Genomic DNA, 54,861 nt, shown 5'->3' with positions numbered 1-54,861 from the left:
AATATACTTGAATATACCAGAATATACCATAATATTATTCAAATGTAGAAGAATATACGAGAATATACGATAATATTACTAGAATATAGAAGAATATACCAGAATATACCATAATATTACTCGAATATAGAAGAATATACGAGAATATACCTGAATATACCTGAATATACTAGAATATAGCAGAATATACCAGAATATACTTGAATATACCAGAATATACCATAATATTACACGAATATGGAAGAATATACGAGAATATAGCAGAATATACCAGAATATACTTGAATATACCAGAATATACCATAATATTACTAGAATATAGAAGAATATACCAGAATATACCATAATATTACTAGAATATAGAAGAATATACGAGAATATACCTGAATATGCTAGAATATACTAGAATATACCAGAATATACGAGAATGTACCATAATATTACTAGAATATAGAAGAATATACGAGAATATACCTGAATATACTAGAATATAGCAGAATATGCCAAAATATACCATAATATTACTAGAAAATAGAAGAGTATACGAGAATATACCTCAATATACTAGAATATAGCAGAATCTACCAGAATATACTTGAATATACCAGAATATACCATAATATTGCTCGAATATAGAAGAATATACGAGAATATACGATAATATTACTAGAATATAGGAGAATATACCATAATATTACTAGAATATAGAAGAATATTCGAGAATATACTAGAATATAGCAGAATATACCAGAATATACTTGAATATACCAGAATATACCATAATATTACTCGAATATAGAAGAATATTCGAGAATGTACTAGAATATAGCAGAATATACCATAATATACTTCAATATGCCAGAATATACCATAATATTACTCGAATATGGAAGAATATACGAGAATATACCATAATATTACTAGAATATAGAAGAATATACCAGAATATACCATAATATTACTCGAATATAGAAGAATATACGAGAATATACTAAAATATACTAGAATATAGCAGAATATAATAGAATATACGAGAATATAGCAGAATATCAAAGAATATACCATAATATTACTAGAATATAGAAGAATATACGAGAATATACCAGAATATACTAGAATATAGCATAATATACCAGAATATTCCAGAATATACCATAATATTACTAGAATATAGAAGAATATACCAGAATATACCATAATATTACTACAATATAGAAGAATATACGAGAATATACCAGAATATACTAGAATATAGCAGAATATACTAGAATATAGCAGAATATACCAGAATATACTTGAATATACCAGAATATACCAGAATATACTTGAATATACCAGAATATACCATAATATTACTCGAATATAGAAGAATATTCGAGAATATACTATAATATTACTAGAATATAGGAGAATATACCATAATATTACTAGAATATAGAAGAATATTCGAGAATATACTAGAATATAGCAGAATATACCAGAATATACTTGAATATACCAGAATATACCATAATATTATTCAAATGTAGAAGAATATACGAGAATATACGATAATATTACTAGAATATAGAAGAATATACCAGAATATACCATAATATTACTCGAATATAGAAGAATATACGAGAATATACCTGAATATACCTGAATATACTAGAATATAGCAGAATATACCAGAATATACTTGAATATACCAGAATATACCATAATATTACTCGAATATAGAAGAATATATGAGAATATACGATAATATTACTATAATATAGGAGAATATACCATAACATTACTAGAATATAGAAGAATATTCGAGAATATACTAGAATATACTTGAATATACCAGAATATACCATAATATTACTCGAATATAGAAGAATATACGAGAATATACTAGAATATAGCATAATATACCAGAATATTCCAGAATATACCATAATATTACTAGAATATAGAAGAATATACCAGAATATACCATAATATTACTACAATATAGAAGAATATACGAGAATATACCAGAATATACTAGAATATAGCAGAATATACTAGAATATAGCAGAATATACCAGAATATACCATAATATTACTAGAATATAGAAGAATATACCAGAATATACCATAATATTACTAGAATATAGGAGAATATACCATAATATTACTCGAATATAGAAGAATATACGAGAATATACCTGAATATACTAGAATATAGCAGAATATGCCAAAATATACCATAATATTACTAGAAAATAGAAGAATATACGAGAATATACCTCAATATACTAGAATATAGCAGAATATACCAGAATATACTTGAATATACCAGAATATACCATAATATTGCTCGAATATAGAAGAATATACGAGAATATACGATAATATTACTAGAATATAGGAGAATATACCATAATATTACTAGAATATAGAAGAATATACGAGAATATACCAGAATATACTAGAATATAGCAGATTTTACTAGAATATAGCAGAATATACCAGAATATACTTGAATATACCAGAATATACCATAATATTACACGAATATGGAAGAATATACGAGAATATATCATAATATTACTAGAATATAGAAGAATATACCAGAATATACCATAATATTACTAGAATATAGAAGAATATACCAGAATATACCATAATATTACTAGAATATAGAAGAATATACGAGAATATACCTGAATATGCTAGAATATACTAGAATATACCAGAATATACGAGAATGTACCATAATATTACTAGAATATAGAAGAATATACGAGAATATACCTGAATATACTAGAATATAGCAGAATATGCCAAAATATACCATAATATTACTAGAAAATAGAAGAATATACGAGAATATACCTCAATATACTAGAATATAGCAGAATCTACCAGAATATACTTGAATATACCAGAATATACCATAATATTGCTCGAATATAGAAGAATATACGAGAATATACGATAATATTACTAGAATATAGGAGAATATACCAGAATATACCATAATATTACTCGAATATAGAAGAATATACGAGAATATACCTGAATATACCTGAATATACTAGAATATAGCAGAATATACCAGAATATACTTGAATATACCAGAATATACCATAATATTACTCGAATATAGAAGAATATTCGAGAATATACTAGAATATACTTGAATATACCAGAATATACCATAATATTATTCGAATATAGAAGAATATACGAGAATATACCAGAATATACTAGAATATAGCATAATATACCAGAATATTCCAGAATATACCATAATATTACTAGAATATAGAAGAATATACCAGAATATACCATAATATTACTACAATATAGAAGAATATACGAGAATATACCAGAATATACTAGAATATAGCAGAATATACTAGAATATAGCAGAATATACCAGAATATACTTGAATATACCAGAATATACCAGAATATACTTGAATATACCAGAATATACCATAATATTACTCGAATATAGAAGAATATACGAGAATATACTATAATATTACTAGAATATAGGAGAATATACCATAATATTACTAGAATATAGAAGAATATTCGAGAATATACTAGAATATAGCAGAATATACCAGAATATACTTGAATATACCAGAATATACCATAATATTATTCAAATGTAGAAGAATATACGAGAATATACGATAATATTACTAGAATATAGAAGAATATACCAGAATATACCATAATATTACTCGAATATAGAAGAATATACGAGAATATACCTGAATATACCTGAATATACTAGAATATAGCAGAATATACCAGAATATACTAGAATATAGCAGAATATACCAGAATATACCATAATATTACTAGAATATAGAAGAATATACCAGAATATACCATAATATTACTAGAATATAGGAGAATATACCATAATATTACTCGAATATAGAAGAATATACGAGAATATGCCAAAATATACTAGAATATAGCAGAATATAATAGAATATACTAGAATATACCAGAATATACGAGAATGTACCATAATATTACTAGAATATAGAAGAATATACGAGAATATACCAGTATATACTAGAATATAGCAGAATATGCCAAAATATACCATAATATTACTAGAAAATAGAAGAATATACGAGAATATACCTCAATATACTAGAATATAGCAGAATATACCAGAATATACTTGAATATACCAGAATATACCATAATATTACTAGAATATAGAAGAATATACGAGAATATACCAGAATATTACTAGAATATAGAAGAATATACCAGAATATACCATAATATTACTCGAATATAGAAGAATATACGAGAATATACGATAATATTACTAGAATATAGGAGAATATACCATAATATTACTCGAATATAGAAGAATATACGAGAATATGCCAAAATATACTAGAATATAGCAGAATATAATAGAATATACTAGAATATACCAGAATATACGAGAATGTACCATAATATTACTAGAATATAGAAGAATATACGAGAATATACCTGAATATACTAGAATATAGCAGAATATGCCAAAATATACCATAATATTACTAGAAAATAGAAGTATATACGAGAATATACCTCAATATACTAGAATATAGCAGAATATACCAGAATATACTTGAATATACCAGAATATACCATAATATTGCTCGAATATAGAAGAATATACGAGAATATACGATAATATTACTAGAATATAGGAGAATATACCATAATATTACTAGAATATAGAAGAATATACGAGAATATACCAGAATATACTAGAATATAGCAGATTTTACTAGAATATAGCAGAATATACCACAATATACTTGAATATACCAGAATATAAAATAATATTACACGAATATGGAAGAATATACGAGAATATACCATAATATTACTCGAATATAGAAGAATATACCAGAATATACCATAATATTACTAGAATATAGAAGAATATACCAGAATATACCATAATATTACTAGAATATAGAAGAATATACGAGAATATACCTGAATATGCTAGAATATACTAGAATATACCAGAATATACGAGAATGTACCATAATATTACTAGAATATAGAAGAATATACGAGAATATACCTCAATATACTAGAATATAGCAGAATATACCAGAATATACTTGAATATACCAGAATATACCATAATATTGCTCGAATATAGAAGAATATACGAGAATATACGATAATATTACTAGAATATAGGAGAATATACCATAATATTACTAGAATATAGAAGAATATTCGAGAATATACTAGAATATAGCAGACTATACCAGAATATACTTGAATATACCAGAATATACCATAATATTACTCGAATATAGAAGAATATACGAGAATATACTAAAATATACTAGAATATAGCAGAATATAATAGAATATACGAGAATATAGCAGAATATCAAAGAATATACCATAATATTACTAGAATATAGAAGAATATACGAGAATATACCAGAATATACTAGAATATAGCATAATATACCAGAATATTCCAGAATATACCATAATATTACTAGAATATAGAAGAATATACCAGAATATACCATAATATTACTACAATATAGAAGAATATACGAGAATATACCAGAATATACTAGAATATAGCAGAATATACTAGAATATAGCAGAATATACCAGAATATACTTGAATATACCAGAATATACCAGAATATACTTGAATATACCAGAATATACCATAATATTACTCGAATATAGAAGAATATACGAGAATATACTATAATATTACTAGAATATAGGAGAATATACCATAATATTACTAGAATATAGAAGAATATTCGAGAATATACTAGAATATAGCAGAATATACCAGAATATTCTTGAATATACCAGAATATACCATAATATTATTCAAATGTAGAAGAATATACGAGAATATACGATAATATTACTAGAATATAGAAGAATATACCAGAATATACCATAATATTACTCGAATATAGAAGAATATACGAGAATATACCTGAATATACCTGAATATACTAGAATATAGCAGAATATACCAGAATATACTTGAATATACCAGAATATACCATAATATTACACGAATATGGAAGAATATACGAGAATATAGCAGAATATACCAGAATATACTTGAATATACCAGAATATACCATAATATTACTAGAATATAGAAGAATATACCAGAATATACCATAATATTACTAGAATATAGAAGAATATACGAGAATATACCTGAATATGCTAGAATATACTAGAATATACCAGAATATACGAGAATGTACCATAATATTACTAGAATATAGAAGAATATACCAGAATATACCATAATATTACTCGAATATAGAAGAATATACGAGAATATACGATAATATTACTAGAATATAGGAGAATATACCATAATATTACTCGAATATAGAAGAATATACGAGAATATGCCAAAATATACTAGAATATAGCAGAATATAATAGAATATACTAGAATATACCAGAATATACGAGAATGTACCATAATATTACTAGAATATAGAAGAATATACGAGAATATACCTGAATATACTAGAATATAGCAGAATATGCCAAAATATACCATAATATTACTAGAAAATAGAAGAATATACGAGAATATACCTCAATATACTAGAATATGGCAGAATATACCAGAATATACTTGAATATACCAGAATATACCATAATATTGCTCGAATATAGAAGAATATACGAGAATATACGATAATATTACTAGAATATAGGAGAATATACCATAATATTACTAGAATATAGAAGAATATACGAGAATATACCAGAATATACTAGAATATAGCAGATTTTACTAGAATATAGCAGAATATACCACAATATACTTGAATATACCAGAATATAAAATAATATTACACGAATATGGAAGAATATACGAGAATATACCATAATATTACTCGAATATAGAAGAATATACCAGAATATACCATAATATTACTAGAATATAGAAGAATATACCAGAATATACCATAATATTACTAGAATATAGAAGAATATACGAGAATATACCTGAATATGCTAGAATATACTAGAATATACCAGAATATACGAGAATGTACCATAATATTACTAGAATATAGAAGAATATACGAGAATATACCTCAATATACTAGAATATAGCAGAATATACCAGAATATACTTGAATATACCAGAATATACCATAATATTGCTCGAATATAGAAGAATATACGAGAATATACGATAATATTACTAGAATATAGGAGAATATACCATAATATTACTAGAATATAGAAGAATATTCGAGAATATACTAGAATATAGCAGACTATACCAGAATATACTTGAATATACCAGAATATACCATAATATTACTCGAATATAGAAGAATATACGAGAATATACTAAAATATACTAGAATATAGCAGAATATAATAGAATATACGAGAATATAGCAGAATATCAAAGAATATACCATAATATTACTAGAATATAGAAGAATATACGAGAATATACCAGAATATACTAGAATATAGCATAATATACCAGAATATTCCAGAATATACCATAATATTACTAGAATATAGAAGAATATACCAGAATATACCATAATATTACTACAATATAGAAGAATATACGAGAATATACCAGAATATACTAGAATATAGCAGAATATACTAGAATATAGCAGAATATACCAGAATATACTTGAATATACCAGAATATACCAGAATATACTTGAATATACCAGAATATACCATAATATTACTCGAATATAGAAGAATATACGAGAATATACTATAATATTACTAGAATATAGGAGAATATACCATAATATTACTAGAATATAGAAGAATATTCGAGAATATACTAGAATATAGCAGAATATACCAGAATATTCTTGAATATACCAGAATATACCATAATATTATTCAAATGTAGAAGAATATACGAGAATATACGATAATATTACTAGAATATAGAAGAATATACCAGAATATACCATAATATTACTCGAATATAGAAGAATATACGAGAATATACCTGAATATACCTGAATATACTAGAATATAGCAGAATATACCAGAATATACTTGAATATACCAGAATATACCATAATATTACACGAATATGGAAGAATATACGAGAATATAGCAGAATATACCAGAATATACTTGAATATACCAGAATATACCATAATATTACTAGAATATAGAAGAATATACCAGAATATACCATAATATTACTAGAATATAGAAGAATATACGAGAATATACCTGAATATGCTAGAATATACTAGAATATACCAGAATATACGAGAATGTACCATAATATTACTAGAATATAGAAGAATATACCAGAATATACCATAATATTACTCGAATATAGAAGAATATACGAGAATATACGATAATATTACTAGAATATAGGAGAATATACCATAATATTACTCGAATATAGAAGAATATACGAGAATATGCCAAAATATACTAGAATATAGCAGAATATAATAGAATATACTAGAATATACCAGAATATACGAGAATGTACCATAATATTACTAGAATATAGAAGAATATACGAGAATATACCTGAATATACTAGAATATAGCAGAATATGCCAAAATATACCATAATATTACTAGAAAATAGAAGAATATACGAGAATATACCTCAATATACTAGAATATAGCAGAATATACCAGAATATACTTGAATATACCAGAATATACCATAATATTGCTCGAATATAGAAGAATATACGAGAATATACGATAATATTACTAGAATATAGGAGAATATACCATAATATTACTAGAATATAGAAGAATATACGAGAATATACCAGAATATACTAGAATATAGCAGATTTTACTAGAATATAGCAGAATATACCACAATATACTTGAATATACCAGAATATAAAATAATATTACACGAATATGGAAGAATATACGAGAATATACCATAATATTACTCGAATATAGAAGAATATACCAGAATATACCATAATATTACTAGAATATAGAAGAATATACCAGAATATACCATAATATTACTAGAATATAGAAGAATATACGAGAATATACCTGAATATGCTAGAATATACTAGAATATACCAGAATATACGAGAATGTACCATAATATTACTAGAATATAGAAGAATATACGAGAATATACCTCAATATACTAGAATATAGCAGAATATACCAGAATATACTTGAATATACCAGAATATACCATAATATTGCTCGAATATAGAAGAATATACGAGAATATACGATAATATTACTAGAATATAGGAGAATATACCATAATATTACTAGAATATAGAAGAATATTCGAGAATATACTAGAATATAGCAGACTATACCAGAATATACTTGAATATACCAGAATATACCATAATATTACTCGAATATAGAAGAATATACGAGAATATACTAAAATATACTAGAATATAGCAGAATATAATAGAATATACGAGAATATAGCAGAATATCAAAGAATATACCATAATATTACTAGAATATAGAAGAATATACGAGAATATACCAGAATATACTAGAATATAGCATAATATACCAGAATATTCCAGAATATACCATAATATTACTAGAATATAGAAGAATATACCAGAATATACCATAATATTACTACAATATAGAAGAATATACGAGAATATACCAGAATATACTAGAATATAGCAGAATATACTAGAATATAGCAGAATATACCAGAATATACTTGAATATACCAGAATATACCAGAATATACTTGAATATACCAGAATATACCATAATATTACTCGAATATAGAAGAATATACGAGAATATACTATAATATTACTAGAATATAGGAGAATATACCATAATATTACTAGAATATAGAAGAATATTCGAGAATATACTAGAATATAGCAGAATATACCAGAATATACTTGAATATACCAGAATATACCATAATATTATTCAAATGTAGAAGAATATACGAGAATATACGATAATATTACTAGAATATAGAAGAATATACCAGAATATACCATAATATTACTCGAATATAGAAGAATATACGAGAATATACCTGAATATACCTGAATATACTAGAATATAGCAGAATATACTAGAATATACTTGAATATACCAGAATATACCATAATATTACTCGAATATAGAAGAATATTCGAGAATATACTAGAATATACTTGAATATACCAGAATATACCATAATATTATTCGAATATAGAAGAATATACGAGAATATACCAGAATATACTAGAATATAGCATAATATACCAGAATATTCCAGAATATACCATAATATTACTAGAATATAGAAGAATATACCAGAATATACCATAATATTACTACAATATAGAAGAATATACGAGAATATACCAGAATATACTAGAATATAGCAGAATATACTAGAATATAGCAGAATATACCAGAATATACTTGAATATACCAGAATATACCAGAATATACTTGAATATACCAGAATATACCATAATATTACTCGAATATAGAAGAATATACGAGAATATACTATAATATTACTAGAATATAGGAGAATATACCATAATATTACTAGAATATAGAAGAATATTCGAGAATATACTAGAATATAGCAGAATATACCAGAATATACTTGAATATACCAGAATATACCATAATATTATTCAAATGTAGAAGAATATACGAGAATATACGATAATATTACTAGAATATAGAAGAATATACCAGAATATACCATAATATTACTCGAATATAGAAGAATATACGAGAATATACCTGAATATACCTGAATATACTAGAATATAGCAGAATATACCAGAATATACTAGAATATAGCAGAATATACCAGAATATACCATAATATTACTAGAATATAGAAGAATATACCAGAATATACCATAATATTACTAGAATATAGGAGAATATACCATAATATTACTCGAATATAGAAGAATATACGAGAATATGCCAAAATATACTAGAATATAGCAGAATATAATAGAATATACTAGAATATACCAGAATATACGAGAATGTACCATAATATTACTAGAATATAGAAGAATATACGAGAATATACCAGAATATACTAGAATATAGCAGAATATGCCAAAATATACCATAATATTACTAGAAAATAGAAGAATATACGAGAATATACCTCAATATACTAGAATATAGCAGAATATACCAGAATATACTTGAATATACCAGAATATACCATAATATTACACGAATATGGAAGAATATACGAGAATATACCATAATATTACTAGAATATAGAAGAATATACCAGAATATACCATAATATTACTAGAATATAGAAGAATATACCAGAATATACCATAATATTACTAGAATATAGAAGAATATACGAGAATATACCAGAATATACTAGAATATAGCAGATTTTACTAGAATATAGCAGAATATACCAGAATATACTTGAATATACCAGAATATACCATAATATTACACGAATATGGAAGAATATACGAGAATATACCATAATATTACTAGAATATAGAAGAATATACCAGAATATACCATAATATTACTAGAATATAGAAGAATATACCAGAATATACCATAATATTACTAGAATATAGAAGAATATACGAGAATATACCTGAATATGCTAGAATATACTAGAATATACCAGAATATACGAGAATGTACCATAATATTACTAGAATATAGAAGAATATACGAGAATATACCTGAATATACTAGAATATAGCAGAATATGCCAAAATATACCATAATATTACTAGAAAACAGAAGAATATACGAGAATATACCTCAATATACTAGAATATAGCAGAATATACCAGAATATACTTGAATATACCAGAATATACCATAATATTGCTCGAATATAGAAGAATATACGAGAATATACGATAATATTACTAGAATATAGGAGAATATACCATAATATTACTAGAATATAGAAGAATATTCGAGAATATACTAGAATATAGCAGACTATACCAGAATATACTTGAATATACCAGAATATACCATAATATAACTCGAATATAGAAGAATATACGAGAATATACTAAAATATACTAGAATATAGCAGAATATACCAGAATATACTTGAATATACCAGAATATACCATAATATTGCTCGAATATAGAAGAATATACGAGAATATACGATAATATTACTAGAATATAGGAGAATATACCATAACATTACTAGAATATAGAAGAATATTCGAGAATATACTTGAATATACCAGAATATACCATAATATTACTCGAATATAGAAGAATATACGAGAATATACCAGAATATACTAGAATATAGCATAATATACCAGAATATTCCAGAATATACCATAATATTACTAGAATATAGAAGAATATACCAGAATATACCATAATATTACTCGAATATAGAAGAATATACGAGAATATACGATAATATTACTAGAATATAGGAGAATATACCATAATATTACTAGAATATAGAAGAATATTCGAGAATATACTAGAATATAGCAGAATATACCAGAATATACCATAATATTATTCAAATGTAGAAGAATATACGAGAATATACGATAATATTACTAGAATACAGGAGAATATACCATAATATTACTCGAATATAGAAGAATATACGAGAATATGCCAAAATATACTAGAATATAGCAGAATATAATAGAATATACGAGAATATAGCAGAATATGAAAGAATATACCATAATATTACTAGAATATAGAAGAATATACGAGAATATACCTGAATATACCTGAATATACTAGAATATAGCAGAATATACCAGAATATACCAGAATATACCAGAATATACCAGAATATACCATAATATTACTAGAATATAGAAGAATATACGAGAATATACCTGAATATACTAGAATATAGCAGAATATGCCACAATATACCATAATATTACTAGAAAATAGAAGAATATACGAGAATATACCTGAATATACTAGAATATAGCAGAATATACCAGAATATACCATAATATTACTAGAATATAGAAGAATATACTAGAATATACCTGAATATACTAGACTATACCAGAATATACCAGAATATACCATAATATTACTAGAATATAGAAGAATATTCGAGAATATACTAGAATATACTTGAATATACCAGAATATACCATAATATTACTCGAATATAGAAGAATATACGAGAACATACCAGAATATACTAGAATATAGCATAATATACCAGAATATTCCAGAATATACCATAATATTACTAGAATATAGAAGAACATACCAGAATATACCATAATATTACTACAATATAGAAGAATATACGAGAATATACCAGAATATACTAGAATATAGCAGAATATACTAGAATATAGCAGAATATACCAGAATATACTTGAATATACCAGAATATACCATAATATTACATGAATATGGAAGAATATACGAGAATATACCATAATATTACTAGAATATAGAAGAATATACCAGAATATACCATAATATTACTAGAATATAGAAGAATACACCAGAATATACCATAATATTACTAGAATATAGAAGAATATACCAGAATATACCATAATATTACTAGAATATAGAAGAATATACCAGAATATACCATAATATTACTAGAATATAGAAGAATATACGAGAATATACCAGAATATACTAGAATATAGCAGAATATACTAGAATATAGCAGAATATACCAGAATATACCAGAATATACCAGAATACACCATAATATTACTCGAATATAGAAGAATATACGAGAATATACCTGAATATACTAGAATATAGCAGAATATGCCAAAATATACCATAATATTAATAGAAAATAGAAGAATATACGAGAATATACCTCAATATACTAGAATATACCAGAATATACTTGAATATACCATAATATACCATAATATTACTCGAATATAGAAGAATATACGAGAATATACCATAATATTACTAGAATATAGAAGAATATACCAGAATATACCATAATATTACTCGAATATAGAAGAATATACGAGAATATACCTGAATATACCTGAATATACTAGAATATAGAAGAATATACAAGAATATACTTGAATATACCAGAATATACCATAATTGTTCCGTCGCAACAGAACTGTCATCTTAAGCATGAATCGTTTCTTCATGCTATCGATAAACGAAAGGGTCTTACAGAGGGTCTTTGTTCGTATCTCCTTTTATTTCAAAACATTCGTGATTTAGAGACGTAACCAAATAGCAACTTTGGCCCTCATCATCTCGAAGCTGTTTACAATCGGACCGACCGAACGATGTTTGTATACACAAGATGGGTCTGCAAAACCTTCGCGTTCTTTAGATGCGGCCCAAGGATGTATATCCTTCGCTCGCGGCCACTAAGTACGGTCAGGCCATAAATTCATGACACGGTTCAAGGGTCTATGACAATCGACCTTTCGACAGCGTCGAATTACCAAAACACTCGGTTTTTCCCAAGTTATGCATCGCCCCACTCTTCCTTCCAACCAGGCTCTTAGCCTGAGCCTGTGGAAGGGAGTTTGAACAATTAAGGGCATGCTGATTGGAAAATGCAAGTTTTCCCTAACCAATCCGGAGAGCTTCCTTTCTCGTCGCAACGAGCGACACATACCTCTCCTACACCTAAGGCCAACCTCTCAGCCACGAGGAGCCTATAACCACCTAAGGCTAACCTCTCAGCCATGGGGAGCCTATGACCTCGAGTTAATTCTGAAAAGTCGTCGAGCTTCAAATACAGTTCATATACGATCTTCGGACCAGCAACACCACAGGTCTCATCCGAACCTTACAACTTCGCGTTGAGTCTGGAAGTCTAGCTTACAAAAAGTCCATACAAGATCTTGAACCCGTGACACTTACAGTCAATTATACCGAGAGTCAAATCGCCTTGCACACGGCAAGGCGAATACAATACGGATCACTCGGATCCGCGCGCGTCTAAGGCAGGACCTGTCGGAATAGCCTTACTGACGAGTCCTCCGACAGGTTCGGGACGAAACGCGATTCCTTTCCTGTTCCAATCCAGTCTTCCGTATCCGTTGAAATAGTTGCCCAAGATTAAGTTGGCGTGCAACAAACGCGAAAGTACGTCGCGAACATTTGGTCCTTCGAGCCGGATACGGTGGCCTAGTGACAGTGCAGTGAGTGAAAAGACAAACTAGTGTGGACAATCGGATTAAAGGAATCAGACAGCCTTAGCCGCGATCAACCGACATTGCTGATCAGCCAGGGTGGACGAAGGCAGCCACGACCAACCATCATCGCTGACCAGCCAGTTAGACAGCAGCTGACGAGACATTCAACCAACTACATCAGCTCAAGGTAGGCACGTTATTCTGAATTTACCGATCAGGAATTTCAATTGGCAATTCTCAGTAAGACAGCGAAAATGGCTAACGCGATCAAAAGGAATCAACGCATTCGCGCCCTCAAACACAAACAACGCGTTTTTACCTCGAATTTGACAAACTTCACCACCGAGTTGTCAGAATATCAAGATTCCGCGACCGCACGTACAAAACTACGCGAACGAATAGATCGGCTGAGAAAACAGTTCGACGCCTTCAACGACGCGCAAGACGAATTAGGTCAATACGAAGACTTCGACCAAACCGAAACCGAGCGCAAAACGGTAACCACCGCGTACGACGACGCATTAGCGAGCGCGATACAATTATCGGAAAGTTTCTCATTGACACCAAGTCCATATATGAGAACCACGACCGATTCGCCGGCACCGTCCACATCAAATAGCATCACCGGAATACATCTCCCGAAGATCAATCTTCCTCGTTTCGACGGTCGTCTCGAGAAATGGCTACCATTTAAAGACGCGTTTTTAAGCTTGATCCACGGTCACACCGGACTCACTGACATACAACGATTTAATTACCTGAGGTTATCAGTATCAGGACAAGCCGAATCCGCCATCGAATCGTTCACAATGAGCGAAGAAAATTACAAAGCCGCGTGGGCTCAATTATTAGAGACTTATGACAACCAACGCGCGCTCGTTCTACGACACACCGCACTATTACTCGAGACACCGGCAATGCCGGACGGTACGCCAAATTCGATCAACAATTTGATCAATTACATGCAATCCCACATCCGTTCGTTACAATCGCTCGGCCGATCTTGGGAGGATATCGCAAACGATTTCATCACGAGCATCGCGATCGATCGCATGGACCACGAAACGCGCCGTACATGGGAGCAAACCCTAGTCGACACACGCATGCCTCACGCGGCAGAGATGTTCAAACATCTCCGCAACGCATCGCATCAGAGTAGCTCTCAGAAAACAACAACAAACGCGAAACGGATAAGACACGCGTTACCGGAAGTCCAACGACCGTCGCCAAACCTTCGATCGCGAGCCCCGAAACGGACATTCGTAACAACGACCAAAAGGACCTTATCATCACCCATTCCGAAAAAACGAACATTCGTGACAACGACCAACACCCAAACATGCACGATTTGCAGGTCAGCAACGCACCGAACGTACATGTGTTCTAAATTTATAAACATGTCAATCGAAGATCGATGGGCAGCTGTGCGGGCAGCAAACCTATGCCAGAATTGCCTACAAGCAAATCATAAACGTGACGACTGCACTAAAGGTAGATGTCACGTATGTGGAGAAAGACATAACACAAGACTGCACACAAATCGAAACTCAACAGCTCCAGCTGTAGAAGCATGACTAGCACCGGGAATTGCAAATCACTTATCTCCTCACCATCATACCTTCTTTTCAAACGGATTGACGAACGGTCTATTAACGACAGCATTAATTCACGTACTTGATCGCGACGCTAACCCGGTATTATGTCGTACGCTGATTGACACTTGTTCCAACGCAAATCTTATCACAGACGAGCTCGCGAAACGGTTACGACTACCAACAACCCGCCAAACCGCAGTCATTGAAGCGTTGAACCAACTTAATACTACAACAAGCAATCTCATGACCGCCTCAATCAAATCACGATTAACCAATTATCAACGGACGCTAACATTTTGCATAATACCGCGAATCGCAGGATTATTACCCGACAATCAAGTCGATAGAGCCAATCTTCACATACCAGCAAACCTACGTCTAGCCGATCCAGAATTCCATCGCCCGGGAAAGATCGACATGCTGCTCGGAACCGGGCCTGCATTATCATGTCTAAGCATCGGACAAATCAACTTGTCGAAACAACGCAACGTCGATCTCATTTTACAGAAAACTCAATTCGGATGGATTTTAGGAGGCGGTCTCCTCGCGACGCCGCGATCGGACCATAGAACCTTTATCACCAACGTACACTTTGATTTACAAAGGTTCTGGGAGATCGAGGAAGGAGCCGTTAAGCAATTCCGTTCAATCGATGATCAAGCTTGCGAAGATCACTTCGTCGCCACGGTGAAGCGCGACAAGTCCGGTCGATACGTAGTGGCATTACCTTTTAATGAAAAAAAAGGAACAACTCGGAGAATCATACCCACGCGCCCTGAACCGTTTTCTCGCCCTGGAGCGAAAGCTAGAGCGAAATCCAGAATTGAAGGATCAATACACAAAGGTGATAGACGAATACCGTGCACTCGGACATATGAAACAGGTAACAACCGTTCACACGCCAGGTTTCTACTTACCGCACCACGCCGTCATTAAACCCACGAGTTTGACAACTAAGGTCCGAGTAGTTTTCGACGGATCCGCGAAGACAAACACGAATCTATCTTTAAACGACACTCTCCGAATCGGTCCCACATTGCAAGACGATCTCCTATCGCTTTTATTAAGATTCCGAATGCACACGTACGTCTTAACAGGGGACATCGAGAAAATGTATCGCCAGTTTCTCATTCGACCCGAAGATCGTATTTATCAGAGAATATTGTGGAGAGATCCGCACGAAGAAATAAAGACATACGAATTGACCACTGTTACTTTCGGACTCGCATCAGCTCCATATTTGGCTATACGAAGTCTACACCAGTTAGCGACCGATGAAGAACGCAATTTTCCGGAAGCAGCAGCTCGTATCAAAAGAGACTTATACGTCGACGATTTATTGACCGGCACCGATTCAATCACAGAAGCGAAGAGGTTACAACATCAAATAATAACCTTGTTGAAGAAAGGTGCTCTTAATATTCGACAGTGGGCGTCGAACGAACCGAAATTGCTATCGAGTCTGAGCAAGGAATTAATCCATCCAAAAATTCTGGGAGATGCATCCACCATGAAAACACTAGGAATATCATGGGATGCCCAGCATGACACGATTAGATATTCAGTCCAACCAACAACGACAACCGAGGTCAGCAAACGAAATATCTTATCAACAATTGCAAAAATATACGATCCACTCGGCTTGCGCGGCCCTATTACGATCATTGCCAAAATCATAATGCAACGACTCTGGACCTTGAAAATCACCTGGGACGAGTCAGTACCTACCAGCATCCACACAGAATGGACAAATTTCGAAAGCACTCTACAACAACTCAACGATATTGAATTCAAACGCCTTGTAAGGATAAAAAATGCAAAACGGACCGAATTACACGGCTTTTGCGACGCTAGCGAAAAAGCCTACGGCGCCTGCTTATATATACGAACAACCGATCATTCCGGGTCCATTCACGCGCACCTACTTTGCGCAAAATCACGGGTCGCGCCGCTCAGTCAGATAACCCTAGCGCGTTTAGAACTATGCGGCGCCGTATTATTAGCCACGTTATCCCAAACCGTGCGAAACGCGTTAACACACAATATCGACAAAACCATTTTCTGGACTGATTCGACCGTCGTCCTAGGCTGGTTGAAAAAACAACCTTCTACTTTAAAGACTTTCGTTGCGAACCGCGTAGCAGATATTCAACGCAAAACGGACATTCAATCATGGCGACATGTTCGGTCAACTGACAATCCAGCCGACCTCATTTCTCGGGGAACCACCGCCGTAGAATTCAACAACAATCACCTTTGGCGCAACGGACCCAAGTGGCTCACCCAAGAGCAAGCCAAATGGCCACCAGCAAGATTTGCCAGGTGTGAGGAGCTACCGGAACTACGGACGGTGACGTGTTTAGTAGGCTTGATCAACCAAACCGACGAGATTCTCATGCGATACTCGAACATTCAAAAACTCAGACGAATCGTTGCCTATTGTTTACGTTTTCGAACCAAACATCGGGCCTCAGGACCTTTGTCTATTAAAGAATTACAAGACGCAAACGACCGAATAATAAGATTATTACAAGCTGTTACATTTGCTCATGACATACGTGATTTGAAAATCGGAAGATTACCAAACACTAGCAATCTGATGCCATTATGTCCGTTTCTTGACGACTCAGGAGTATTACGTGTGGGGGGACGATTACAAAATTCTACCCTGCCTTTTGAACAGAGACATCCGATACTTTTACCTCGAGAGCATCACGTCACCAAACTCATAATTCGTGATTCACACCTACGAAATCATCGCGCTGGAATCACAACCACGTTATACGATGTGCGACAATTGTATTGGCCAATAAATGGAAAAACCACCACACGCCAAATCATTAGGCAATGCGTCAGATGTTTCCGGGTAAAACCCACCAGCGTCGAATATGTAATGGGCAACCTACCTGCCGCGCGCGTCACCGAGGGTCGTCCTTTCATCAACAGCGGAATAGATTATTGCGGTCCCTTCTTCATAAAGGAACGACAATTCAGAAATCGGACCCGAGTTAAGGTCTACGTGGCCGTGTTCATTTGCTTTGCAACAAAGGCCGTCCATTTGGAAGTAGTCAGCGATCTGACCACCGAAGCATTTATCGCGGCACTTAAACGATTCATCGCGCGGCGAGGAATGTGCAAAAACCTATATTCAGACAACGGTACCAACTTCGTCGGTGCCAACAATGAGTTAACGGAACTCCACCAAACATTATCTAAGGACGAGAAATTCAATCACTTTCTCACATCCAAATCTATATCATGGCATTTCATGCCCGCTCTGTCACCTCATTTCGGCGGACTGTGGGAAGCCGCCGTCAAATCATTTAAACACCATGTCAAACGTGTTGTCGGTGAAGAATTATTCACATACGAACAATTCACCACATTCGTTATCGAGATCGAAGCCATACTCAATTCGCGTCCTCTGACACCACTCTCGTCAGATCCAAACGATATATCCGCTCTTACGCCCGGCCATTTCCTGATCGGTGGTTCTTTGACGTGCATCACCGAGACTGATTTCAGCAAATCGCCATCAAATCGCCTATCCAATTGACAACATATCCAGAAGGTCAAACAAGACTTCTGGACCCGATGGCACAAGGAATATATTCATCAACTTAACCTCCGACACAAATGGAACAAAGGGTCTCACAACATCAACATCGGGACCATCGTACTTTTGAAGGACGATCACCTCCCACCATTGTGTTGGCATCTGGGTCGAGTACAACAAGTACACCCAGGAACCGACGGTATCATACGCGCAGTAACCGTTCGCACCATCAACGGCACATACAAACGGAACGTTAAAAGGTTAGCACCTCTTCCCGATTCAGACAGTGCACAATCGCTCGGTGCCACGACGTCAGCATAACCAAGGTGAGTCAAGGTTATCACATTTACTATTGATCGATCGACTCGATCAACGAGGGGGAGCATGTTCCGTCGCAACAGAACTGTCATCTTAAGCATGAATCGTTTCTTCATGCTATCGATAAACGAAAGGGTCTTACAGAGGGTCTTTGTTCGTATCTCCTTTTATTTCAAAACATTCGTGATTTAGAGACGTAACCAAATAGCAACTTTGGCCCTCATCATCTCGAAGCTGTTTACAATCGGACCGACCGAACGATGTTTGTATACACAAGATGGGTCTGCAAAACCTTCGCGTTCTTTAGATGCGGCCCAAGGATGTATATCCTTCGCTCGCGGCCACTAAGTACGGTCAGGCCATAAATTCATGACACGGTTCAAGGGTCTATGACAATCGACCTTTCGACAGCGTCGAATTACCAAAACACTCGGTTTTTCCCAAGTTATGCATCGCCCCACTCTTCCTTCCAACCAGGCTCTTAGCCTGAGCCTGTGGAAGGGAGTTTGAACAATTAAGGGCATGCTGATTGGAAAATGCAAGTTTTCCCTAACCAATCCGGAGAGCTTCCTTTCTCGTCGCAACGAGCGACACATACCTCTCCTACACCTAAGGCCAACCTCTCAGCCACGAGGAGCCTATAACCACCTAAGGCTAACCTCTCAGCCATGGGGAGCCTATGACCTCGAGTTAATTCTGAAAAGTCGTCGAGCTTCAAATACAGTTCATATACGATCTTCGGACCAGCAACACCACAGGTCTCATCCGAACCTTACAACTTCGCGTTGAGTCTGGAAGTCTAGCTTACAAAAAGTCCATACAAGATCTTGAACCCGTGACACTTACAGTCAATTATACCGAGAGTCAAATCGCCTTGCACACGGCAAGGCGAATACAATACGGATCACTCGGATCCGCGCGCGTCTAAGGCAGGACCTGTCGGAATAGCCTTACTGACGAGTCCTCCGACAGGTTCGGGACGAAACGCGATTCCTTTCCTGTTCCAATCCAGTCTTCCGTATCCGTTGAAATAGTTGCCCAAGATTAAGTTGGCGTGCAACAAACGCGAAAGTACGTCGCGAACATTTGGTCCTTCGAGCCGGATACGGTGGCCTAGTGACAGTGCAGTGAGTGAAAAGACAAACTAGTGTGGACAATCGGATTAAAGGAATCAGACAGCCTTAGCCGCGATCAACCGACATTGCTGATCAGCCAGGGTGGACGAAGGCAGCCACGACCAACCATCATCGCTGACCAGCCAGTTAGACAGCAGCTGACGAGACATTCAACCAACTACATCAGCTCAAGGTAGGCACGTTATTCTGAATTTACCGATCAGGAATTTCAATTGGCAATTCTCAGTAAGACAGCGAAAATGGCTAACGCGATCAAAAGGAATCAACGCATTCGCGCCCTCAAACACAAACAACGCGTTTTTACCTCGAATTTGACAAACTTCACCACCGAGTTGTCAGAATATCAAGATTCCGCGACCGCACGTACAAAACTACGCGAACGAATAGATCGGCTGAGAAAACAGTTCGACGCCTTCAACGACGCGCAAGACGAATTAGGTCAATACGAAGACTTCGACCAAACCGAAACCGAGCGCAAAACGGTAACCACCGCGTACGACGACGCATTAGCGAGCGCGATACAATTATCGGAAAGTTTCTCATTGACACCAAGTCCATATATGAGAACCACGACCGATTCGCCGGCACCGTCCACATCAAATAGCATCACCGGAATACATCTCCCGAAGATCAATCTTCCTCGTTTCGACGGTCGTCTCGAGAAATGGCTACCATTTAAAGACGCGTTTTTAAGCTTGATCCACGGTCACACCGGACTCACTGACATACAACGATTTAATTACCTGAGGTTATCAGTATCAGGACAAGCCGAATCCGCCATCGAATCGTTCACAATGAGCGAAGAAAATTACAAAGCCGCGTGGGCTCAATTATTAGAGACTTATGACAACCAACGCGCGCTCGTTCTACGACACACCGCACTATTACTCGAGACACCGGCAATGCCGGACGGTACGCCAAATTCGATCAACAATTTGATCAATTACATGCAATCCCACATCCGTTCGTTACAATCGCTCGGCCGATCTTGGGAGGATATCGCAAACGATTTCATCACGAGCATCGCGATCGATCGCATGGACCACGAAACGCGCCGTACATGGGAGCAAACCCTAGTCGACACACGCATGCCTCACGCGGCAGAGATGTTCAAACATCTCCGCAACGCATCGCATCAGAGTAGCTCTCAGAAAACAACAACAAACGCGAAACGGATAAGACACGCGTTACCGGAAGTCCAACGACCGTCGCCAAACCTTCGATCGCGAGCCCCGAAACGGACATTCGTAACAACGACCAAAAGGACCTTATCATCACCCATTCCGAAAAAACGAACATTCGTGACAACGACCAACACCCAAACATGCACGATTTGCAGGTCAGCAACGCACCGAACGTACATGTGTTCTAAATTTATAAACATGTCAATCGAAGATCGATGGGCAGCTGTGCGGGCAGCAAACCTATGCCAGAATTGCCTACAAGCAAATCATAAACGTGACGACTGCACTAAAGGTAGATGTCACGTATGTGGAGAAAGACATAACACAAGACTGCACACAAATCGAAACTCAACAGCTCCAGCTGTAGAAGCATGACTAGCACCGGGAATTGCAAATCACTTATCTCCTCACCATCATACCTTCTTTTCAAACGGATTGACGAACGGTCTATTAACGACAGCATTAATTCACGTACTTGATCGCGACGCTAACCCGGTATTATGTCGTACGCTGATTGACACTTGTTCCAACGCAAATCTTATCACAGACGAGCTCGCGAAACGGTTACGACTACCAACAACCCGCCAAACCGCAGTCATTGAAGCGTTGAACCAACTTAATACTACAACAAGCAATCTCATGACCGCCTCAATCAAATCACGATTAACCAATTATCAACGGACGCTAACATTTTGCATAATACCGCGAATCGCAGGATTATTACCCGACAATCAAGTCGATAGAGCCAATCTTCACATACCAGCAAACCTACGTCTAGCCGATCCAGAATTCCATCGCCCGGGAAAGATCGACATGCTGCTCGGAACCGGGCCTGCATTATCATGTCTAAGCATCGGACAAATCAACTTGTCGAAACAACGCAACGTCGATCTCATTTTACAGAAAACTCAATTCGGATGGATTTTAGGAGGCGGTCTCCTCGCGACGCCGCGATCGGACCATAGAACCTTTATCACCAACGTACACTTTGATTTACAAAGGTTCTGGGAGATCGAGGAAGGAGCCGTTAAGCAATTCCGTTCAATCGATGATCAAGCTTGCGAAGATCACTTCGTCGCCACGGTGAAGCGCGACAAGTCCGGTCGATACGTAGTGGCATTACCTTTTAATGAAAAAAAAGGAACAACTCGGAGAATCATACCCACGCGCCCTGAACCGTTTTCTCGCCCTGGAGCGAAAGCTAGAGCGAAATCCAGAATTGAAGGATCAATACACAAAGGTGATAGACGAATACCGTGCACTCGGACATATGAAACAGGTAACAACCGTTCACACGCCAGGTTTCTACTTACCGCACCACGCCGTCATTAAACCCACGAGTTTGACAACTAAGGTCCGAGTAGTTTTCGACGGATCCGCGAAGACAAACACGAATCTATCTTTAAACGACACTCTCCGAATCGGTCCCACATTGCAAGACGATCTCCTATCGCTTTTATTAAGATTCCGAATGCACACGTACGTCTTAACAGGGGACATCGAGAAAATGTATCGCCAGTTTCTCATTCGACCCGAAGATCGTATTTATCAGAGAATATTGTGGAGAGATCCGCACGAAGAAATAAAGACATACGAATTGACCACTGTTACTTTCGGACTCGCATCAGCTCCATATTTGGCTATACGAAGTCTACACCAGTTAGCGACCGATGAAGAACGCAATTTTCCGGAAGCAGCAGCTCGTATCAAAAGAGACTTATACGTCGACGATTTATTGACCGGCACCGATTCAATCACAGAAGCGAAGAGGTTACAACATCAAATAATAACCTTGTTGAAGAAAGGTGCTCTTAATATTCGACAGTGGGCGTCGAACGAACCGAAATTGCTATCGAGTCTGAGCAAGGAATTAATCCATCCAAAAATTCTGGGAGATGCATCCACCATGAAAACACTAGGAATATCATGGGATGCCCAGCATGACACGATTAGATATTCAGTCCAACCAACAACGACAACCGAGGTCAGCAAACGAAATATCTTATCAACAATTGCAAAAATATACGATCCACTCGGCTTGCGCGGCCCTATTACGATCATTGCCAAAATCATAATGCAACGACTCTGGACCTTGAAAATCACCTGGGACGAGTCAGTACCTACCAGCATCCACACAGAATGGACAAATTTCGAAAGCACTCTACAACAACTCAACGATATTGAATTCAAACGCCTTGTAAGGATAAAAAATGCAAAACGGACCGAATTACACGGCTTTTGCGACGCTAGCGAAAAAGCCTACGGCGCCTGCTTATATATACGAACAACCGATCATTCCGGGTCCATTCACGCGCACCTACTTTGCGCAAAATCACGGGTCGCGCCGCTCAGTCAGATAACCCTAGCGCGTTTAGAACTATGCGGCGCCGTATTATTAGCCACGTTATCCCAAACCGTGCGAAACGCGTTAACACACAATATCGACAAAACCATTTTCTGGACTGATTCGACCGTCGTCCTAGGCTGGTTGAAAAAACAACCTTCTACTTTAAAGACTTTCGTTGCGAACCGCGTAGCAGATATTCAACGCAAAACGGACATTCAATCATGGCGACATGTTCGGTCAACTGACAATCCAGCCGACCTCATTTCTCGGGGAACCACCGCCGTAGAATTCAACAACAATCACCTTTGGCGCAACGGACCCAAGTGGCTCACCCAAGAGCAAGCCAAATGGCCACCAGCAAGATTTGCCAGGTGTGAGGAGCTACCGGAACTACGGACGGTGACGTGTTTAGTAGGCTTGATCAACCAAACCGACGAGATTCTCATGCGATACTCGAACATTCAAAAACTCAGACGAATCGTTGCCTATTGTTTACGTTTTCGAACCAAACATCGGGCCTCAGGACCTTTGTCTATTAAAGAATTACAAGACGCAAACGACCGAATAATAAGATTATTACAAGCTGTTACATTTGCTCATGACATACGTGATTTGAAAATCGGAAGATTACCAAACACTAGCAATCTGATGCCATTATGTCCGTTTCTTGACGACTCAGGAGTATTACGTGTGGGGGGACGATTACAAAATTCTACCCTGCCTTTTGAACAGAGACATCCGATACTTTTACCTCGAGAGCATCACGTCACCAAACTCATAATTCGTGATTCACACCTACGAAATCATCGCGCTGGAATCACAACCACGTTATACGATGTGCGACAATTGTATTGGCCAATAAATGGAAAAACCACCACACGCCAAATCATTAGGCAATGCGTCAGATGTTTCCGGGTAAAACCCACCAGCGTCGAATATGTAATGGGCAACCTACCTGCCGCGCGCGTCACCGAGGGTCGTCCTTTCATCAACAGCGGAATAGATTATTGCGGTCCCTTCTTCATAAAGGAACGACAATTCAGAAATCGGACCCGAGTTAAGGTCTACGTGGCCGTGTTCATTTGCTTTGCAACAAAGGCCGTCCATTTGGAAGTAGTCAGCGATCTGACCACCGAAGCATTTATCGCGGCACTTAAACGATTCATCGCGCGGCGAGGAATGTGCAAAAACCTATATTCAGACAACGGTACCAACTTCGTCGGTGCCAACAATGAGTTAACGGAACTCCACCAAACATTATCTAAGGACGAGAAATTCAATCACTTTCTCACATCCAAATCTATATCATGGCATTTCATGCCCGCTCTGTCACCTCATTTCGGCGGACTGTGGGAAGCCGCCGTCAAATCATTTAAACACCATGTCAAACGTGTTGTCGGTGAAGAATTATTCACATACGAACAATTCACCACATTCGTTATCGAGATCGAAGCCATACTCAATTCGCGTCCTCTGACACCACTCTCGTCAGATCCAAACGATATATCCGCTCTTACGCCCGGCCATTTCCTGATCGGTGGTTCTTTGACGTGCATCACCGAGACTGATTTCAGCAAATCGCCATCAAATCGCCTATCCAATTGACAACATATCCAGAAGGTCAAACAAGACTTCTGGACCCGATGGCACAAGGAATATATTCATCAACTTAACCTCCGACACAAATGGAACAAAGGGTCTCACAACATCAACATCGGGACCATCGTACTTTTGAAGGACGATCACCTCCCACCATTGTGTTGGCATCTGGGTCGAGTACAACAAGTACACCCAGGAACCGACGGTATCATACGCGCAGTAACCGTTCGCACCATCAACGGCACATACAAACGGAACGTTAAAAGGTTAGCACCTCTTCCCGATTCAGACAGTGCACAATCGCTCGGTGCCACGACGTCAGCATAACCAAGGTGAGTCAAGGTTATCACATTTACTATTGATCGATCGACTCGATCAACGAGGGGGAGCATGTTCCGTCGCAACAGAACTGTCATCTTAAGCATGAATCGTTTCTTCATGCTATCGATAAACGAAAGGGTCTTACAGAGGGTCTTTGTTCGTATCTCCTTTTATTTCAAAACATTCGTGATTTAGAGACGTAACCAAATAGCAACTTTGGCCCTCATCATCTCGAAGCTGTTTACAATCGGACCGACCGAACGATGTTTGTATACACAAGATGGGTCTGCAAAACCTTCGTGTTCTTTAGATACGGCCCAAGGATGTATATCCTTCGCTCGCGGCCACTAAGTACGGTCAGGCCATAAATTCATGACACGGTTCAAGGGTCTATGACAATCGACCTTTCGACAGCGTCGAATTACCAAAACACTCGGTTTTTCCCAAGTTATGCATCGCCCCACTCTTCCTTCCAACCAGGCTCTTAGCCTGAGCCTGTGGAAGGGAGTTTGAACAATTAAGGGCATGCTGATTGGAAAATGCAAGTTTTCCCTAACCAACCCGGAGAGCTTCCTTTCTCGTCGCAACGAGCGACACATACCTCTCCTACACCTAAGGCCAACCTCTCAGCCACGAGGAGCCTATAACCACCTAAGGCCAACCTCTCAGCCATGGGGAGCCTATGACCTCGAGTTAATTCTGAAAAGTCGTCGAGCTTCAAATACAGTTCATATACGATCTTCGGACCAGCAACACCACAGGTCTCATCCGAACCTTACAACTTCGCGTTGAGTCTGGAAGTCTAGCTTACAAAAAGTCCATACAAGATCTTGAACCCGTGACACTTACAGTCAATTATACCGAGAGTCAAATCGCCTTGCACACGGCAAGGCGAATACAATACGGATCACTCGGATCCGCGCGCGTCTAAGGCAGGACCTGTCGGAATAGCCTTACTGACGAGTCCTCCGACAGGTTCGGGACGAAACGCGATTCCTTTCCTGTTCCAATCCAGTCTTCCGTATCCGTTGAAATAGTTGCCCAAGATTAAGTTGGCGGGCAACAAACGCGAAAGTACGTCGCGAACAATAATATTACTCGAATATAGAAGAATATATGAGAATATACGATAATATTACTAGAATATAGGAGAATATACCATAACATTACTAGAATATAGAAGAATATTCGAGAATATACTAGAATATAGCAGAATATACCAGAATATACTTGAATATACCAGAATATACCATAATATTACTCGAATATGGAAGAATATACGAGAATATACCATAATATTACTAGATATAGAAGAATATACCAGAATATACCATAATATTACAAGAATATAGAAGAATATACCAGAATATACCATAATATTACTAGAATATAGAAGAATATAACATAATATACCTGAATATACCTGAATATACTAGAATATAGCAGAATATACCAGAGTATACATGAATATACCAGAATATACCATAATATTACTCGAATATACCATAATATTACTAGAATATAGAAGAATATACCAGAATATATCATAATATTACTAGAATATAGAAGAATATACCAGAATATACCATAATATTACTAGAATATAGAAGAATATACGAGAATATACCTGAATATACCTGAATATACTAGAATATAGAAGAATATACCAGAATATACTTGAATATACCAGAATATACCATAATATTACTCGAATATAGAAGAATATATGAGAATATACGATAATATTACTAGAATATAGGAGAATATACCATAACATTACTAGAATATAGAAGAATATTCGAGAATATACTAGAATATAGCAGAATATACCAGAATATACCATAATATTACTAGAATATAGAAGAATATACCAGAATATATCATAATATTACTAGAATATAGAAGAATATACCAGAATATACCATAATATTACTAGAATATAGAAGAATATACGAGAATATACCTGAATATACCTGAATATACTAGAATATAGAAGAATATACCAGAATATACTTGAATATACCAGAATATACCATAATATTACTCGAATATAGAAGAATATATGAGAATATACGATAATATTACTAGAATATAGGAGAATATACCATAATATTACTAGAATATAGAAGAATATACCAGAATATACCATAATATTACTCGAATATAGAAGAATATACGAGAATATACCTGAATATACCTGAATATACTAGAATATAGAAGAATATACCAGAATATACTTGAATATACCAGAATATACCATAATATTACTCGAATATAGAAGAATATATGAGAATATACGATAATATTACTAGAATATAGGAGAATATACCATAACATTACTAGAATATAGAAGAATATTCGAGAATATACTAGAATATAGCAGAATATACCAGAATATACTTGAATATACCAGAATATACCATAATATTACTCGAATATGGAAGAATATACGAGAATATACCATAATATTACTAGATATAGAAGAATATACCAGAATATACCATAATATTACTAGAATATAGAAGAATATACCAGAATATACCATAATATTACTAGAATATAGAAGAATATACCAGAATATACCATAATATTACTAGAATATAGAAGAATATACCAGAATATACCATAATATTACTAGAATATAGAAGAATATACCAGAATATACCATAATATTACTAGAATATAGAAGAATATACGAGAATATACCAGAAAATACTAGAATATAGCAGAATATACTAGAATATAGCAGAATATACCAGAATATACCATAATATTACTCGAATATAGAAGAATATATGAGAATATACGATAATATCACTAGAATATACGAGAATATACGATAATATTACTAGAATATAGGAGAATATACCATAATATTACTAGAATATAGAAGAATATTCGAGAATATACTAGAATATAGCAGAATATACCAGAATATACCATAATATTACTAGAATATAGAAGAATATACGAGAATATACCAGAATATACTAGAATATAGCCGAATATACTAGAATATAGCAGAATATACCACAATATACCAGAATATACCAGAATATACCATAATATTACTCGAATATACCATAATATTACTCGAATATGGAAGAATATACGAGAATATACCATAATATTACTAGAATATAGAAGAATATACCAGAATATATCATAATATTACTAGAATATGGAAGAATATACCAGAATATACCATAATATTACTAGAATATAGAAGAATATACGAGAATATACCAGAATATAGCAGAATATACTAGAATATAGCAGAATATACCAGAGTATACTTGAATATACCAGAATATACCATAATATTACTAGAATATAGAAGAATATACGAGAATATACCAGAATATAGCAGAATATACTAGAATATAGCAGAATATACCAGAGTATACTTGAATATACCAGAATATACCATAATATTACTCGAATATACCATAATATTACTCGAATATGGAAGAATATACGAGAATATACCATAATATTACTAGAATATAGAAGAATATACCATAATATACCATAATATTACTCGAATATAGAAGAATATACGAGAATATACCATAATATTACTAGAATATAGAAGAATATACCAGAATATACCATAATATTACTAGAATATAGAAGAATATACCAGAATATACCATAATATTACTCGAATATAGAAGAATATACGAGAATATACCTGAATATACCTGAATATACTAGAATATAGAAGAATATACCAGAATATACTTGAATATACCAGAATATACCATAATATTACTCGAATATAGAAGAATATATGAGAATATACGATAATATTACTAGAATATAGGAGAATATACCATAACATTACTAGAATATAGAAGAATATTCGAGAATATGCTAGAATATAGCAGAATATACCAGAATATACTTGAATATACCAGAATATACCATAATATTACTCGAATATGGAAGAATATACGAGAATATACCATAATATTACTAGATATAGAAGAATATACCAGAATATACCATAATATTACTAGAATATAGAAGAATATACCAGAATATACCATAATATTACTAGAATATAGAAGAATATAACAGAATATACCTGAATATACCTGAATATACTAGAATATAGCAGAATATACCAGAATATACTTGAATATACCAGAATATACCATAATATTACTCGAATATACCATAATATTACTCGAATATAGAAGAATATACGAGAATATACGCTAATATTACTAGAATATAGGAGAATATACCATAATATTACTAGAATATAGAAGAATATTCGAGAATATACTAGAATATAGCAGAATATACCAGAATATACTTGAATATACCAGTATATACCATAATATTACATGAATATGGAAGAATATACGAGAATATACCATAATATTACTAGAATATAGAAGAATATACCAGAATATACCATAATATTACTCGAGTATAGAAGAATATACGAGAATATACCTGAATATACCTGAATATACTAGAATATAGAAGAATATACAAGAATATACTTGAATATACCAGAATATACCATAATTGTTCCGTCGCAACAGAACTGTCATCTTAAGCATGAATCGTTTCTTCATGCTATCGATAAACGAAAGGGTCTTACAGAGGGTCTTTGTTCGTATCTCCTTTTATTTCAAAACATTCGTGATTTAGAGACGTAACCAAATAGCAACTTTGGCCCTCATCATCTCGAAGCTGTTTACAATCGGACCGACCGAACGATGTTTGTATACACAAGATGGGTCTGCAAAACCTTCGTGTTCTTTAGATACGGCCCAAGGATGTATATCCTTCGCTCGCGGCCACTAAGTACGGTCAGGCCATAAATTCATGACACGGTTCAAGGGTCTATGACAATCGACCTTTCGACAGCGTCGAATTACCAAAACACTCGGTTTTTCCCAAGTTATGCATCGCCCCACTCTTCCTTCCAACCAGGCTCTTAGCCTGAGCCTGTGGAAGGGAGTTTGAACAATTAAGGGCATGCTGATTGGAAAATGCAAGTTTTCCCTAACCAACCCGGAGAGCTTCCTTTCTCGTCGCAACGAGCGACACATACCTCTCCTACACCTAAGGCCAACCTCTCAGCCACGAGGAGCCTATAACCACCTAAGGCCAACCTCTCAGCCATGGGGAGCCTATGACCTCGAGTTAATTCTGAAAAGTCGTCGAGCTTCAAATACAGTTCATATACGATCTTCGGACCAGCAACACCACAGGTCTCATCCGAACCTTACAACTTCGCGTTGAGTCTGGAAGTCTAGCTTACAAAAAGTCCATACAAGATCTTGAACCCGTGACACTTACAGTCAATTATGCCGAGAGTCAAATCGCCTTGCACACGGCAAGGCGAATACAATACGGATCACTCGGATCCGCGCGCGTCTAAGGCAGGACCTGTCGGAATAGCCTTACTGACGAGTCCTCCGACAGGTTCGGGACGAAACGCGATTCCTTTCCTGTTCCAATCCAGTCTTCCGTATCCGTTGAAATAGTTGCCCAAGATTAAGTTGGCGGGCAACAAACGCGAAAGTACGTCGCGAACAATAATATTACTCGAATATAGAAGAATATATGAGAATATACGATAATATTACTAGAATATAGGAGAATATACCATAACATTACTAGAATATAGAAGAATATTCGAGAATATACTAGAATATAGCAGAATATACCAGAATATACTTGAATATACCAGAATATACCATAATATTACTCGAATATGGAAGAATATACCAGAATATACCATAATATTACTAGATATAGAAGAATATACCAGAATATACCATAATATTACTAGAATATAGAAGAATATAACATAATATACCTGAATATACCTGAATATACTAGAATATAGCAGAATATACCAGAGTATACATGAATATACCAGAATATACCATAATATTACTCGAATATACCATAATATTACTAGAATATAGAAGAATATACCAGAATATATCATAATATTACTAGAATATAGAAGAATATACCAGAATATACCATAATATTACTAGAATATAGAAGAATATACGAGAATATACCTGAATATACCTGAATATACTAGAATATAGAAGAATATACCAGAATATACTTGAATATACCAGAATATACCATAATATTACTCGAATATAGAAGAATATATGAGAATATACGATAATATTACTAGAATATAGGAGAATATACCATAACATTACTAGAATATAGAAGAATATTCGAGAATATACTAGAATATAGCAGAATATACCAGAATATACCATAATATTACTAGAATATAGAAAAATATACCAGAATATATCATAATATTACTAGAATATAGAAGAATATACCAGAATATACAATAATATTACTAGAATATAGAAGAATATACGAGAATATACCTGAATATACCTGAATATTCTAGAATATAGAAGAATATACCAGAATATACTTGAATATACCAGAATATACCATAATATTACTCGAATATAGAAGAATATATGAGAATATACGATAATATTACTAGAATATAGGAGAATATACCATAATATTACTAGAATATAGAAGAATATACCAGAATATACCATAATATTACTCGAATATAGAAGAATATACGAGAATATACCTGAATATACCTGAATATACTAGAATATAGAAGAATATACCAGAATATACTTGAATATACCAGAATATACCATAATATTACTCGAATATAGAAGAATATATGAGAATATACGATAATATTACTAGAATATAGGAGAATATACCATAACATTTCTAGAATATAGAAGAATATTCGAGAATATACTAGAATATAGCAGAATATACCAGAATATACATGAATATACCAGAATATACCATAATATTACTCGAATATGGAAGAATATACGAGAATATACCATAATATTACTAGATATAGAAGAATGTACCAGAATATACCATAATATTACTAGAATATAGAAGAATATACCAGAATATACCATAATATTACTAGAATATAGATGAATATACCAGAATATACCATAATATTACTAGAATATAGAGGAATATACCAGAATATACCATAATATTACTAGAATATAGAAGAATATACCAGAATATACCATAATATTACTAGAATATAGAAGAATATACGAGAATATACCAGAATATACTAGAATATAGCAGAATATACTAGAATATAGCAGAATATACCAGAATATACCAGAATATACCAGAATACACCATAATATTATTGGAATATAGAAGAATATACGAGAATATACCTGAATATACTAGAATATAGCAGAATATGCCAAAATATACCATAATATTAATAGAAAATAGAAGAATATACGAGAATATACCTCAATATACTAGAATATACCAGAATATAATTGAATATACCATAATATACCATAATATTACTCGAATATAGAAGAATATACGAGAATATACCATAACATTACTAGAATATAGAAGAATATACCAGAATATACCATAATATTAATCGAATATAGAAGAATATACCAGAATATACCATAATATTACTCGAATATAGAAGAATACACGAGAATATACCTGAATATACCTGAATATACTAGAATATAGCAGAATATACCAGAATATACTTGAATATACCAGAATATACCATAATACTACTAGAATATAGAAGAATATACCAGAATATACCATAATATTACTAGAATATAGAAGAATATAACAGAATATACCTGAATATACCTGAATATACTAGAATATAGCAGAATATACCATAATATTACTCGAATATACCATAATATTACCCGAATATGGAAGAATATACGAGAATATACCATAATATTACTAGAATATAGAAGAATATACCAGAATATATCATAATATTACTAGAATATAGAAGAATATACCAGAATATACCATAATATTACTAGAATATAGAAGAATATACGAGAGTATACCAGAATATAGCAGAATATACCAGAATATACTTGAATATACCATAATATACCATAATATTACTCGAATATAGAAGAATATTCGAGAATATACCATAATATTACTAGAATATAGAAGAATATACCAGAATATACCATAATATTACTAGAATATAGAAGAATATACCAGAATATACCATAATATTACTCGAATATAGAAGAATATACGAGAATATACCTGAATATACCTGAATATACTAGAATATAGAAGAATATACCAGAATATACTTGAATATACCAGAATATACCATAATATTACTCGAATATAGAAGAATATATGAGAATATACGATAATATTACTAGAATATAGGAGAATATACCATAACATTACTAGAATATAGAAGAATATTCGAGAATACACTAGAATATAGCAGAATATACCAGAATATACTTGAATGTACCAGAATATACCATAATATTACTCGAATATGGAAGAGTATACGAGAATATACCATAATATTACTAGATATAGAAGAATATACCAGAATATACCATAATATTACTAGAATATAGAAGAATATACCAGAATATACCATAATATTACTTGAATATAGAAGAATATACCAGAATATACCATAATATTACTAGAATATAGAAGAATATACCAGAATATACCATAATATTACTAGAATATAGAAGAATATAACAGAATATACCTGAATATACCTGAATATACTAGAATATAGCAGAATATACCAGAGTATACATGAATATACCAGAATATACCATAATATTACTCGAATATACCATAATATTACTCGAATATGGAAGAATATACGAGAATATACCATAATATTACTAGAATATAGAAGAATATACCAGAATATATCATAATATTACTAGAATATAGAAGAATATACCAGAATATACCATAATATTACTAGAATATAGAAGAATATACGAGAATATACCAGAATATAGCAGAATATACCAGAATATACTTGAATATACCATAATATACCATAATATTACACGAATATAGAAGAATATACGAGAATATACCATAATATTACTAGAATATAGAAGAACATACCAGAATATACCATAATATTACTAGAATATAGAAGAATATACCAGAATATACCATAATATTACTAGAATATAGAAGAATATACCAGAATATACAATAATATTACTAGAATATAGAAGAATATACGAGAATATACCAGAATATACTAGAATATAGCAGAATATACCAGAATATATCAGAATATACCAGAATACACCATAATATTACTAGAATATAGAAGAATATACGAGAATATACCTCAATATACTAGAATATACCAGAATATAATTGAAAATACCATAATATACCATAATATTACTCGAATATAGAAGAATATACGAGAATATACCATAATATTACTGGAATATAGAAGAATATACCAGAATATACCATAATATTACTAGAATATGGAAGAATATACCAGAATATACCATAATATTACTAGAATATGCAAGAATATACCAGAATATACCATAATATTACTCGAATATAGAAGAATACACGAGAATATACCTGAATATACCTGAATATACTAGAATATAGCAGAATATACCAGAATATACTTGAATATACCAGAATATACCATAATATTACTCGAATATAGATGAATATATGAGAATATACGATAATATTACTAGAATATAGGAGAATATACCATAACATTACTAGAATATAGAAGAATATTCGAGAATATACCAGAATATACTTGAATATACCAGAATATACCATAATATTACTCGAATATACCATAATATTACTCGAATATGGAAGAATATACGAGAATATACCATAATATTACTAGAATATAGAAGTATATACCAGAATATACCATAGTATTACTGGAATACAGAAGAATATAACAGAATATACCTGAATATACCTGAATATACTAGAATATAGCAGAATATACCAGAATGTACTTGAATATACCAGAATATACCATAATATTACTCTAATATACCAACATATTATTCGAATATAGAAGAATATTTGATAATATTACTAGAATATAGGAGAATATACCATAATATTACTAGAATATAGAAGAATATTCGAGAATATACTAGAATATAGCAGAATATACCAGAATATACTTGAATATACCAGAATATACCATAATATTACTCGAATATAGAAGAATATACGAGAATATACCTGAATATACCTGAATATACTAGAATATAGCAGAATATACCAGAATATACTTGAATATACCAGAATATACCATAATATTACTCGAATATAGAAGAATATATGAGAATATACAATAAAATTACTAGAATATAGAAGAATATACCAGAATATACCATAATATTACTAGAATATAGAAGAATATACCAGAATATACCATAATATTACTAGAATATACCAGAATATACCATAATATTACTAGAATATAGAAGAATATACGAGAATATACCTGAATATACTAGAATATAGCAGAATATGCCAAAATATACCATAATATTACTAGAATATAGAAGAATATGCCAGAATATACCATAATATTACTAGAATATAGAAGAATATACCAGAATATACCATAATATTACTAGAATATAGAAGAATATACCAGAATATACCATAATATTACTAGAATATAGAAGAATATACCAGAATATACCATAATATTACTAGAATATAGAAGAATATACCAGAATATAAAATAATATTACTAGAATATAGAAGAATATACCAGAATATACCATAATATTACTAGAATATAGAAGAATATTCGAGAATATACTAGAATATAGCAGAATATACCAGAATATACTTGAATATACCAGTATATACCATAATATTACTTGAATATGGAAGAATATACGAGAATATACCATAATATTACTAGAATATAGAAGAATATACCAGAATATACCATAATATTACTAGAATTTAGAAGAATATACCAGAATATACCATAATATTACTAGAATATAGAAGAATATACCAGAATATACCATAATAATACTAGAATATAGAAGAATATACCAGAATATACCATAATATTACTAGAATATAGAAGAATATACGAGAATATACCAGAATATACTAGAATATAGCAGAATATACTAGAATATAGCAGAATATACCAGAATATACCAGAATATACCAGAATATACCATAATATTACTAGAATATAGAAGAATATACGAGAATATACCTGAATATACTAGAATATAGCAGAATATGCCAAAATATACCATAATATTACTAGAATATAGAAGAATATTGTACTTTCCGACGGAGCGGGCACCTTTCGCGGCGTAGACTCTGTCGTAGAATCTATGAGTAGGCGTAAATTCCTCAATCGAGGGTGTTTCGACGACGCTACTCGGCGCGACCTTACGATCCTTTCGGATGATAAGGATGGTAAATATAAATTTGGAATTTAATGCTGCAAGGAGCAAACGGAACTATAGCGGCTGGTCCGCGTGTTGACGAGTTCCGGAGTCTAATCTCGATGTTGCCTTTGCGGGAGTTGCATTTAGACTAAAAGTTTTACCCCAACTCTCCATGCACTCGGGGTGCGTTGGCGTGGAGTGGGGGTATTCCATTTCGGGGTGGCAACGTCGCTGGATTTCGGCGGGCGAAATCACAGCTGTGGGCCCGATGTTCATCGGCCAGGGACCGTCGGATGGTCCCGCGATGCCACCTTTGTAGGTCCACGTTTTATGACAGTACGGTTGGCTGTTGAGGGCGCGAGGAAAATTCTAATGGGCAATTAAGAAAGGTTTCGTGAAGGCGACTTTCTCAAAAACAGCCCTAGAGGCCCGTGTCATAAAACGTGTATACCATCTGCACGCCAAATGTTGGGATGTGCCGATTTGTCAGTCGCGAGTAAAACTATTAAACTATTCTTGAAGGGATCGGTCCCTGGTCCCACCTTGAAATAGCGGTGCCGCGGATTTTCAAGGGGATCTTTTGTTTAACTCGCGGCTGAACATCCTCCCCCCGTTGAGAGACTCGCGATCAAAATAAATCTATATAGGATTAAAGATACGCTAGGTTTGAAGTACTAGAATGAACAAGTAAACTATCTTATGAGCTAAAGCTTAGCGATTACGATAAATTAGTTATTATCGGTTGAGGGATCGCGCGTTCTTGACGTCGATGTTGGATCCCGTGGTTCCTCCTCTGGCTGGTTCGGTAACGGTACAAGCCGTTTTACGCCCCGATCGAGTGTGGTTGTGGCTGTTCTCACTGTTGCAGCTCGAACTATGCCATCAGATCCGGGGTAGACCTTGATGACTCTCCCGAGTGGCCACTGCATCGGTGGTACGTTGTCCTCCCTCAAGAGCACGATGGTGCCCTCCTTGATGGGGTGTGTACCGCTGGACCATCTCGAACGACTCGTCATCTCGTTTAGGTACTCCTTGTACCATCGGTTCCAGAAATGCTGCTTTAGTTTCTGGATATGTTGCCAGGTTGAAAGTCTGTTTGATGGCACATCCCTGAAATCGCGCTCGCGCAGACTCGTTAACGAGTCGCCAATCAGGAAATGGCCAGGAGTTAGGACAAGGGTGTCATTTGGGTCTGATGAAATGGGAGTTAAAGGACGTGAATTTAGAACGGCTTCTATCTCAATAATTAAAGTGTTGAACACTTCAAATGTAAATCGTTCAGCACCTGCGATACGCCAGAAATGACGCTTGAATGATTTCACGGCCGCTTCCCAGATGCCGCCGAAGTGAGGTGTTAATGGAGGAATAAAATTCCACGTGATGGATCGGTCAGCAAGAAAGGTTTTGACCTTCTCGTTGTGGTCATCGGACTGCAAAAGTTCGCGGAGGTCTCGAAGCTCGTTGTTGGCGCCGACGAAATTGGTGCCATTGTCAGAGTAAATGTTAATACAATGACCTCGTCTAGCAATGAAACGACGTAGGGCTGCTATAAATGCTTCGGAGGTAAGATCGCTAACCAATTCTAGGTGAATGGCTTTTACTGAGAGGCAAACGAAAACTGCGACATATACTTTAATGTGGGTTCGACTTCGGTATCGTCGCTCCTTTATGAAAAAGGGACCGCAATAATCAACGCCGACGTTTGCAAATGGGCGTGAGTCGGTGACTCGAGCCTCAGGTAGGTCGCCCATCACGTATTGTGTTGGCGGCGGTTGGACACGGTAGCAGCGGACGCAGTTTCTGATGGTTTTCCCTACCTGACTCCGACCGTCGATGGGCCAATAACGGCGTCTAATCGCGTATAGGGTAGCCTGTGTACCAGCGTGTAATTGTATTCGATGCTCGTGTTCTATTATTAATGCCGTGATTCGAGCCTTTGGGAGGACGATGGGATGTTTTTGCGCGAATGGAATTCGCGAATTCTTCAGACGGCCTCCTACTCGCAGAATTCCGTCTTTGTCGATGAATGGGTTCAGTTGTTGCAGCTTACCCTTAACGCCTATTTCGCTTCTCGAGAGGCAGCGCAATTCTTCTGCAAAGTGTTGTCTTTGTATCAGTTTGATGATTACGTCGTGGGCGTATCTTAGTTCGGAGGATGTCAGACTTCCTTTGGTGGTGTTAGATCCTTTCCATCGGAGACAGCGCGCGATGATTCTTTGAAGCTTTCCCCATGAGGAGCAGTTGTCCAGAATCGTGGTGTCGCAAATTAATGCTTTGAGACAAATCGCGACCCTTTGTTCTGGGATTGTCTCTGGTTGAGGTAGTTCGGTAGTGGGCCAGAAAGATTCTTCTTCGTTGAGCCAAGTCGGACCGTGTTGCCAGATGGAAGGTTGAAGGAAGTCTTCTGGTGATTGACCTCGCGAGATAAGATCGGCCGGGTTGTCGGCAGTGGGTACGTGTCGCCAATCTGCGTTAGCTGTGCGCCTTTGAATTTCCGACACTCTGTTAGCCACGAAGGTTTTTAGAGTGTGTGGAGATGTCTTCACCCAATGGAGAACAATGGTGGAGTCGGTCCAATAGATGGTTTTATGTATTTCCACAGGTAGCGCTTGTTTTGCGGTCTCGACAAGAGAGGTTAGCAGAAGTGCTCCACATAATTCGAGTCGTGGTATTGAGATCGTTTTCAATGGGGCGACCTTGGATTTAGCGAACAAAAGAGTTGTCTCGGTGTGACCGCGTGAGTCGGTTGTACGCAGGTAGAGGCATGCTCCGTAGGCCTTTTCGCTTGCGTCACTAAAACCGTGTAGTTCGACTTTTCTTGGCGATTCAATGATTGTGCGTCGCGGGAACGTGATGTTGTTCAGCGCTGGCAATTTATTATAAAAACGTATCCATTCGGTATGGATATCCATTGGCAGCGACTCGTCCCAGTCAACCTTTATGGTCCAGATCCTTTGTAGTAGCATTTTTGCCGTAATAATTACTGGCCCGAGCAGCCCTAGTGGATCATATATCTTTGCTATTTCTGAGGTGATACTGCGTTTGGTCGAACGTGATGGTGGAGAGCAAGTTTCGACTGCGTACGTAATAGAGTCGTTTGAGGAATTCCAGACAATCCCTAAGGTTTTGAGAGTGGATGACTCTCCCAGGTATAATTTTTTGTTAATGGCCTGCTCGGGCAAGCCAGTCAGAAGAGTAAGGTCATTAGATGCCCATTGTCGTATTGTCAGTCTTGCGGTCTTGAGTATTTGTGTGAGGTCTTCGCGTAAGGATAATGCCTCTTCTATGGTCGATGTACCGGTCAGAACGTCATCCACGTAAAAGTCACGCAATAAAATCTTGCCGGCTTGAGGAAAGCGGTGGCCTTCGTCTCGACTGAGCTGTGTCAAACAGCGAATTGCAAGATATGGTGCAGCAGATAGTCCAAATGTCACAGTATTCAGCTCATAAGTTTTAATAGAACCCGTAGTATCGCGCCAGAGGATACGCTGAAATTTCCTGTCTTCCGGACGTACAAGGAACTGTCGGTACATCTTTTCAATGTCTCCCGTCAGTACGTATCGATGAATGCGGAATCTTAATAAAATGTGGAGTAGATCGTCTTGAATTTTTGGACCGGTGTGGAGAGCGTCATTTAATGCTATGCCTGAATTAGTCGTGGCAGAACCGTCGAAGACTACGCGGAGTTTGGTTGTGTCACTGGTGACCTTAACGACCCCGTGATGTGGTAGGTAATACCCCTCAGGTGACTGTTGTTCCTGTGGCAGTTCGCTCATGTGTCCGAGGTCAAGGTATTCTTGGATCACCGCGTGATACTCTTGCTTGAGTGCGGGTTCTCGTTGGAGTTTTCGCTCCAATGAATGGAGTCTTTTTTTCGCTTGTACCTTGGAGTCTCCGAGACGCGACAATTTCTCGTTGAAAGGTAAAGCCACGACGTATCTGCCGTCACGATTCCGAACTGTGTGTTCTTGGAAATGGCTTTCGCAAATTATATCAGATTCAGACAGATGCTGTCTTTGTGGGCCTTCTTCAACCTCCCAGAAACGGGTGAGGTCGAATTGTAACGCGGTGGTCGCGTGGCAAAGTGTGCCATGAGCAGGAGAAGTGACTGGCGCGCTCCCCCCGATGACCCAACCGAGTTGCGATTTTTGAAGGTAGAGATCGGACTCATCTGGGCGTGACAAGACAATTTGGCCGACGCATAAGATTGAGAGGGCTGTTCCGGATCCTAATAACAAATCGATCGGTGCCGGTCGATGGAATTCCGGATCTGCAAGGTGCAGATTCGGCGGAATTTTTATTGTTCCGCGATCAATCTCTTGATCTGGAACGAAAGGCGCGATGTCGTTCACAATGAGGAACGTAAGCGAACGTTGGTAATTGCTTACTCGCGAAGCTATAGTAGCCTTCAGTGCGTGGGTTGCTACAGTGGTCATAGCGTTCAGAGAACCAATGGGAACCGAGCATTTCATCCGCGGGATGTTGATTTTTTGAGCAAGGCGTTCAGAAATTAAGTTAATCGATGCGCAAGTGTCGATTAATGCTCGACAATCTATCGGACGTTTATTTTTGTTGAAGATCTGGATTTGTGCCGTAACTAAAATTTCGTTTGTGATTGCGTTTATGGTGAACGCTCGATGGTAGCCCGTTCCGTTTTGTTCTCTGTGTCTTAGCCGTCATTCTGTATCGGATTGAGCGTTTATTGTTCCGCTTGTTGACGCTTGCTGCTCGAAGTGATGAAGCAACGTGTGGTGTCGTAGCTGACATATTCGGCATGAACCTCGATCGCAATTTTGCGCGCTATGCCCTGGGTGTAGGCAGTTGGTGCATAATTTGGCCCTTTCAACGGCGAACTTGCGTTTTTCGGGAGTCATTCCGCGGAATTTTTCGCAACCCCATGTGCTATGATCTCCGTAGCAGATCGGGCACTCCTTCGGTTGTGAATTTGGACGCGTTTCGTTAAAATTCGACGCGTTTTTTGATTTGTTATCGGCGGTCTGACGTGTTTTACTCGTTACGAAAGCGTGTGATCTGGCGGGTGGTCTTGTTGACTGCGGATGGCTTGTGAAGTTCGCGCTGGGGCGTGTCGATTGCGGATAGCTTGTAAAATTCGGTCTAGGGCGTAATGGCACCGCGGAGGCACTGGATGGTCCAGTTTGTGCGCAACTTGCGCGTTTCTCGAGAAAATCCAAGAGGTCCGTGTACGACGGCATGTTTTTGCCTTTTATCGTTAGTTCCCAAAGCCATGCAGTGTCGCTGCTAACCTTGGATAATATCATTGATATTAAAGAGCCGTTACATCTTGTGAAGTCTTCTCCTAGATTTTTCAAGGCTCGTAGATGCTGGTTGACCGAGTTCACGAGATCGTCTAACGCCTCTGGAGTGTCCTTTACTAATCTCGGATAATCCCTAATTGCGTCGCAATGTTTTAAGATTATTCTCCGCGGACAATCGTACTTCTTTTTGAGCAGTTCTATTGCATCGTAATAATTCGCGTCTGTCGTGTTTAACGCGGAGATGCACTTCAACGCCTTTCCGTGTAAGGTTGAACGGAGGTACTGCAGTTTTTGCAACGGAGTCAGATTTTCATTCGAGTCAATCGTTGATTTGAATGTGTCGAAATATGATACCCAATCTTCGATGTTTCCGTCGAACGATGGCAACCGCATTTCTGGTAACTTGATTGCCATCGGAGCAGTTACCGATGTCGCGAGTGACTCGACTGTTCCGCGACGTTGGGGCAAAGTTGGTTGCGCCTTTTCTATTATTTTGTTGGCTCTGACAACTATCGCGTAGTACTCGTTTTGTATCTCGTATCGGCGAGGTTCCTGGTTTTCGTCTAATGCCTCTAGCTCGGATTGTATATCATCGAAACGCTTCCAAAATTCAATGAGACCGTTCAAATGCATTTTTATAAGATCTATGTCAGGTGGTTGTTCGGTATCGACGGAATCTAAGAATTTCGAGAATGCCGTAATCTGACCGATTACACTGCCGCGCTTACGCTTTAAAGTGCTGAGAGCCGTTGCTTGAGACAAGGATGGGTTTGTCATAGGCATTTTGTGATGAAGGAGATGTTTTGGGAGATTGACGAACGAAAAACGAGCCTACCTTTGATGCGCTGAATTCAGGATGGTGAACTGGTGTCAGACACCTGGCGTTGACCCAAATCGTCAATTGCTTGGCCCACAAACTGCGACCTTCCAGATGCTGGTTGGTCCAGCCCTTGGTAATCCGGGATACTGCAAGTTGTTGGGATGCTGGTTGGTCCAGACAGGATCTCCCGATTGCAGGTGTTGTCCCGTTGTAAACGATGCGCAAAGCTGCGTTGAATCACGTTCACAAAGTCTTTTGTCCACTGTAACTGTCACTCAGTGTCATTTATTTTTTTTGGATCACACGGCACTGATGATCCGGCTCGAAGGACCAATGTACTTTCCGACGGAGCGGGCACCTTTCGCGGCGTAGACTCTGTCGTAGAATCTATGAGGAGGCGTAAATTCCTCAATCGAGGGTGTTTCGACGACGCTACTCGGCGCGACCTTACGATCCTTTCGGATGATAAGGATGGTAAATATAAATTTGGAATTTAATGCTGCAAGGAGCAAACGGAACTATAGCGGCTGGTCCGCGTGTTGACGAGTTCCGGAGTCTAATCTCGATGTTGCCTTTGCGGGAGTTGCATTTAGACTAAAAGTTTTACCCCAACTCTCCATGCACTCGGGGTGCGTTGGCGTGGAGTGGGGGTATTCCATTTCGGGGTGGCAACGTCGCTGGATTTCGGCGGGCGAAATCACAGCTGTGGGCCCGATGTTCATCGGCCAGGGACCGTCGGATGGTCCCGCGATGCCACCTTTGTAGGTCCACGTTTTATGACAGTACGGTTGGCTGTTGAGGGCGCGAGGAAAATTCTAATGGGCAATTAAGAAAGGTTTCGTGAAGGCGACTTTCTCAAAAACAGCCCTAGAGGCCCGTGTCATAAAACGTGTATACCATCTGCACGCCAAATGTTGGGATGTGCCGATTTGTCAGTCGCGAGTAAAACTATTAAACTATTCTTGAAGGGATCGGTCCCTGGTCCCACCTTGAAATAGCGGTGCCGCGGATTTTCAAGGGGATCTTTTGTTTAACTCGCGGCTGAACAATATACCAGAATATACCATAATATTACTAGAATATAGAAGAATATACCAGAATATACCATAATATTACTAGAATATAGAAGAATATACCAGAATATACCATAATATTACTCGAATATAGAAGAATATACGAGAATATACGATAATATTACTAGAATATATTAGAATATACCATAATATTACTAGAATATAGAAGAATATTCGAGAATATACTAGAATAAAGCAGAATATACCAGAATATACTTGAATATACCAGAATATACCATAATATTACTTGAATATGGAAGAATATACGAGAATATACCATAATATTACTAGAATATAGAAGAATAGACCAGAATATACCATAACATTACTAGAATATAGAAGAATATACTAGAATATAGCAGAATATACTAGAATATAGCAGAATATACCAGAATATATCAGAATATACCAGAATATACCATAATATTACTCGAATATAGAAGAATATACGAGAATATACGATAATATTACTAGAATATATTAGAATATACCATAATATTACTAGAATATAGAAGAATATATGAGAATATACGATAATACTACTAGAATATAGGAGAATATACCATAACATTACTAGAATATAGAAGAATATTCGAGAATATACTAGAATATAGCAGAATATACCAGAATATACTTGAATATACCAGAATATACCATAATATTACTCGAATATAGAAGAATATACGAGAATATACCAAAATATACTAGAATATAGCAGAATATAATAGAATATACGAGAATATAGTAGAATATGAAAGAATATACCATAATATTACTAGAATATAGAAGAACATACGAGAATATACCTGAATATACTAGAATATAGCAGAATATGCCAGAATATACCATAATATTACTAGAATATAGAAGAATATACAAGAATATACCATAATATTACTACAATATAGAAGAATATACCAGAATATACCATAATATTATTAGAATGTAGAAGAATATACCAGAATATACCTGAATATACCTGAATATACTAGAATATAGCAGAATATACCAGAATATACTTGAATATACCAGAATATACCATAATATTACTCGAATATAGAAGAATATACGAGAATATACGATAATATTACTAGAATATAGGAGAATATACCATAATATTACTAGAATATAGAAGAATATTCGAGAATATACTAGAATATAGCAGAATATGCCAAAATATACCATAATATTACTAGAAAATAGAAGAATATACGAGAATATACCTGAATATACTAGAATATAGCAGAATATACCAGAATATACCATAATATTACTAGAATATACAAGAATATACCAGAATATACCATAATATTACTCGAATATAGAAGAATATACCATAATATTACTAGAATATAGAAGAATATACGAGAATATACCTGAATATACTAGAATATAGCAGAATATGCCAGAATATACCATAATATTACTAGAATATAGAAGAATATACCATAATATTACTAGAATATAGAAGAATATACCAGAATATACCATAATATTACTCGAATATAGAAGAATATACGAGAATATACCTGAATATACTAGAATATAGCAGAATATGCCAGAATATACCATAATATTACTAGAATATAGAAGAATATACCATAATATTACTAGAATATAGAAGAATATACCAGAATATACCATAATATTACTAGAATATAGAAGAATATACCAGAATATACCATAATATTACTAGAATATACAAGAATATACCAGAATATACCATAATATTACTCGAATATAGAAGAATATACGAGAATATACGATAATATTACTAGAATATAGGAGAATATACCATAATATTACTAGAATATAGAAGAATATTCGAGAATATACTAGAATATAGCAGAATATACCAGAATATACTTGAATATAGAAGAATATACGAAAATATACCAAAATATACTAGAATATAGCAGAATATAATAGAATATACTAGAATATAGCAGAATATGCCAGAATATACCATAATATTACTAGAATATAGAAGAATATACCACAATATTACTCGAATATAGAAGAATATACCTGAATATACTAGAATATAGCAGAATATACCAGAATATACTTGAATATACCAGAATATACCATAATATTAATCGAATATAGAAGAATATATGAGAATATACGATAATATTACTAGAATATAGGAGAATATACCATAACATTACTAGAATATAGAAGAATATTCGAGAATATACTAGAATATAGCAGAATATACCAGAATATACTTGAATATACCAGAATATACCATAATATTGAATATGGAAGAATATACGAGAATATACCATAATATTACTAGAATATAGAAGAATATACTTGGAATATACCATAATATTACTAGAATATAGAAGAATATACCAGAATATACCATAATATTACTAGAATATAGAAGAATATACCAGAATATACCATAATATTACTAGAATATAGAAGAATATACGAGAATATACCTGAATATACTAGAATATACCAGAATATACCAGAATATACCAGAATATACCAGAATATACCATAATATTACTAGAATATAGAAGAATATACGAGAATATACCTGAATATACTAGAATATAGCAGAATATGCCAAAATATACCATAATATTACTAGAATATAGAAGAATATACCAGAATATACCATAATATTACTAGAATATAGAAGAATATACCAGAATATACCATAATATTACTAGAATATAGAAGAATATACCAGAATATACCATAATATTACTAGAATATAGAAGAATATACCAGAATATACCATTATATTACTAGATATAGATGAATATACCAGAATATTACATAATATTACCAGAATATAGAAGAATATACCAGAATATACCATAATATTACTAAAAAGATACAGAATATACCATAATATTACTAGAATATAGAAGAATATACGAGAATATACCAGAATATACTAGAATATAGCAGAATATAACTAGAATATAGCAGAATATACCAGAATATACCAGAATATACTAGAATATACCATAATATTACTAGAATATAGAAGAATATACCAGAATATACCATAATATTACTAGAATATAGACGAATATACCAGAATATACCATAATATTACTAGAATATAGGAAGAATATACCAGAATATACCATAATATTACTAGAATATAGAAGAATTACTCCAGAATATACCATAATATTACTAGTAATATAGAAGAATATACGAGAATATACCAGAATATACTAGAATATAGCAGAATATACTAGAATATAGCAGAATATTCCCAGAATATACCAGAATATACCAGAATATACCATAATATTACTAGAATATAGAGAATATACGAGAATATACCTGAATATACTAGAATATAGCAGAATGTGCCAAAATATACCATAATATTACTAGAAAATAGAAGAATATACGAGAATATACCTCTATACTAGAATATAGCAGAATATACCAGAATATACCATAATATTACTAGAATATAGCAGAATATGCCAGAATATACCATAATATTACTAGAATATAGAAGAATATAACAGAATATACCTGAATATACCTGAATATACCAGAATATAGCAGAATATACCAGAATAAACTTGAATATACCAGAATATACCATAATATTACTCGAATATACCATAATATTACTCGAATATAGAAGAATATACGAGAATATACGATAATATTACTAGAATATATTAGAATATACCATAATATTACTAGAATATAGAAGAATATTCGAGAATATACTAGAATAAAGCAGAATATACCAGAATATACTTGAATATACCAGAATATACCATAATATTACTTGAATATGGAAGAATATACGAGAATATACCATAATATTACTAGAATATAGAAGAATAGACCAGAATATACCATAACATTACTAGAATATAGAAGAATATACTAGAATATAGCAGAATATACTAGAATATAGCAGAATATACCAGAATATATCAGACTATACCAGAATATACCATAATATTACTCGAATATAGAAGAATATACGAGAATATACGATAATATTACTAGAATATATTAGAATATACCATAATATTACTAGAATATAGAAGAATATATGAGAATATACGATAATATTACTAGAATATAGGAGAATATACCATAACATTACTAGAATATAGAAGAATATTCGAGAATATACCAGAATATACTTGAATATACCAGAATATACCATAATATTACTCGAATATGGAAGAATATACGAGAATATACCATAATATTACTAGAATATAGAAGAATATACCAGAATATACCATAATATTACTAGAATATAGAAGAATATACCAGAATATACCATAATATTACTCGAATATAGAAGAATATACGAGAATAGACCTGAATATACCTGAATATACTAGAATATAGCAGATTATACCAGAATATACTTGAATATACCAGAATATACCGTAATATTACTCGAATATACCATAATATTACTCGAATATACAAGAATATACGAGAATATACGATAATATTAGTAGGACATAGGAGAGAATATACCATAATATTACTAGAATATAGAAGAATATTCGAGAATATACTAGAATATAGCAGAATATACCAGAATATTACTAGAATATACGAGAATATACGAGAATATACCTGAATATAATAGAATATAGCAGAATATGCCAGAATATACCATAATATTACTAGAATATAGAAGAATATACGAGAATATACCTGAATATAATAGAATATAGCAGAATATGCCAGAATATACCATAATATTACTAGAATATAGAAGAATATACGAGAATATACCTGAATATACCTGAATATAATAGAATATAGCAGAATATGCCAGAATATACCATAATATTACTAGAATATAGAAGAATATACGAGAATATACCTGAATATACCTGAATATACTAGAATATAGCAGAATATACCAGAATCTACTTGAATATACCAGAATATACCACAATATTACTCGAATATAGAAAAATATACGAGAATATACGATAATATTTTTAGAATATAGGAGAATATACCAGAATATACCATAATATTACTGGAATATAGAAGAATATTCGAGAATATACTAGAATATAGCAGAATATACCACAATATACTTGAATATACCAGAATATACCATAATATTACTCGAATATAGAAGAATATACGAGAATATACCAAAATATACTAGAATATAGCAGAATATAGTAGAATATACGAGAATATAGTAGAATATGAAAGAATATACCATAATATTACTAGAATATAGAAGAACATACGAGAATATACCTGAATATACTAGAATATAGCAGAATATGCCAGAATATACCATAATATGACTAGAATATAGAAGAATATACAAGAATATACCATAGTATTACTATAATATAGAAGAATATACCAGAATATACCATAATATTATTAGAATGTAGAAGAATATACCAGAATATACCTGAATATACCTGAATATACTAGAATATAGCAGAATATACCAGAATATACTTGAATATACCAGAATATACCATAATATTACTCGAATATAGAAGAATATACGAGAATATACGATAATATTACTAGAATATAGGAGAATATACCATAATATTACTAGAATATAGAAGAATATTCGAGAATATACTAGAATATAGCAGAATATGCCAAAATATACCCATAATATTACTAGAAAATAGAAGAATATACGAGAATATACCTGAATATACTAGAATATACAGAATATACCAGAATATACCAGAATATACCATAATATTACTAGAATATAGAAGGAATATACGAGAATATACCTGAATATACTAGAATATACCAGAATATACCAGAATATACCATAATATTACTCGAATATAGAAGAATATACGAGAATATACCAGAATATACTAGAATATAGCAGAATATACTAGAATATACGAGAATATAGCAGAATATGCCAGAATATACCATAATATTACTCGAATATAGAAGAATATACGAGAATATACCTGAATATACTAGAATATAGCAGAATATGCCAGAATATACCATAATATTACTAGAATATAGAAGAATATACCATAATATTACTAGAATATAGAAGAATATACCAGAATATACCATAATATTACTAGAATATAGAAGAATATACCAGAATATACCATAATATTACTAGAAATATACAAGAATATACCAGAATATACCATAATATTACTCGAATATAGAAGAATATACGAGAATATACGATAATATTACTAGAATATAGGAGAATATACCATAATATTACTAGAATATAGAAGAATATTCGAGAATATACTAGAATATAGCAGAATATACCAGAATATACTTGAATATAGAAGAATATACGAAAATATACCAAAATATACTAGAATATAGCAGAATATAATAGAATATACGAGAATATAGCAGAATATGAAAGAATATACCACAATATTACTCGAATATAGAAGAATATACCTGAATATACTAGAATATAGCAGAATATACCAGAATATACTTGAATATACCCAGAATATACCATAATATTAATCGAATATAGAAGAATATATGAGAATATACGATAATATTACTAGAATATAGGAGAATATACCATAACATTACTAGAATATAGAAGAATATTCGAGAATATACTAGAATATAGCAGAAATATACCAGAATATACTTGAATATACCAGAATATACCATATATTGAATATGGAAGAATATACGAGAATATACCATAATATTACTAGAATATAGAAGAATATACCAGAATATACCATAATATTACTAGAATATAGAAGAATATACCAGAATATACCATAATATTACTAGAATATAGAAGAATATACCAGAATATACCATAATATTACTAGAATATAGAAGAATATAGCAGAATATACCATAATATTACTAGAATATAGAAGAATATACGATAATATACCAGAATATACTAGAATATAGCAGAATATACTAGAATATAGCAGAATATACCAGAATATACCAGAATATACCATAATATTACTAGAATATAGAAGAATATTCGAGAATAAGCTAGAATATAGCAGAATATACCAGAATATACTTGAATATACCAGAATATACCATAATATTACTAGAATATAGAAGAATATACGAGAATATACCTGAATATACCATAATATTACTAGAATATAGAAGAATATACCAGAATATACCATAATATTACTAGAATATAGAAGAATATACGAGAATATACCTGAATATACTAGAATATACCAGAATATACCAGAATATACAAGAATATACCATAATATACCATAATATTACTCGAATATAGAAGAATATACGAGAATATACCATAATGTTACTAGAACATAGAAGAATATACCAGAATATACCATAATATTACTAGAATATAGAAGAATATACCAGAATATACCATAATATTACTAGAATATAGAAGAATATACCAGAATATACCATAATATTACTAGAATATAGAAGAATATACCAGAATATACCATAATATTACTAGAATATAGAAGAATATACGAGAATATACCAAAATATACTAGAATATAACAGAATATAATAGAATATACGAGAATATAGCAGAATATGAAAGAATATACCACAATATTACTAGAATATAGAAGAATATACCAGAATATACCATAATATTACTAGAATATAGAAGAATATACCAGAATATACCATAATATTACTAGAATATAGAAGAATATACCAGAATATACTTGAATATTCCAGAATATACCATAATATTTATCGAATATGGAAGAACATACGAGAATATACGATAATATTACTAGAATATAGGAGAATATAAAATAATATTACTAGAATATAGAAGAATATAACAGAATATACCAGAATATTACAAGAATATAGAAGAATATACCAGAATATACCATAATATTACTAGAATATAGAAGAATATACCAGAATATACCTGAATATACCTGAATATACTAGAATATAGCAGAATATACCAGAATATATTTGAATATACCAGAATATACCATAATATTACTCGAATATAGAAGAACATACGAGAATATACGATAATATTACTAGAATATAGGAGAATATACCATAATATTACTAGAATATAGAAGAATATAACAGAATATACCAGAATATTACAAGAATATAGAAGAATATACCAGAATATACCATAATATTACTAGAATATAGAAGAATATACCAGAATATACCTGAATATACCTGAATATACTAGAATATAGCAGAATATACCAGAATATATTTGAATATACCAGAATATACCATAATATTACTCGAATATAGAAGAATATACGAGAATATACCTGAATATACTAGAATATAGCAGAATTTGCCAGAATATACCATAATATTACTAGAATATAGGAGAATATACCATAATATTACTAGAATATAGAAGAATATACCAGAATATACCATAATATTACTAGAATATACAAGAATATACCAGAATATACCATAATATTACTCGAATATAGAAGAATATACGAGAATATACGATAATATTACTAGAATATAGGAGAATATACCATAATATTACTAGAATATAGAAGAATATTCGAGAATATACTAGAATATAGCAGAATATACCAGAATATACTTGAATATAGAAGAATATACGAAAATATACCAAAATATACTAGAATATAGCAGAATATAATAGAATATACGAGAATATAGCAGAATATGAAAGAATATACCACAATATTACTCGAATATAGAAGAATATACGAGAATATACGATAATATTTTTAGAATATAGTAGAATATACCAGAATATACCATAATATTACTGGAATATAGAAGAATATTCGAGAATATACTAGAATATAGCAGAATATACCAGAATATTCTTGAATATACCAGAATATATCATAATATTACTCGAATATAGAAGAATATACGAGAATATACGATAATATTACTAGAATATAGGAGAATATACCATAATATTACTAGAATATAGAAGAATATACCAGAATATACCTGAATATACTAGAATATAGCAGAATATGCCAAAATATACCATAATATTACTAGAAAATAGAAGAATATACGAGAATATACCTCAATATACTAGAATATAGCAGAATATACCATAATATTACTAGAATATAGAAGAATATACGAGAATATACCTGAATATTACCTGAATATACTAGAATATAGAGAATATACCAGAATATACTTG

At 33.7% G+C, this 54,861-nt stretch overlaps 3 protein-coding genes across 3 annotated transcripts; 2 read left to right on the top strand and 1 right to left on the bottom strand.

Moving 5' to 3' along the window:
* The first annotated feature begins 16,725 nt into the window (after positions 1-16,725).
* Positions 16,726-20,306, top strand: LOC143364632 (uncharacterized). The gene is made up of 3 exons (XM_076804876.1): positions 16,726-16,825; positions 16,902-17,437; positions 17,496-20,306. The coding sequence occupies exons 1-3, from the start codon at positions 16,726-16,728 to the stop codon at positions 20,304-20,306; spliced, it is 3,447 nt and encodes a 1,148-aa protein (XP_076660991.1).
* Positions 20,307-23,315: 3,009 nt separating this feature from the next.
* LOC143364631 (uncharacterized) lies at positions 23,316-26,896 on the top strand. The gene is made up of 3 exons (XM_076804875.1): positions 23,316-23,415; positions 23,492-24,027; positions 24,086-26,896. The coding sequence occupies exons 1-3, from the start codon at positions 23,316-23,318 to the stop codon at positions 26,894-26,896; spliced, it is 3,447 nt and encodes a 1,148-aa protein (XP_076660990.1).
* A 12,364-nt stretch (positions 26,897-39,260) lies between these two features.
* On the bottom strand, positions 39,261-42,968 carry LOC143364630 (uncharacterized). Its single transcript, XM_076804874.1, has one exon. It carries the CDS (start codon positions 42,966-42,968, stop codon positions 39,261-39,263), a length of 3,708 nt encoding a protein of 1,235 aa, XP_076660989.1.
* Positions 42,969-54,861: the final 11,893 nt, after the last annotated feature.

Source organism: Halictus rubicundus, unplaced genomic scaffold, assembly GCF_050948215.1.
Source record: "Halictus rubicundus isolate RS-2024b unplaced genomic scaffold, iyHalRubi1_principal scaffold0781, whole genome shotgun sequence".
NCBI lineage: Eukaryota > Metazoa > Arthropoda > Insecta > Hymenoptera > Halictidae > Halictus > Halictus rubicundus.
The sequence above is the reverse complement of the archived record's forward strand: the minus strand, read 5'-3'. Positions and strand labels throughout refer to the sequence as shown.

Excerpts from the sequence above, each read along its gene's own strand:
- LOC143364632 (XM_076804876.1), top strand. The coding sequence starts at position 16,726 with ATGACTAGCACCGGGAATTGCAAATCACTTATCTCCTCACCATCATAC. Across the intron at positions 16,826-16,901 it reads TAACGACAGCATTAATTCAC|ACGAGCTCGCGAAACGGTTA; the intron begins GTACTTGATCGC and ends ATCTTATCACAG. Across the intron at positions 17,438-17,495 it reads AAGATCACTTCGTCGCCACG|GAACAACTCGGAGAATCATA; the intron begins GTGAAGCGCGAC and ends ATGAAAAAAAAG.
- LOC143364631 (XM_076804875.1), top strand. The coding sequence starts at position 23,316 with ATGACTAGCACCGGGAATTGCAAATCACTTATCTCCTCACCATCATAC. Across the intron at positions 23,416-23,491 it reads TAACGACAGCATTAATTCAC|ACGAGCTCGCGAAACGGTTA; the intron begins GTACTTGATCGC and ends ATCTTATCACAG. Across the intron at positions 24,028-24,085 it reads AAGATCACTTCGTCGCCACG|GAACAACTCGGAGAATCATA; the intron begins GTGAAGCGCGAC and ends ATGAAAAAAAAG.
- LOC143364630 (XM_076804874.1), bottom strand. The coding sequence starts at position 42,968 with ATGACCACTGTAGCAACCCACGCACTGAAGGCTACTATAGCTTCGCGA.